The sequence below is a fragment of the Castanea sativa genome, chromosome 8, assembly GCF_040712315.1.
Source record: "Castanea sativa cultivar Marrone di Chiusa Pesio chromosome 8, ASM4071231v1".
NCBI classification, from domain to species: domain Eukaryota; kingdom Viridiplantae; phylum Streptophyta; class Magnoliopsida; order Fagales; family Fagaceae; genus Castanea; species Castanea sativa.
In genome coordinates this window covers 39,432,112-39,504,200 of record NC_134020.1, presented here as the reverse complement: position 1 = coordinate 39,504,200, position 72,089 = coordinate 39,432,112, and the positions used below count along the sequence as shown (strand labels likewise).

The following is a 72,089-nucleotide window of genomic DNA, read 5'->3' as shown; positions in this document are numbered from 1 at the left end:
TTCAAGCTGCTTCTGTAGCTTTTTCTTTCATACATAGAATGATAGGAAAAAAGGAATATAATGTGACCATGAACGAATATAAGGGTACAAAAAGAACGGAAGAGAAAAACCTGAGAAAGGAAGAAGACAGAAGCGTAGAACGCAAGACAAAAGAAGAAGCGGAGAACCACACCGACCTACTTTACTGCTATCCACTAAAATTAAATGAACGGCCAGATCTAAACAATGATATATTAATGGTTAAGATCTCAAAGATAGAATGCACTAGTCCTAGATGGATAAGGAAATTTAAAAAAGTTGCCCTAAACGTTGTTGCTGTTTTTGTTTACTTATTTTTATTTATATATCTATTTTCATATTCCTAGTCGAATTAGGAAACTAAATTATTATAAATACTGTATTCGTACATTGGTAACTCACATCATCAGAGTTGTTTTTACACACCGTTCTCTTTCAGTTCCCCTACCTTTTCTTTCCAAAATTCTTCTAGGTCGTTAGTAACTCTCAAAGTATGTCTGCACCATCGTCAGAAGAGCAGCATGATCTGAAGAAAACAAGGATGGTTTTTGTGAAGTGGATGAAGCCACCGTTGGGGTGGTTTAAGCTTAATACGGATGGATCATCGATTCAACAGAGAAAAGTTGCAGGAGGAGGAGGAGTTCTTCGAGATGGTTTTGGGAACTGGGTTGTAGGGTTCTCTATTGGGTTTGATTTTAGAAGTAGTGTCTTTGCCGAGTTGTCAGCGTTACGTGGTGGATTGATTATAGCAAAGAGTCTTGGGATCAAGAAGATAGTCGTTGAACTAGATGCTAAAGTGGTAGTCAGCCTCATCACCAACAGTTCCAAGACAAAGAAATCAATAAATAGCACTGTGATGGATTGCAAGAATCTTCTTCAAGGCTTCGAAGAGTATATAATACAGCATACTTACAGGGAGGGCAATAGAGTTGCTGATGTACTTGCCAAGATGGGGAGCTATCAAGTTGATAAATTTTTTATTCATCATCATTATGCCCCTCCTAATCGCGAGACCAGTTTTTTTTTTGCTTTGGATAATATGAATGTTGTCACTGCTCGTGGTTTGAAGAGTTGAAGACAAGATGCATGGACACAATCATAGCCATGCATGTGTCCGTGAATCAAGAAAATATGTTTGTAGATGTTGTTTCTAGAGTTCATGTTCTTCCTTAATCCTTTATAGAAGGAAGATATGACTTCCAATTGTACACTTTCATTAAGATTTAATAAAAACAGTACTGTTTTACCCCAAAAAATTGTTGTGTTCTTTCTTCATTTTAATTTCTGCACTACTGCCTCGCACATACCAAACACTCTATAATGGCACTCAACTGTTGCCTCAAATTCCAAATTGTTGGAAAATTAATTAGTTTTTCTAGTTGAAAATTGAAAAATTAATTTAAGTTTTTTTGGTGCGGAAGAAAAGACTATTTCTCTTTATGCAGAAAAAATGTCTATTCCTTATTAAAGAAGTAATGTATTTATTGTTCAACAAAAAATATTAAAAAATTAATATAAATAGAGACAATACTATAAAAAATTTGATATACTTGAATTGCATATTTTAATTAAGCTAGATTGACTCATTTATATAGAGTGAAATAGTCTGACTAAATACTTGAAGACCACTTCCTTATATATATATATATATATGTATATTGAAAGAAAAATTCTGTTTCATGATAAAAAATATACTTTTCATGGTAAAAAAAATTATTAATTGAATTTGTTTGGATGAAATTGCAACATTTTAAATTTGGACAATGACAATTGAAGTTGACATTTGGGCTTGGTCTAGTCGGAAAGTTTTCAAGTTTTTCTGGACAATTTTTCTAGACCCACAGACCACCATCCTCATATTGGGCTTGGCCTAGTCCGAAAATTGTTCAATAGTTTCAATCTTTATGGTGAATTCTACATTCACAAGTATTAGGCCCATATGAAGCCACGTCCCAAACATGGCACAGTACCCTGTTATCACCAACGATAAACTGATAACAAGATAAGACTGTTACAGTGTTACTATTACAAGAGTCTCAGAGAGAGAGAGAGAGAAGTTAGTTAGTTAATCCGTTAATGGTTATGGCTCGGGCTTTGTTGCATTTGAAGAGCACAAGTGGGTTTGCATTGGCCTGTGCTACTCAAGAGAGCCAATACAGGGTTCAACTCCCAGACAAGTCTAGGAATGCACGTGTTTTGGTGCTGGGAGGAACGGGTCGGGTCGGAGGATCCACTGCCACTGCTCTTTCCAAGCTCTGCCCTGACCTCCAAATCATCATTGCTGGTCGTAACAGGTATTGTTGCTATTATTGTTTTTAATGTTGTTTTGGTTTTTTTCAATTGGATAATGTTGGCCCAGTTGAGAATAATTGTTATTGGAGATCACAAAAACATGGGTTTTCTTCATATTCACCACAAAAACAGTCCCAATAGGAGTCAGTGACAAATACTCAAGTAATTGTTTCTATAAATGATTTGTGAGTCTGTGATTGTCGTGGAACAATGAACTTTTTATATCCTTAAGAATCTAAGTCCTAAATATGTTGGTTAAGAAAAGAGCTACTGCTACTATTAGAGTTAGTCTATTACCAAGAGAAATCCCACAACTCTAAATTTTTATGTAACTTGACACTAATCTTTACATAAATGTTTAAGAGTACTAAACGTAAATCATTTTCCTTGAAGTTGGAATGGCTAATTTCACCTGATTGGATTAGATTTGGGGTTAAAAATTTCATTATCGGTCAGTAGCATCTTTCTTCTCTGTTGGTCTTATGGGTAATTTAAGGATTTAATGGCTATCCCTTTTTCTGTTATGCACATTGAGTCGCAATAATCTTGCCGTACTTTCATTTGCATGATTGAGTTATAGAATTGTCTCAATTGGGTCCTGTGATAGGGAGAAGGGTGCTTCTATGGTGGCTACACTTGGGGGGAGGTCTGAGTTTGCTGAAGTCAACATTGACAACGTGAAAAGCCTGGAAGCAGCTTTAAGGGGTATGTTACAGTGGTAAACTATACCAAACGTAAAACGCTTTAATGTATTTAGATATCCAATTCCATAAAATTTCCCGGTATTTTGAATGTTGTACAATCACATGCATACTGCATGCAGATCTTCAGTGATTTTAAGTTTGACATAGCAGGGATTGTTCATGAAGTTTTTGAATTGCTTTATTATTTGAAACGTATCTTCCATATGCTATTTTGTAGTGCATATGTAACCTATTCTGTTCATATATTGATATCTTTTACCTGAGGTAAGCAAATTGCCCTTATACTATACACCAAATCATTTACTTTCATGTGGTCTCTTACACCTACAATTTACATGACTTTATATTTTACATCCTGCACTCTATCTAATTAAAATTACAGTAATCTAATCTGTCAGAAGTTGTACCAAGATTAGTTCCTTAGTCCTTTTACATAGCCTCTGTAGAGATTTTTCCATAAGCCATACAGATCTAGAAAGAGTAAATGTAATAATATTGTCTGCTGGGTACCTGGTTTTGAGGTTTTGTTCCCCCCCCCCCCCCCCCCCTTGTGATTTATATTTGATGTTCTGTGACATCCTTCAAGTATCTCATTAGTGTTAAGGCTTAAACTCTGCCAGTTTCTTAGCAGATGTGGATCTTGTAGTTCATACTGCTGGTCCTTTCCAACAGGCAGAGAAATGCACTGTTCTGGAAGCTGCCATACATACCAAGGTGAGAAAAAGGTAACTACTACATTTGTAAATCTAACCTGTTCTTAAGCTTGTATCTTTGTAAGTGATACTGCACACCCCCCCACCCCCCTGCGGCACACACAAAGCTTTGATAACTTTCGTAGATAATACATATTACATTATCTCATATAGTGTTTCCAATCTTTCCTTAGACAGCTTATATCGATGTTTGTGACGACACAACCTATGCATGCCGTGCTAAATCCTTCAAGACTAGAGCAGTAGCTGCAAATATTCCAGCTATTACAACAGCTGGAATTTACCCAGGAGTGAGCAATGGTGCTGTCATATTCATTCTTTTGATGTAGTCAATAGTTTTCATTGTGCATACATTCTGGGAAAAAAAAATTGAGCAAGATAAGAACTATTAGTATTTTTTTTACATAAAGTGATTAACATAATTATGATCTCATATATAATGCTCCAGGGCCATTAGTCTTAAACATGGTTGCAGGGCATTGTTTTAAACAATCATCTTGGCCCTGTGTCCCACAATTTGGATCAGCAGTTAGTAGCTTATGTTGAAGTCACGGCTCCCAATGACTATGCCAAGTATAAGAGAACTCAAATCAATATATATGTTAAAGGTATAACTCAACTAATTAAGATCAGCATCTCTCAATTTATGAGCATCTCTCAAATTTTTAGACAATTTCAAGTTGGTGAGCTTTGGAAAATTAATATGAGTTTTATGTTAAAGGAATAACTCAACTAATTGAAATCAATAACTCCTCATCTAGTTCATTGGGATACCTATCTGGGTTATTGAACCAAAGGGTTCATAACCCTTCCCTTTCATTTGGCCTTGTGGCTGCCTATCCAATAGCACAGAGTAGATTCTAATAGTACACATAAGCATAGATGTTAGGCCAGATTATGCATTGTGTGAAAGATGAAAACCTTCTCATATGCCCTGCATGCCTAACACTAACTCTTCCCACCATTATTATGACAGTGATGGCGGCAGAGCTAGTTCGTGCTTCAAGAAGTGAAAGCAAGGGTGAGCCAGAGAGGCTACGGTAACAACTCCTCACTACTTTACCCACTACTATTTGATTTGAATCACAATAATTGTTTCTTTTTCTGATTTTTTCCCCAAGTAGTAGTTCATAATCATTAATATGTTGGAAAAATGGTGGAAAATGTCATGTGGCCAACCCTAAGGATCCATGAAGCTGACCCCAGTTGAGTTGGGATTAAGGATTAGTTGAGTTAGGCTGTGTTTATGTTCGATTGTTAACCCTAGTATTCTCATTGATCAACCCAATATCCTCATCCCATTTTAATTAATTTACTAATGCATGTTCCAAAGAAAAAATTAGAAGAAATAGATTGAAATTCAAGCATGACATGAAATGCATACATCGATTCTTGTTTGCTTTACAATTACAAAACCCATCCAAAAAACTTAAATATCTTTAATTTCCTTTTTTCCCATGCAAGTCTTGGCAGCTCACATGCAAATATGCTTGTCTCAGATTCTACTATTACACAGCAGGCAGTGGTGGTGCAGGTCCAACTATATTAGCTACTAGCTTTTTACTTCTTGGAGAGGAAGTGGTTGCATTTAATAAAGGTCCGTTTCAGCAGCTGTTTATACAAATGAATTATTCCTTTTCTCTCTAGTGATTCAGCATTTTGCATATGATGCCTAACTATAATAGTCAACTATTCAATCAGGAGAAACGATCAAACTGAAGCCTTATAGTGGAATGCTCAACATTGACTTTGGAAAAGGAATTGGAAAGAGAGATGTTTACCTTTTGTAAGTTCCATTAGAAGAAAAAAAAAGGCGATTATAAAGCAGTGAATTTTCATGCATAATGAGAGAGTTTCATCCAGAATGTCCATCAAAGTTATATTTCTGGCTGTAGCAATTTAATGAAGAAAATAGTGACAAAGCTAACCAATAAATACATTAATACAGCCTCTCAATGAATCCATCCCAAAAGCTGTCCTAAAAGTAATCTAATAGCCCCTAGATTTTTATTTTTTATAGGCTAGCTAAATGTATAGAGTTACCAAATGTAGCTTCCAACAAGGTGGAGCACAGCAGAATTAGTAAATTGCATAAATCATTTGCAATTGGCATTTCCTTGCTTCATCAAAGCAACTTTCAATGATATGAGCTTGGCCCTGTTTTTAATTTTTTGTGGTTTACAATTTTACATAGCTAATGCTGCTTTGGTGGAATCTGTTGCTCTGTGTACCTGCTCAATGCAAACACTTGAAGCTTCTTTATCTCCAATAACAGTTCTGATCAATGGAACCCTCTTTTTCCTTTTTATTCTTCCCAGGAATTTGCCTGAAGTAAGAAGTGCTCGTGAGGTCCTAGGAGTACCAACTGTTAGTGCTCGATTTGGAACTGCACCGTTCTTCTGGAATTGGGCAATGGAAGCAATGGCAAGTCTTCTTCCTGCGGTACGCTCCTACATTACTAAGAGCTTTTTTTCACTCTCTACACAAGTTAAATTAGTGATACTAATCTAGGATTCTTCATTTATTATTTATATCATGGTTGTAAAATCATCATAACATCAACCTCTTTCAGCCATCACTTTCAATAACTTGGCCCTCAGAGTGTATAATAATTATAAAGAAAGATAATTTAGTTTCTAATAATTGACTTTGAAGTTATCTGGGAAGTTAATATGCAGTAAATGATAAAAATATTTTTTGTATCATAATTTGTACTGTGCTATAAAATTTGTTTCAAATGAATCACACAAAGGACCTGAACAAGGTTCTATAAGCATTGAGAGGTATATGTCACACTCATTTGATTAACCACCAATCATGGTGACTACCTTGCTTTTGGCTCCATTTAATTAGCCTATTTAATTCGAGTGTTGCAGGAGTTTTTGAGAGACAGAAGCAAAGTCCAAGAATTAGTTCAACTATTTGACCCTGTAGTCCGATCGGTTGATAAGGTTGCTGGAGAGCGTGTTTCAATGAGGGTGAGAAACTAAAATGAATGACAAAATCATACTAGCTGATACTTTAAAATTACTTTACACTTTCAAATTCTTTTATAATTTCAAAAGAAGGTGGTGGAAATCTCTTCAAATTATTATAATATATTTAGCCATTTAACCTGTTCATCATTACTTATAATTTTCCACATTTTTTGCTTGTTTCATTTTGCTGGTGTCTGAAAACAGGTTGATTTGGAATGTTCTGATGGGCGCAATACAGTTGGTATATTCAGTCATAGGAGACTCTCTGTGTAAGATTTAGCTTTCCAGGGATTTTACTGTGCTCAATGGAAACCCTGCCTAATTTTGCTATTTAAATTAAGTTTCAAACTCTATATTTCCATTGCTTTATAGAAGCTGTTAGTTTTGTAAACAAATTTGAAGTAATGTATACTGGAGTCTCTTTAAGTTAGATATCATAACTCTAGAGTTCATGTCGTTCAGATCTGTGGGAGCTGCTACAGCTGCATTTGCCATAGCTGTTCTTGAGGGAAGTACACAGCCTGGAGTTTGGTTTCCTGAAGAGGTTTGTACAATAAATCATTTAGATATCAAAAAGTTTACATTTATATTTTTTAAACCTTGTATGCAATTCTCTTACAGTCAGAGGGAATCGCAATTGAGGCAAGGGAAGTTCTTCTCAAACGTGCTGCACAAGGAACAATCAATTTTGTAATGAACAAGTAAAAGGAATTCTGATCCAGAAATTTAACTTCTCCACTTATTTATCTTTTTTCTACAATTCATGATAGTTTTGACTAATTTGTCTTTTTATTTTTATCTTTTCTCTCAAAAGGCCATCATGGATGGTTGAGACAGACCCTAAAGAGCTTGGATTGGGAATATATGTATGAGAGTGCAGAAATTGAGGTCAAATTATAGTTCAAGTTCTTTTTCAGCTTCACTGGCTACTACTGCAGGTAAAGGAATAGGGGTTGGTGTTGCTTCTTTTTTTTTTTTGGTGCTGAGCCTGGAATCAAGTGAATTTTGAGTTTCTAATCTGTAAGTTTCATCTTCTGAATTTCGGGTGCTGGAAGTTAAAAGATTTTTATTGAGAGCATTGCCGGTTTTGTAGGCTGTGAATCACTAAACCAATGTTTTAATTCTTGTAATTGAGAATTAATTGTAGCATAAAAAATATTTAATTGTTTAAGCTAAATTTTAAAGTATTCTTAGTAATAACTGAAAAAAAAAAAATGCTGAAGCAATCTAACATCCACCTGAAACTAATAAACGCTAGATATTAAACTCAGCACATGGCTGCATAACTACACTCAAATAATCCAATCCAATCAAATTCACACGATTTGGAATAGCACATGTATTGAAAGGAAGAAAAAGATAATATGACTAAATTTATTTTTTATCTTATATGCATATTCAAGTGAAAAAAATACGGGTTCAAAGCCAAACCATAAAAGACTGGATTAGAGTATAGATTTGATAATTCGTTTAAGGTGACTAGTTTCTGACCTGAACCTAGTCGGACTGAATCCAAACCCAATTGACCCGTTGTCAGGTCTAAGCGTGTGTTGTGGGGCTTGACAAAACCAGCTAGATTGGAGGTGTGGGCTAAGTTTCCATACTTGACACTGGAGGTCTTTTCACTCCAATATAACTAATTTATTGTTATCTTATTATCGGTCTTCCCTTGGTTCGTGTTTCACGCCATGACTGAAAGTTATGGCTGATATTTCATTCAATATGGTAAAAGTCTGCAGTCTGCACAGAACATCATGAATATGAATTAGGTTCGTTGTCATGGCCCAATAATATCATTGTTGCTCTGAAGCTTCAATATGGGTATGGGATGTGTATAATTTACAATCATACAAACACATCAAACACCGCAAAGCCGTACATAAAATAAGCAAAAACCAGCTACCAAACTCACACGTCAACTCTTGAAAATTTGACTTGAAATTTTAAAATGATGTTGAAAATTAAAAAAAACCTTGAAAATTTAAGATATGATAAAATACGATTAACTTAATTAATTATTATATAAATAAATAATTTAAAATACATAATAAGTAACCTGTCATATCTTAGGGTATTTGCATGAATACGTAAGAATAGAGATGATTATTAGTTGAAGTATCAGTGTTTTTTAGCATTATGTAAACGAGCCAAACTTTTATGAATATTGAATGTTTAAGCTCGGCTTGGCTTGACTCGGCTTGATCTAAGCTCGTTAGAAAGTCCAAAAACATGAGCTTAGCTTGGCTTGATTCATTAGTCAAGCCGAGTTGAGCTTAATATCAGGCTTAAACTCAAACCAATATCAAACTCTTGAAATCGAGATCCAATACAAGTACATTATTAAGCTCATACTAATTAAGTATATTATCAAATATATTTGGTTTGGAAGAGTAGTCCCAACACTCAATTAATTAAAAGCTTAGTAAGATATGTTAATTGTTCAAGCCCATGTCAAACATATTACAAAGCACATAAATGATAAACCAACTTAAGTTTAATTATCTTTTATCAAGCCTTATCGTTTCATGAGTTTGTTCTTAAACAATATTTTTTGCTTAGGCTCGGTTTGTTTATTAAACAAGCCAAAACTTAAACTTGGCTTATTTTCTTTTATTTTATTTTTATAAACAAATAAACATGAATGAGTTTTTTTTATTTTATTTTTAATTTTTTATATCAAGTTAAGCCTGAGCTTTTTATGAACGATTTGGTTAATTTACAGTCGTAAGCATTATTGTTGTACTTAATCTTTACAAAAGACAAGCACACGCCAATTGAAATACTTTCCATTTAAGTGGTTGCGGGTGGCTAATAAATTTAGTAACATAAAATTTTTCATAATTTAAATAAAAAAATTTATGACTTGATTTATTGGGATTCACAAATAATAAAAATGGTATCAAAATGATTGGTTAATATAATATTGCTTTACTCATGACTTAACACTTTAATTTGCACAAAAAAAAACGTTACATCATTATACCACTTTAACAAGTTACAATTTTTTTTTTGTTACTTTAGCATTGCTAGGCTATAAATTTTGTTAATTTTTCAAGTAATAAAAATAAAAGCCTAGTGTGTGTGTGTTTGTTTAAAAAAAAGACTCAGTAATTGTCTCACATTGCTAAAAATAGTGTGTTGTGTATAGAATAACTTGTCCCACACTCCTTTAAAAGTTTTTATGACTTTTAAATGGAGTTTGTGGGGTACTTTTGTGTTAAAACCCATTTCTCTTTTTCATGTGTGAGTTTGTTTCCAAAAAAGGAAAAAAAAAAAAAGCCTATAAACAGAGTTGGCCTACTAATTATGTTTAGCTCTATATATAATTTGGAGTGGACTAAGGGATGCCACTTCTTTGAAGGGACAACGTGACTTGACAAATTTTTCTTACAAGTTGCCACTGCGACTAGCAATTCTTAAGAAAAGGAAGTGCACAATTTTTTCTTACAGGTACAATTGTGACCAGTAATTCTTAAGAAAAGAAAGGAGCACAATTTTATTATACTCCAGAATATATACCAAAGTATTTTCCCACTGCGACAATAACTTCAAATTAAGTCATGACCGACCTGAATGATCTGTAAGCATTTTCCACGACGAAAATAAGGCAAACCTCGGTGTCATATATTGTTGATCTACTCTAGATTGAAAAATCAAAGGAAGACTTGGACTTTTTCTTTTGAGAATCAGGAAGCCTTGTACTTAGGACTTTGAAAAGTAGTTTATTTCTCATATCATACTCATAGGCTATTTAACGTGTCTAGTCCATTAATTGGTTGCATTGCAATTTGCATGAATCCAATATCATATTATTCATGGCTTTTGTTCATCCTCACCCTTTTGTTTTCTTACTAATTCTGCTACCAATCTCTGCTGTTGCTCAAAACGATCCTGGTTATGTTGACGTTGGCAGCTTTCTCACCGCAACTGATGAGAACAGCACTTCATGGCTATCGCCTTCTGGTGATTTTGCCTTTGGATTTAGCCCACTGAAACAAAAGGATCTCTTCCTTCTTTCCATTTGGTTTGCTAGAATACCAGACAAAACCGTAGTTTGGTATGCTAGATTAGATAACCCTGTACCCAGGGGATCAAAAGTGGAGCTAATCAATGATCGTGGGCTAGTTCTTACTGGCCCTCAAAACGATGAGTTGTGGACATCTAATTCCACTGGCACTCTCTTTGGTTTCATGAACAATACAGGCAACTTTGTGCTTCAAGATAGCAACTTGAATAGCTTATGGGAGAGCTTCAAGGATCCCAGGGACACGATGTTGCCTGCACAAATTATGGAAAGGGGAGGGGTGCTTTCTTCTAGACAATCAGAGAACAACTTTTCCAAAGGCAGGTTCCAGCTACAATTGGGTGATAATGGGAATCTTGTTCTCCATACAATCAACTTGCCCACTGACAATCCTAATGAAGCTTATTATGAAAGTCAGACTACTGCTGGTGATAATGGTACATTGAGTCCTGGTAAAGAACTGGTCTTCAATGAGTCAGGCTACATGTACATTCTGAAAGATGATAACCAAAGAGTTGCTCTGAGATCGGAAAGGGTAGAATCAACTGCTGATTTTTATTTTAGAGCAACTCTCAACTTTGATGGAGTTTTCACCCAATATTCTCACCCAAGGACTTCCAATGCCAGTGGAAGTTGGAATCCGATCTGGTCTGTGCCGGATAATATTTGTGTTGCCAGTAATGCGAAAATAGGCAGTGGCACTTGTGGTTTTAATAGCATATGCACCATCAAGCCAGATCGAAGGCCGATGTGTACATGCCCTAAGGGATACTCCTTTCTCGATCCAAATGACCCATATGGCACCTGCAAACCAGACTTCACACAAGGCTGTGAAGAAGATGAGCTAAGTCCTGGAAATTATTCTTTTGAAGAGCTAAAAAATACAGATTGGCCATTCTCAGACTATGCATACATGAAGCCTTATACTGAAGATCAATGCAAAAAGTCCTGCATGGAAGATTGTATGTGTGCTGTTGCCATTTTCAGATTAGGTGATAGCTGTTGGAAGAAGAAGCTGCCTCTCTCAAATGGGAAAGTCGACAGCAACCTTAATAGTGGGCTGGCTTTTATCAAAATCAGAAACAATAATTCCATCACACGTCCACATGATCGATTGCCAAATCCAAAACCAGAAAATGAGAATCAGAATAATTTGGTCCTCATGTGGTCAATGCTTCTCGGTGGTTCTGTGTTTGTTAACATTATTTTAATTGTTACAATTTGTTTGGGTTTTTTCTTCATTTATCATAAGAGGCTCAAAAGACCTATATTAAATGTTGATGCTGTGGAGATGAATTTGCGATGTTTTACTTACAAAGAACTTGTAGAAGCTACAGATGGGTTCAAAGAAGAATTGGGAAGGGGAGCTTTCGGCATTGTTTACAAAGGAGCGATTCAAATGAGTTCTAGTGTCCTTGTGGCAGTCAAAAAGTTGGATAGTTTGATTCAAGAAAAAAGTGATAAAGAGTTCAAAACTGAAGTGACTGTGATTGGTCAAACACATCACAAGAACCTAGTTCGATTGTTTGGGTTCTGTAATGAGGGGTTACAGCGATTATTGGTATATGAGTTCTTAGGCAATGGCACTTTGGCAAGTTTTCTTTATAGAGACTCGAAACCCAGTTGGAATCTAAGAGTGCAAATTGCTGTTGGGATTGCAAGAGGACTCTTGTACTTACATGAAGAGTGCAGCACCCAGATTATCCATTGTGATATAAAGCCTCAAAATATACTTCTTGATGACTATTACAATGCTCGAATTTCTGACTTTGGATTGGCAAAACGTTTGATAATGAACCAAAGCAAGACTCTTACTAACATTAGGGGAACAAAAGGATATGTTGCACCTGAATGGTTTAGGAACATGCCGATCACAACCAAAGTGGATGTTTATAGCTATGGTGTCATGCTACTAGAGATAATTTGCAGTCGAAGAAGCGTAGATTTGGAGACAATTGGGGAACAACAAGCAATTTTGACCGATTGGGCATATGACTGCTATCAAGAAGGAAGACTAGATTCTCTTGTTGAATATGATGTGGAAGCATTGGATGACAGAAGGAAGCTTGTGAGGTTTGTGATGGTTGCCCTTTGGTGTATTCAAGAAGACCCATTTCTTAGACCTACCATGAGGAGGGCTACACAGATGCTTGAGGGTGTTGTTGAAGTACCGGTTCCACCAAGCCCTTATCCTTATAGTAAGACTAGTTAATCAATTATTTATCACTTCTTCTTCTTCTTTATTTTTTATATTTTTTATTTTTTTTCCTTTTGAGTAGAATTATTTATCACTTCGTACAGGAAGATTTTCAATCACTTTGTAAACTTGACTTCTTGTTTGTAGTTATGTTTGTTTTTATAGTAATAATAATTGTTTTCAATAATTGTTACAATCGCTTTGTCCGAATATATTTCAAATAATTTTCTGTGGGCTTGGCAGAAACTTGGTTCAGAGGATTAAAACTCAATGCATTGATGTTAAAAAAATACAGTAAAAATAAAATTTTCATTCAAAAAATGAGGTGAAACTTTGGAAATGCAAAAATTTGACAATTGTTGATATGGTAGATTGTTAAGGGTATATTAGTAGTTGGCTTTAGCGAAAACTAGTAAAAATTTTCTAATTCAATTGGTGTGGAATATATATATATATATATATATATATATATATATATATATATATATTTTTGTATATTTTTTGTATGTAGCATTACTCAAGAAAGAGTGAGACTCGTTGATTTGGCGAGTACAAAATTCTGCTTTCATAGTTTCTCATGCCAAAATCTCTTTTTAAGATTTTTTCAAGAACAATGTTAACTACAAAATTAGTTGTAGTCCAAAGTTACAACCTTAATATCTTTTTATTAGATGTGACTTTTGAAAAATTCACTATTGGATTATATTTTCTTCTTAAATCCCCTATGCTTATAAAATTTTTAGAAAATTAAGGGTCAATAACTGTGTCATTAATAAATTGTTTAAATTGCAAGTTTTTGTAGTTTAAAATTATACATAAAATATAATCTATTGGCAAAAAATTTTTACATGTGTATTAAGAGTATAAAAAACATGCAATTATACAGTTAGATTTTTAAAATATATAGTAATGTTAATAATATTGAGTAAGATTGTAGTTTTAGATCACAACTAATTTTGCAATTAAGCTTTATCTTTTTTTCAAAGTAACTCCATTGACAGATGAGAGCATGAAAAATGTCTCATTTGTGTGATTCCATATGGTCCAAACTTTTAACTAACGAACCGCATCATTCGTTAATGGCTAGGACCAACTACGCACACTTTAATGCGCACACATTTGAAAAGACAACTAAAATCATGATTTCGAGTTATAATTTTAAAAGTTGAAAATTGTGATTTTAGTTGCGTAAGAGTGTGTACATTAAAGTGTGCACATTAAAGTGTGCAACAATATTTATCCTTTCAGGTTTGTCTTAACATCGACCCTTCGTTAGTCATGACTTTTTCAAAATGGTTTTTTCAAGAATTGTTGGGACATGTTGAAAATTGCTGGGAATTTTTGGAATTTTCACACCTTAATGAATCAAAATTCAAACCCACGTGTTTTTAAGTTGAATTTGCTAGATTTAGAGCTCTAAGTGTATGTTTGTATGTGTTATTTTTTTTTCTTCTTCATAAATTTAACATATTTTAACCAAAATTTTAATGGTTTTGTCAAAATCCAATAAATTTTTGAATTTTGGATTTTATGCATTACTCTCATTTACTCTCTCCGCATTCATTAATGAACCCATTTTTATGTTATTTCTCAAAAAAATATAAAAAACCATTTGTATGTTCCTACTTGATAACATTATAATCTAACATTACTTTCCTATAACTCTTTTTGATAAGTACTTTCCTATAACTCTTGAGTTATTGCTGATGAATCACAGGTTCGTCAGTTGTAGTGAGGTCATCCAGACGGGACTAGAGGTCTGCTTGTGTCATGACGGAAGACGAAATTCTCCGAAATGGTCACCGGTGTGGTGTCTGCCACAACGCCTCCGATGCCAAAGTTAGTACAAGGGAGTTTATAATAATAGACTATAAGAATGATTAGGGATATCTTGTAACTGTGTTCGTATCTTGTGTTGGCAATGCATGGGCTTTATATATGTTGTTCTAGATTCTAGCCGTTGTGACAGTTATTGTGACTTTAATGCCTCTTTTAGTAACGCCTCCTGGCTTGTTAATATGAGCTTTAATGGCCTCTTAACGGTCCATACAACTGTTATTGTAACCACCTGAGGTATTTATTTAGAGCGCATTAACTGGCTTCTTTCCCTTTGTCTATGATGGAGCTGGAATCGTCAGTGGCATTTGATTACTTCGTCTGTAAACGTCACTTCGTTGGTTTGAATGACTTCGTCCAGATAAGTTCAGTTTGTCAGTCCCATTATGTGAAACTAAATTAATAATGTTTGTATTAAATTGAATTTTTAATCATGAAATAATTTTTAAATGAGTTATGTGAATTGTTTATACATTGCTACGTATTGGGTTGACAGAGAAGGCCGATTTGGATCTAAATTTGTGGCACCGCAACTATAATACCTAGCATCACCACCATCACCAAACCGAACTGCTGCAAGTAGCGTGGAATGCTACATTTATGGCCAATGTGAGCTACTTAAGAACCTGCTACATGGGAAATCAAGGACAGCCTTAGATTTGGAGAAATCTTAGAACTTTCTCTAACATTTCCAAATCCAATCTGCAACTAGAAATCCAGTGCCTCTGAAAATTGAACAATTGACTGAAAATGCCAACTTTGAACATCATAGAGGACCATTTGACCAATGACTCACATATCCCTTTTTTTTTAGGTGTTCTTCGGTATCCATTGTTTGAATTTCTGCACTTTCCTAGTCTAGGGTTTTGAAAATTTGGGAATTTCTTGAAATCGTGCATTTTTAAGCTTCTGTTTACACTTTAAATTAATGGGTTTCCAAGTTTTGTCTAGGTTTTTCCTATGTTACCCATTCTTGTTTATGCACACCAAGTGTTTGCTAAAACGGCAAATTCCTAATAGGTCCATTTTTTATGGGTTATTATCTCATACTTTTAGTTTGGATTAAGATGGACTTTGTTTTGGAATCAAGTTCTGAGGTCGATTATCATGCACTCCTCATGTACATCTAGGAATTATAGGACTTTTGTCTCTCTCTCTCTCTCATCTTTTGAGTATTCCTTTCATGCTGATCTTTCAGGATTGAATGCTGGACTAGTGGCCTAAGGTTCATGACATGTCACATATTGCACATAGGGTTGTGCTTTTACATGTTGACTGGTCTCAGGGTGCATTATGGCTCCATGTCGCCTACCCACAACCACTGCTACTCTCAGGTATGATGGGAGTCAATCAGGGCGCATTTACATGTTGACTGGTCTCAAGGCGCATTTATTTTGTATTTTAGTGTCTTTTCCAAATTTGACCTTCATTTGGAAAATTCAATCAGCCACATTAACCTTCACTAAGCGAGTTCAAATCTTCTGTCCTACTTTTCCTGCTCTATTCTATACTTCACCAATAAAAACTTGTCACGTGTTCACTTAATTAATTAAATACTACTATTAATTAATAATGGTAGTATTAATAAGTCAATAATGATAGTATTTAATTAATTAGGTGAACACGTGGCAAATTTTTATTGGTGGTAGTAGTATTTAATTAATTAAGTGAACACGTGGCAAGTTTTTATTAGTGAAGTATAGAGTGGAACAGAAAAAGTGGGACAAAAAATTTGGACTCTCACTAAGCTTAGCCACACTTGTCTCCTCAAGTCTTTAAGTCCTATGCTTTGTAGCTAGCACAAGCCTCCAACATGGAATTATTGACCCCAAATTATTTCAGATGCAATATATTGAACCTAATTATCAAAATCTAATATTTTATTTAGGTATCCTTTCCCTCACTAACCCATAGTATATTGACCACAAACCATCTTAGCTCTCTCAGTTTCATTGCAACTTTTATTTTTCCCAGTCTTTTTCTTATGGTGTTTGATCAGCAAATAAATTTCCTGTATGCGCAAACACAAAAGAAATAGAAAGGGCACAGTGAACTCATAGAAACTCAAAAACAAACAACAGACCATACTGTTTAGCAAACTTCTTCTTTATAGTTAAAAAAAAAAAATTGTAGGAATTTTATTTATTAACAAAGATCATTATAAAACAGACCAAAAAAAAATATTAACTACAACCAGAAGATCTAATGGCATGTTGCAATAGAGAGCAAAGACTAAGACACAGACATAGTTATTATAAATCTTTAATGTTGGATTAACCTGTCCTACTAAACAAAAACAGGCAAGGTAGAAATGTAGAATGAGCACTTCAACAACACCCTCAAGCATCTGCGTAACGCTCCTCATGGTTGGTCTAAGATATGGATATTCTTGAATACACCAAATGGCAACCATCACATACCTCTCCAGCTTCTCTTTGTCATCCAATTCCACTGCATTATATTCAGCTAGAGCATCTAGTGCTCCTTCCCTATAGGAGTCATAAGCCCAATCAGTCAAAATTGCTTTTTCTTCCACAATTGTCTCCATATCTACGCTTCTTCGACAGAGAATTATCTCTAGTAGCGTGACACCAAAGTTATAAATGTCAACTTTGGGTGTGTTCGGCATGTTCCTAAACATTTGGGTGCGACATACCCTTTCTTTCCTCTGACGTTACTATGAGTTTTGCTTTGGTTCAATCTCAAAATTTTTGCCAATCCAAAGTCAGAAATTCACACATTGTAATTGTTGTCAAGAAGTATGTTTTGAGGCTTCATATCACAATGGATAATTTGGTTGCTGCACTCTTCATGTAAGTACCAGAGTCCTCTCACAATCCCAACTGCAATTTGGATTCTTTGATTCCAACTAGGTTTCAAGTTTCCGAAAAGAAAACTTGCCAAAGTGCCGTTGCTCAAGAACTCATATACCAGTAATCAGTGTAGTCCCTCATCACGGAATCCAAGTAAACAAACAAGATTCTTGTGATGTGTTTGACTGATCACATTCACTTCAGTCTTGAACTCTCTCTCATGATCTTGAAATGAACTATTTAATTTCTTGACTGCCACTGGGAAACTAGAACCCATTTCTATAGCTCCTTTGTAAACAACACCAAAAGCTCCCTTACTCAATTCTTCCTTGAAACCATCTGTAGCTTCCACAAGTTCTTGGTAAGTAAAGCATCTCAAATTTATCTCCACAGCACCAACATTTCTCCAAAGCATCTCAAATTCATCTCCACAGCGACATCTATAAAACAGAGCAACAAATACCACAATACAGAGCACAAAGTATGATAACAAACTTAATTAGTAACAAGTTAGTCCCAAATTAGAAATATTGAATTAAAACCCTAAAAACTGAAATTTAAAGAGCAATTCAAAGAAGATGACATGTGAAGACATGGACCATCAAACATGATAGAACCATGGCATTAAGCACTAGAACATGTCAAAATGTGTGTGTATGCATCATACGCAAAGGTGTGCAAATTAGGGCAAAGTGTAAAAACGCATAATCATTTTGTGTTTCAAAATCAAAGAAACATGATTATCCCCCACAATCTTTGTATTCCATGGAATCTAAAGAGATACACAAAAATATCTAAGAGACATTTTATCATGAATATGATATGCACAACACAATATAAAACATAGTACAATGCATAAAAAATGAAGAACAAACATGTAAAACATGTATAACAAGCATTATACTAACAAAACCAACAAAACCCATAAATTAAACGGAACAAAACATCAACTAAACCATATTCAACAACCATATATCAAAATCTCAACCTAAACACAAAATCCAAGAAAACTAGGGCTAGAAAACTTGAAATACTTTGAAAATAAAAGAAAACCCATACCTTTTCTTGAAGATTGATGAAGGATTGATGAAGAAAATAGAGATTTTGTGAGTGAAAATGGAGGTATTGGAAGAGGAAGAGGCGAACAGGACAATGAGGGTGCACGTGATGCGAGGAAAAATTGAAAAGTTTTTGAAAACTGTCTTAGATTTAACCCTATTTGCGCAAAACACACGATTTTCGCGATTGGAATGACTCGAGAGCAAGTCGCCAAAATGAGTCGCCAAAAACCCTTGACAAAATTTTGAAAAGTTTGTCTAAGTATTTTTCGCGATTGGGAAGCCCACTCGTGAGTTTGTCTAAGTGTTTTTCACGAGTGGGAAGCCCACTCGTGAACAAGTCATGAAGGGAGTCGCCAAACCTTCTGAGTAAACTCGTGACTGGAGCTTCCACTCGCGAACAAGTCGCCAAGTTGAGTCGCGAAAAGATTAAAAACCCAGAAATTTTGAAATTTTTCTAAGTATTTTTCGAGACTGGGGGATTGACTCGCCAAAGAGTCGCAAAAGCTTCTGAGTAAGCTCACGACTAGGGTCTTGCGATTGGCTTGACTCGTGAGTGAGTTGCCAAAACAGAGTTGTAAAAATTTTGGAATTATTGAAATTTTTCAAAACAAAAATATTTTCAAAAAAACAACTAAAACACTAAAAAATCTTTTTGTGTTTGCTCAACATATGATTGAAGTAAGTACAACTTATTTAATCAAGTACAATCACACAAATGAATAAAGTATTCATTGAACGTAGACATGTGTGATGTGTGGGAGCATCAAATATGAGATAGTCCTTAGTTTAATGTGAAGTTTCAATGATCAATTCAACCAAGACATACACAATTAGCACTAGGAAAAGTGACCAATCTCAATTATAGATATATGCATATATGACCTCCTGCAACACTTGATTGCATAACATTGAAGTATTTCATTTGGCTTCTTACAATTCATTACATCTCATTTTGAGATTGATGCCTGAAAGTTTTAATATTTCAATTTGATGATTAAGCCTTTGGTTCTTTGGGCACCATACATTCTAATACAAGCTACTTTCCCTTTTTTCTAGTCAAATACTAGTATATGTGACGGCTTTTGCAGCTCATTATCTCTTTTTGGGATTTGACATTTGTTGAGCTATAGAGCAAAAATATAAAAGAGTGGGAAGATATATAGGCACAAGTCTATGCATGTCTCAAGATCAACAAAACCATTTGCTAATCATTCATGACAAGTTTGAAGATCTAATTACAACAATCACATAGATTTCAAGATTTTTCCCATAATGATATGAGTGTATACAGAACAAGCTACACTCGTAAATGCACCAAGCCATTTGTACGAAAGTACAAGGCAAAACATGTGTGCGACAAAACACAACAATGTCGATCGAACTTTTTGGATTTCTACTTTTTATGTGTTTTTGTTTTTTTTTTTACACAAAGGAAGTAAAGGTTGATAAAAAAGAAATAAAAATTCAAAGCTATTAAAAATAGCAAAAAAAAAAAAAAAGCAGTAAAAAAATATGAGAGCATGTTACCATCAAAATAGTGTGTGCTTTACTCAAGTGAGACCAAATCAAGATAGATATGTAAAACACACAACACATATGAGATTCAAGGAATGGTACTGACATCGATGGTCTTACGAAGCGATTTGAACCGTGGACCATCGAGAGGTTTGGTGAAGATGTCCGCCTTTTGATTGTCCGTCTAGATGAATTTGAGACACACGATTTTATCTTCCACCAAATCACGAACGAAGTGATAGCGAATTGCTATGTGCTTGGACTTTGAATGCTGAATAGGATTCTTGGAAAGATTTATAGAACTGGTGTTGTCACAAAACACACACATTGTTTCTTGTGGAATTCCATAGTCATAAAGAAGTTTCTTCATCCAAAGAAGTTGAGTACAACAACTTCTAGCAGCTATGTACTCGACTTCAATTGTAGATAGAGACACTGAGTCCTGTTTCTTGCTCATCAATGATACAAGATTGTTTTTGAGATAGAAACATCCCCCCGAAGTGCTCTTTCGGTCATTAACACTTCTTGCCCAATCCACATCCGAATAACTGGCTAGGCAATCATTGGAGTCTTTTGAGTACCATAGACCATAATCAGGAGTGCCATTAATATAGCGTATTATTCTCTTCACAGTTGTCAAGTGAGATTCCTTCAGGGTTGCTTGATAACGAGCACAAACTCCCACACTAAATGCAATGTCCGGCCTGCTTGCCATGAGATATAGAAGACTTCCAATGATGCTCCTATACAAAGTTGGACTCACTTCTACTACAGAAGAATCAATACTAAGCTTAGTGGATGAACTCATGGGAGTGGTGGCATGCTTTTTGGAGTCTAGTCCAAATTTTTTGACAAGATTTCGAGCATATTTTTCTTGAGAGATGAATATACCATCCTTCCTTTGTTTCACTTGAAGACCCAAGAAGTACGTGTAAAGTTGTGATTTATAACTATGTTTTATGTTGGCTTTATTCCATGACAAAAAATGTTGTATTTACTTTAATTTTGTTCCTTGTATTATGTGGGATTTTATTGTATTGGGTTTAGTATTAAGTTGGTGAAGAATCAAGCATGAATTGAAGAACAAGTGGATTTTGCGAGAAGCTTACGAGAAGCTAACCCACGAAAGGGCCATGTGAGAAGCACATGTTGGAAGCTGAAGAGTCATGCCAGCCTGGAGGATTTCATGAGTGTCTCGCACGTAAGGCCTTCCTGTGAGATACCTGCAAAACTCTTTGCTTAGAGGATTTTTAAGTGTGATTTTCTTACCATTCACCCATACTATATATACCCTCATTACCCACAAAAGTAAAGGAGGCCTTTTTGAGAGAAAAACCCTAGATATGTTTTCTACAACACACACACCCATCTTTTAGAGAGAGAGTTACTCATACTTAGTGAGAAATCATTGTAGCCTCTTCTCCTTCCCTCTCCCATTGTCATACATTGAGAGGAGATTTGTAAGGTTTGGCAGATGCAATTGGGTGCATTGTAGGATCCAGAAAGCTAGACAAGACACGGTTCTGAGAAGCTTTGTTGGAGTAGGAGCTTGGAGGGCTTAGGTGCATTGGGTAGATTAGGCTTGGAGGGTCTCTTGTTATTTATGTATCATAATTTATTGTCTAGTGGATCGATTTACCACTTGGAGGGCGGCAGAGAGATTTTTTGCCAAGTTCTTCGATTTCCTCTTCGATAACACGTCTCAGTATTATCTTGTGTTTGCATCTCTCTTCCCTTATTCTTGTGCATTATTTTTATTGTTTGTTATTCATGTTTATGCACTAAAATAGCATCGGTTCGTTGTGCCTCATTTACTCTTGTTCCGCACTTAGATAAGTTAGAGTAAAAGCAATCTAGCCGTAATTTTTTAATTTGGGGTCTAAACAAGCTCTTGTGTATTCACACAAATCCGAGCTTTCAATTGGTATTAGAGTGGGTACACTTATATTGGTTTAATTACCTAAGTGTGATCCTTGACCCCTTGCGTTTTTTGCCATGGATAATGTTTTGTATGCTTCTATGGATGTTGTTGATTTTAACATGCCATGTGTTTGTGAAAATGCCTCTATGAGTGTTTATCCTCATGATTGTAATGCCATGTTACATGAATCTATGGTTGTTGTTAATATTCCAAATGTCAAACTCATGAAGAAAAAGGTTAAGAAGTTTCATGAGAATTTGAATAAGTTTATTTGTGAAAAGGATGATTTGATTGCTAAGCTCAATGAATCCAACAAATTGGTTGAAAAGTATAAAAAACTTGCTGTTGTTTTATCTTTTGTTAGAGCTTCATTTTCTCATTCATCTTGCACCCCTCATGCATCTTATCCTTGTTTATATCTTCTTTTCTTTCCTTCCTTCCTTTTTATTCTTTTGTCTATTTGTGATAAAAAAGGGGAGAGTATACCGGAGTATATCGTCATTTCTATATGATTTATGTGCACATTCTTAGGGGGAGAAAGCCATAAGGGGAGATGCATATAACAAGGGGGAGAAGACATTTTTTTTATTGAGAAAACTTTGTTTTGTTTGCTTTACTTTATGCTTGTTTTCTCATTGCTTTATGGTGCTTTGAGTTACTCTTAGTATCTATGCTTTGTTGCTCTCATTGTATCGTGTTTATGTGTTAAAACACACTTATGCCCTTGTTGGATTTTGTATCCTTGATGCAAATACCTTTTGTGTTTTGCATTGGTTATGTGTTGGACATGCATACATCCTTATGTCATTGTGTTTTATTGGTTGCATGTTCGGATGATCATTTGCTTTGCTATGTGATCATTGTAGTCATTTCTATATGACTGTTTTGGTGTATGATAAAGTTGCTCATATGTTTCACATCATGTTTACTTGATCGCAATTTACTTGTTACATTATACTTGTCCTTTTATTACTTGCTTTAGCTTGAGGATCTAATGCATTTTGTTCAAGTGTTTCTAGTTACAGGTATATATGTTCCAAGTTCATCACAGGTTTTAGATTTAGGTGTGAGTAGTTTTGCCATTGTTCCCAAACTCATGTTTAAATCTAAAGTATGTTATAGGATGTTTTGTCACAGAATAGCCAAAGAGGGAGATTGTAAAGTTGTGATTTACAACTATGTTTTATGTTGGCTTTATTCTATGACAAAAAGTGTTGTATTTTCTTTAATTTTGTTTCTTGTATTGTGTGAGATTTTATTGTATTGGGTTTAGTATTAAGTTAATGAAGAATCGAGCATGAATTGAAGAACAAATAGATTTCACGAGAAGCTAACCTGCGAAAGAGCCATATGAGAAGCACATGCTGAAAGCTGAAAAGTCATGCCAGCTTGTAGGATTTCGCGAGTGTCTCGCGGGTAAGGTCTTCCTGCAAGATACCTGCGAAACTCTCTGCTTGGAGAATTTTTAAGTGTGACTTTCTTACTCTTCACCCATACTATATATACCCTCATTATCCACAAAAGTAAAGGAGACCATTTTGAGAGAAAAACCCTAGATAGATTTTCTACAACACACACACACACCTATCTTCTAGAGAGAGAGCTACTCATCCTTAGTGAGTAGCGCCTCTTCTCCTTCCCTCTCCCATTATCATACCTTGAGAGAAGATTTGTACCCAAACACAATCCACACATTTTCAGAGTGTAAAGAGTGTTTTGGAGCTTGGGAAGTTTTGGGGATTTGTCAAAAGAAACTTGTGAGGCTTGGCGGATGCAGTCAGGCGCATTGCAGGATCTGGAAAGCTAGATAAGACATGGTTCCGAGAAGCCTTGTTGGAGTAGGAGCTTAGAGGGCTTAGGTGCATTGGGTAGGTTAGGCTTGGAGGGTCTCTTGCTATTTGTGTATCCCAACTTATTGTTTAGTGGAATGATTTACCGCTTGGAGGGCGGTGGAAAGGGTTTTCGCTGAATTCTTTGATTTCCTCTTTGATAACACTTTTTGGTGTTATCTTGTGTTTGCATCTCTCTTATCTTATTCTTGTACTTTACTTTTATTGTTTGTTGTTCATGTTTATGCACTAGAGTAGCATCGGTTCATTGCGCTTCATTTACTCTTGTTTCGTACTTAGATAAGTTAGAGTAAAAGCAATCTAGCTGTAATTTTTTAATTTGGGGTCTAAACAAACTCTTGTGTATTCACAAATTTGAGCTTTCAGTATGTAAGGTCCCCTACCATACTCATCTGAAATTTTTTCTTCATCTCTTTAGAGAAGTCTATAGCATGAACATCTATGGTAGCTCCAAATACTATGTCATCAACATATACTTGAGCTATAAGGGGGTAGTTCTCATCGTTCTTGACAAATAGAGTCTAGTTGGCATATTCTCTTTTGAATCCTCTATCCATGAGGTAATGTGTAAGCTGATCATACCAAGCTCTAGGAGCTTGTTTCAAGCCATAAAGTGCCTTATTCAATTTCAACACATGATTTGGGAAGTGAGGATCTTGGAAACCTTTGAGTTGCTCAACAAACACTTCTTCATTAAGGTATCCATTGAGAAATGCACATTTCACATCCATTTGGTAGAGTTTGAAATTCATAGTACATGCGATCAATAAAAGGATGTGAATAGACTCAAGTTTAGTTACGAGAGCAAAGGATTCGTCAAAGTCTACTCCTTCTACTTGAGTGTAAACTTGAGCCACTAAACGAGACTTATTCCTAATTATCTCACTGTCCTTATCGGTCTTATTTTTGAAGATCCATTTGGTGTCGATAACATGTGCATCATTGGGTCTTGGAACAAGTTCCCATACATCATTTCTCACGAATTGATTAAGCTCATGCATTGAATCCACCCAATTCTTATCTTGAAGGGCTTCTTCTACCCTTTTTTGCTCAAATTGAGCAAGGTAGCAATTATAAGTTACATGGTTTGCAAGAAGTGTGCTTCCCTTCTTAAGACGAAGACCTTCATCTAGAGACCCAATAATGCTACTTTTCGGATGATTTTTAACCACTCTTGAAGATGGCTTCTTTGAGGTGGACGCTTCATCATTCCGGGAGATAGGAGGATGAACTTCCGGAGGGGCGAGAGGACTTGATGATCTAGACATTTCCCTTGTCTCCATTCTAGTATTCACGGGAATAGATTCCTTTTCTGGTGTAAATCCTTCCACTTCAACATCTTGGGCTTCAACCTCAACAGTGGTTTCTTTGGAGCTTGGTCCTTCTCCATCATCATCAATTTCTACTCTTGTTATGGCATTATCAATCACTACATTAATGGACTCCATCACTGTCTTTGTTCTCTTGTTGAAGACTCTATATGCTTGGCTAGTGGTAGAATAACCAAGGAAGATACCTTCATCACTTTTTGCATCGAATTTTCCAAGGTTCTCCCGATCATTTAGAATGTAACACTTGCTTCCGAAGACTCAGAAGTACTTCACTTTAGGCTTCTTTCCATTCCAAATTTCATATGCAGTCTTCTTTGTTCCCGCTCGGAAGAATATTCTATTACCAATGTGACATGAGGTGTTCACGACTTCTCCTCAAAACTTGCATGACTCGTGCCATCTCTTGAATCACCCGATTCTTTCTCTTAACCACCCCATTTTGTTGAGGAGTTTTGGGAGCTGAATATTCTTTCATGATCCCATTCTTCTCACAAAAGGACTCAAATCTCGCATTCTTGAACTCCTTGCCATGATCACTCCTTATCTTGACAATAGGAATCCCTTTCTCGTTTTGAAGTCTCTTGCAAAGAGTCTCCATCTTCTCACATGCTTCTGATTTCTCTCTAAGAAATTCCACCTAAGTGTATCGTGAGAAATCATCAACAATGACCATGATTTACTGTTTTCCTCCTAGGCTTTCGGTTCTTGTGGGCCCCATTAGAACAACATGGAAAAGCTCTAAACAGAGTGAGGCAGAGATCACATTCACCTTATGATGGTTTGACCTAGTTTGTTTTCCCATTTGATATGCACCACAAATGGTTTTCTCCACCTTCCCAAATTTTGGAAGCCCCACAAAGGCTTCAAGTTTGGACACTTTAGCCACTTTCTTGAAGTTTGCATGCCAAAATCTTTGATGCCAAAGTTCCAACATGTCAACACGAGCACTTCTATAAGAAATCTTTGGTGTAGGAACTTCTCTGTAGCAATTGTCGGTAGTCCTATTTCCCTCTAATACTTGAATCTCTTCTTCATTAATGATCACACACCACTTCTTTGAGAATTGAACAAGGAAGTCCTCATCACATATTTGAGTGATACTCAAGAGATTTGCCTTAAGTCCTTTGATGTATAGAACATCCTTCAATAGAGGTAGCCCCCGATATCTCAACAGTTCCTTTCCCAAGTACTTGAGCATGGCTTCCATCGCCAAATGTCACATAGTCACCGACTTTCTCTTTGAGTGACTTAAACAATGATTTATCTCTTGTCATATGACGAGAGCAGCCACTATTAAGATACCATAAACAAGAATTGAATATCTTTAAAGAGGTGTGCACAAATAAGCAAGCATGAGACAAGCACTCTTGACCTTTAAAAAGAAAATTATCTTCCTGTTCCATTCTCTTACTATATTGAATTTTCTTTTTAAGATCATCAACCTTATCACACAATATTCTATTCCTTCTTTTATACTTCTCAATCAACGAGTTTGACTCACATAGACTATTGTGTAGGATATGATTCTTATTTTCAAAATATTTCAGCATGTGAACAAACATTCTAGCATGTTTCTTTGTTTTTAATAACTCTAGGAGTTCATTGTTGGGACAATCTTAAAACATACTCATAGGGTCATTATCATAAACATTTAAACCACAATTCAACATAGCATTTTCCATAGCTTCATCCATACCTAAAAAGGGGTCTCTAATCACACAAATGTATTTAAACCACAACAAGTGTACCCGCTCTGATACCAATTGAAAGTTCACTTGGTGTGTAAAACATTAGTGAATGTTTAGACTCCCAATTTCAAATTAAACCAACACAAGCTTATACCTAAACAATAGATGTGCGGAATAATGGGTACAAGCAAAAACCCAAACAAATAAACAACTCTACACCATAATTAATCACAACACAACAACAATTAAAAGGTAAGAGTAAGGGTTAGAGAGATGCAAACACAAAGATAACACCGGTACGTGCTATCGAAGAGGATACCGAAGAAAAGGACGAAAAACTTCTTCGCCGCCCTCCAAGCGGTGAAATGATCCACTAAAAAATAAAGTTGGGATACATGAATAGTAATAGACCTTCCAAGTCTAATCTACCCAATGCACCTAAGCCCTCCAAGCTTCTTACTTCAACAAGGTTATGCCTAGCTGTGTCTTCTTTAGCTTTTCGGATCGCGCAATAAGTCCATTGCATTAACCAAATAAATTGGTCATCTCTGAACTGCTTCCCAAGTACCAAAATACCTCCTCACTGATATGGGTATCGTGCGATTAGGATTTGGCTAATGAACCTCTCAAAGATATGTCAATGGAGAGGGTGAGAGTGGAGGAATTTGGAGTATCAAAAGTCTAAGATTGTGGATGACTCAATCTTGGTTTTCTCTAGGGTTTCTCTTTCAAAATTTTCTCTAGAAGCTCTTTACATTTCGTGGGTATAAGAGTATTTATAGTAGGGTATGTGAGAAATGTGAAAAGACATTTTTCTGCAAAAATAGGGCATTTTGGCGACTCAGTCTTGTGATTGGAACAAGTCACGAGTTTGAGTCGCGAGATAACTATCAGGCTAGACTATACTTTTGTCCTGTAGTGCTCCAGCTATCGTGACATTTCAGCTTCCTACATGCTTCACACGTGTGGCATTTTGATGAGTTGCCAGTCGTGAGTCACTCGCGAGATCTAGTCGTGAGAAACCTCTAAATGCACACACACTTAAATTTCTTCACACTCTCTCACACATAACCCTTACATTAATCCCACCTATATACAGGGTATTTAATTGCTAAAATTACAAGCAAATTTGACATGGAATAAAGCCAACACATGGTTGAATAAATTCAACTTTACATATTTCTTACACTGTTTGATCAGCAAATAAATTTCCTGTATGCACAAACACAAAAGAAATAAAAAGAACACAGTGAAACGGAAAATCAAAATCTCACAGGACAAGAAACAGCAAACTCATAGAAACTCAATAAAATAAAATTAAAAAAAAAAAACCAGACCACACTGTTTAGCAAATCTATGCTTTATAGTTAAAAAAAAAAAAAATCCGTAGGAATTTTATTTGTTAACGTAACAAACTTCTACAGCTACATCTATCTTTACGGCCCTCATCCACCCAAGAGTACATTAATTTAACCAATTAACAAAGATCGTTATAAAACAGACCAAAAAACATATTTAACTACAACCAAAAGATCTGATGGCATATTGCAATAGAGAACAAAGACTAAGACAGACATAGTTATTGTAAATCTTTAATGCTGGATTAACCTGCCCTACTAAACAGAAACGGGCAAGGTGGAACGAGAACTTCAACAACACCCTCAAGCATCTGCGTAACCCTCCTCATGGTAGGTCTAAGAGATGGATCTTCTTGAATACACCAAATGGCAACCATCACATACCTCTCCAGCTTCTCTTTGTCATCCAATTCCTCCACGTTATATTCAACTAGAGCATTTAGTGCTCCTTCCCTATAGCAGTCATAAGCCCAATCAATCAAAATTGCTTTTTCTTCCTCAATTGTCTCCATATTTACGCTTTTTCGGCAGCAAATTATCTCTAGTAGCACGACACCATAGCTATAAACATCTACTTTGGGTGTGATTGGCATGTTCCTAAACCATTCGGGTGCAACATACCCTTTTGTTCCTCTGATGTTAGTATGAGTTTTGCTTTGGTTCATTATCAAGAGTTTTGCCAATCCAAAGTCAGAAATTCGTGCATTGTAATTGTCATCAAGAAGTATGTTCTGAGGCTTTATATCACAATGGATAATTTGGGTGTTGCATTCTTCATGTAAGTACAATACTCCTCTCGCAATCCCAACTGCAATTTGTATTCTTTGATTCCAACTAGGTTTCAAGTCTCCAAAAAGAAAACTTGCCAAAGTGCCATTGCTCAAGAACTCATATACCAGTAATCGGTGTAGTCCTTCATCACAAAATCCCAGTTGACAAACAAGATTCTTGTGATGTGTTTGACCAATCATATTCACTTCAGTCTTGAACTCTCTCTCATAATCTTGAAGCGAACTATGTAACTTCTTAACTGCCACAGGGACAGTAGAACCCATTTCTACAGTTCCTTTGTAAACAACACCAAAAGCTCCCTTTCCCAATTCTTCCTTGAAACCATCTGTTGCTTCTACAAGTTCTTGGTAAGTAAAACGTCGTAAATTCACCTCCATAGCATTAAAATTTCTTGTAGGTCTTTTGAGCTTCTTATGGTAAAAGAAAAAAGCACCCACACAAATTGCAACAATCAATATAATGTTAACAAACAAAGACCCAGCGAAAAGCACTGACCACAAGAGGATCAAATTGTCATGATTCTTCTTCTTTGTTTCTGGAATTGGCAAGCAGTGATTCGGAAGTGTGATGGAAGTATTGTTTCTGATTTTCATATAAGCCTTCCCGCCAGTAACGCTGTTGTCCACTCTCCCATTAGAGAGAGGTAGCTTCTTCTTGTAACAACTATCACCATCTTTAAAAACGGCAACAGCACACATGCAATCTTCCATGCAAGACTTGCTGCATTGATCTTCAGTATACGGCTTCAAGATTGCATAGTTTGATGATGATATAAAATATGTATTTGTTAGCACTTGAAATGAGTATAGATCTTTTCCAGGACTTAGCTTGTCTTCTTCACAGCCTTGAATGAAGTCTGGCTTGCAGCTGCCATACTGGTCATTTGGGTCAAGTAAGGAGTATCCCTTGGGGCATGTACAGAGTGGCCGTTGATCTGATCCAAGAGTGCAGATACTGTTATACCCACAAGTGCCACTACCCGTCAATACATTATTTTCAAGACAGATATTATCTGGCACAGACCAGATCGGAGTCCAGCTTCCATTGGCATTGGAATTCTTTGGGTAAGAATATAGCGTGAAAACTCCATCAAAGTTGAGAGTGGCTCTAAAATAGAATTCGGCAGCTGCCTCTAGCTTTACCTGTCTTAGAGAAAGTTTTTGGTTGTCATCTCTCAGAATGTAAATATCGCCTGACTGGTTAAAGACCAGTTGTTTACCAGACTTTGTATAATAATTTTCATTAGGATTATTCGTGGGCAAGTTTATGGTATTGAGCACAAGATTTCCATCACCAATCAACCGTAGTTGGAACCTTCCTTTGGAAAAGTGTGTCTCTGATTGTCGAGAAGAAAGCATCCCTCCAATACCCATATTTTGTGAAGGCAACAAAGTATCTGTGGGATAGTGGAAGCTCTCCCATGGGTTATTAAAGGTGCTATATTGAAGCACAAAGTTGCCTGTGTTGCTCATAACACCATTGGCTACAGTACCAATAATGCCATCAGATCTCCATAACTCATCCCCTTGAGGACCAGTAAGTACTAGCCCATGGTCAGCAGTTAGCTCCACTTTTGATCCCCTAGGTGCAGGGTTATCTGGATTAGCTTACCAAACTATGGTTTTATCTGGTACTTTGGCAAACCAAATGGAGAGTAGGAAGAGATCTGTCTGGTTGAGAGGGTGAAATCCAAAGGCAAAATCACCTGAAGGTGATAGCCATGGAGTACTGTTGTCGGTGGCTGTGAGAGAGTTTCCAATGGTAACATTACCATTATTTTGAGCAATAGAGAGAATTGGTAACAGAATTAGTAAGAAAAGGAGGTGAGGCAGAACAAAATCCATGACTGCCAGAGTGAATTGGGTTCAATCAACAAGAATACATGAATAGCTTACGACGACAAGAGGGATTGCTGTTCTAAGTCAGGCAAAAGGAAAAGGAAAATGCTCTATTAAAAATTTTGCTAAAAAATGTAATGAATCAGTGGGTGGATTTAATCAACCTAATGCCGCGTAGAATTTTTCATAAACGAATGTTTGTTTTATAAGTTTTATTATGTACTTAAATTTATGACATATGTTAAACAATATGGCAATAAGTTTAGAGACAAAAAAAAAAAAAAAATTTGAGAAATGATACGTCCACAACATTTTTATAACAAACTTTAAGTAGCAGGTTATTACTGATTGTTATTGTTGGGTAAAAAAGTAATCTTAGTGTTAGATTTAAATTTGAACCAATAATAACTAATCACCTATGATTTATTGTAAAAATGTTGTGGACGTATCATTCTTCAAAAATTTTTACAAAATATTACACAATTTCATGGGATTGTAAGTTTTCCATAAATAAAAATAAATAAAAAAGGGATTGTAAGTTACTTTTTTAATAAATAAAAAAGTGATGTCACTAAAAGCTAGCAAATTAATTTTTGTGAAACCAATAAACACTCCACTTGAAAGAAGGTATTGCCCACTTATTCTTCTGTGAACAGAATTTAATTCAAACCATCGGTTTTTCTTCTTCCCAACAGTAGAATAATATTAACCTAATAAATCCCAAAACCTCCATTTCAGATTTAGTAAGCTGAAGAAAATAATAGCTGTAGCCAAAAAGAAAAAGAAAAAAAGGGAAAGTAATAGTAAATTACAAAGCTTTATTCTTACAGATCCACTATTTCATATCTCTTCTTTTACGTCCACATTTATGTGTTAAAAGTGTGGAAAATTTTAAAATGTAAATATTCTTGCATTAACTGTGGAGATGTGTGTGAAATGGACTTATATCTGGTATCATGCAATCACTATCTTTATGTGAAATATAAAAGTTCAAAAATGAAAGGTTAAATTTTTTTTACTCTATTGACTTATACATCTCATTCTTACAAAGTATAATAGACTAATAGTACTAAATATTGCTCTTGATGTTAGTTTGTATAAAATAGTATATATGAACAAGCGTGGAACAATATTTTCCAAATTCCAAAGTCATTATTCAGAAAAAAAAAATCCAAAGTCATTACTCATAATCAGAAATAGTGTTGTAAACTTTTTGATTTAGTTATGTCAAGTGCCAATTATTTCTTTCTCAGAAAAAAAAGTACCAATTATTTATCTGTTTTCTTCAAAAGTGGTCCTACATGGAAGAATTGAGATTCAACATAGAAAATGAGATGCAATTGTATCCCCTTCTTATTTTCAATTTAGGAAGCGTTTTGATTCTTACATATTCACTATTTCACATCTCTTCTTTTGCATTTATATTTATGTGTTAAAATGTGGACAATTTAAAATGTAAATATTCTCACATCAATTATGAAAATGTGTGTGATATATATTTGAATTCGGTAACATGCAATTACTATCTTTCTGTGAGATATAAAAGTTAAATAGTATAAAATTAAAAAGATAATTTTTTTAACATATTAACTTTTACATCACATATCAGATGGTTTTTTTTTTTTTACATCACATATAAGATGGTTACTGCATAGTATAATAATCGACTATTTTACTCGGTAACTATTGCTTTAGATTTCAATTATTCCTTCTAATTTCAAAGTCACTGCTCATTGATAGCGCTGTTTATCTTCTTCTAGTTCCAAAGTCATTGCCCATAAATAGCGTTGTTAACTTTTTGATTTAGTAACGTAACTTGTGCCAAGACTCAAGCATCAAGCATTTATCTGTTTTCTTCAAAAGTGGTCCTACATGGAAGAATTGAGATTCAACATACAAAATGAGATGCAGCTGTATCCCCCTTCTTATTTCCATTTTATTCAACGACACCTCTTCACACGTTATAACTTTCGTCTTTTTCGCCTACATTTGCATCTTTGGCACCAGGAGTTACTTGCTACTAGGAAGCCGAAACATGAATGAATTTGTTATCACTATTTAAAAATTATACTAAAATTCAAAACTAAATTAATATAAAAAATAAACAATTTCTTTTTTTTAGTGAAAGATCGATAATCTAAATGCTAGAGCTAATTAACACTCCCAAATTTTAATTACGACTTGATTAGTTTTAAGTTCAACATACTTAATGCGGAAAATACATGAGTAGAAAATTAATTAATCGAAGCATTCAACAATTGCGTGGATGAACATATATGTGCAAGGCAATAATGAAAAGGGCGGCAGAGAAATGAACATCAAACCTAAGATAATACGCGATGTGTTATCAAAGAGGAAAACAGAAAAATTAGGCGTAAAAATTTCTCCACTGCCCTTTAAGCCAAAATTATCCACTAGTGAATAAGTTAGAGTACATGGATAATCAAAGAGACCCTCTAAGCCTAATCCACCCAAGTACTTGAGCCCTCCAAACTCCGGCTACCAACGGACTTTTTGGAGTCTTGTCTTCACTAACTTCCCGGATCCCGCAATATTGCCAAGCCTTACTGGCTTAATTTGGCAAAGCCCCAATGCTTCCTAAGTTCCAAATAAACACTCTCAACACTTAGATTGTGTGTGGATTGTGTTTGGGTAAAATCTCTTCTCAAGGTGTAACAATGGGAGAGGGGAAGGAGAAAAGACTACAAATAAATTATCACTTAAGGATGAGTAGCTCTCTTTAAAAGGTGGGTGTTGTAAAAATCTCAACTCTCTAGGGTTTTCTTTCTAATAGCCTCCTTACGATTTTGTGGGTTGAAAGTTCAAATAGTGTGTAAAACACTTATGAACGTTTAGACCCCCAAATACAAAATTACCAACATAAACTTATAATCAAACAATATATGTGCGGAAAATGAAATATAAGCTATAACTAAATTGGTAACACACTCTAAACCATATTTAATCACGAACATTAGCAGTAATTAAAAAAGTAAAGAGAAAGGGAACAAGGATGCAAACACAAAGATAACACGGTGATGTTTTATCGAAGAAGAAACCGAAGAACTCGGAAAAAAACATTTCTGCTGCCCTCCAAGCGGTCAATAATTCACTAGAGAATGAAATTGGGATGCATAAATAGCAGAAGACCCTCCAAGCCTAATCTACCCAGTGCACCTAAGCCCTTCAAGCTTCTTGCTCCAATAGGGTTACGCCAAACCTTGTCTTCTCTAGCTTACCAGATCCCACAATCACCCATTGTATCAACCAAAATGAATTGGTCCCTTCTGAATTGCTTCCCAAGCATCAAAATACCTCCTCACTGATATAAGTATGGTGAGATGAGGATTTGGCTAAATGTACCTCTCAAGGATATATCAATGGAGAGGGTGAGAGTAGAATAATTTGAAGAATCAAAGGATGAAGATTGTGGATGAGTCAATCTTGTTTTTCCCTAAGGTTTCTCTCTCAAAATTCTCTCTGGAAGCTCTCTACATTTCGTGGGTATAAGGGTATTTATAGTAGAGTGTATGAGGAATGTGAAACGTCAGGTTTTATCTAAACAGGGCATTCTGGCGACTTGACCTCGCAACTAGAACGAGTCGTGAGCTAACTACCTAGCCAAACTGGAAATTTGGCCTATAGTGCTTTAGCTATCACGAGCCTTCAGCTCCCCTGCATACTCCACATGTGTGCCACCTTTGGCGACTCGCCAGTCGCGAGATCCAGTCGTGAGGCTCTTCCTGAGTGCACACATTTGAGGTTTCTTCACATTCTCTCACACACTACCCTTACATAATTCTTACCTAAATACAGGGTATCTAATTGCAAAATTATAAGCAAATTTGGTATGGAATAAAGCCAACATATGATTGAATAAATTCAATTTTACAATCTCCCCCTTTGGCTATTCTGTGACAAAATCCTAAAATAGACTCTAGACTTAGCATGTGAGTTGGGAACAGTTGCCAAAACTCACTCACACCTAACTCTAGAAACTATGAAACTCTTGAACCATACGAACAAGTTTTTCCTGAAAACAATAACACAAGATGATCATTAGAAGCAAAAATCTTGAAATGCATATGGAGCAAGCACAATGCGATCAAGTAGTAAAGATTAAAGCAATAAAGCATGACTTGACCAAACATGAACAATCACTATAAATAGTGATTACAATGATCATTCACACAAGGAATGAACAGCCGAACATGCAAGCTAATAAACTCTATGCAAAGTATTATTTGCATGTCCAACACTCAACCGATACAAAAACACAAGGTAATTTCATCAAGGATATAAAATCCAACAAGGGCACAAGAGAGAGGTACTAAAGAAAGTGCATAACATTAACTAAAAGTACTAAGCTACAAAGCAAAGGTGCACAAAAATATAGTTTAAACAGCTAAAAATAATCATGAACTATGAGCAAAGTAAAAACATAATTAATATAACACAAAACTCTTTCTCTTTTTCTCCCCCTATCATATCACTCCCCCTATCATGAATCATAGGAGCTGTGATGAACTTAGAACATATATACCTGTAACTTGAAACACTTGCACAAAACACATTAAACCATCAAGGTAAAGCAAGTAATAAAAGGACAAGTATAATGTAACAAATAAATTACGATCAAGTAAACATGATGTGAAACAGGTGAGCAACTTGATCATACACCAAAAAAGTCATATAAAAATGACAAAACTCTCCGGTATACTACTCTGGAGTATACTCTCCCCCTTTTTGACACGAATAGACAAAGGGGTCAAGGAGAATTGAGGGCAAAAGATGAAGATATGAACAATGATAATGATGCATGAGGGGTGTGAGAAGAAAGAGAAAAGAACAGTTACAATATGCGAGGGAAAATTGAAAAGTTTTTGAAGACTGCCCTGAAAATAACCCTCAAAGTGTAAAACACGCGTTTTTCGCGACTAGAATGAGTCACGAACAAGTCGCCAAGTAGAGTCGCCAAAAACTAGTGTGACAAACTTTGAAAAATTTGTCTAAATGTTTTTTGTGACTAGAAGGCCCACCCGCGAGTAAGGCGTGAAGGGAGTCGCGAATCATTTTGAGTAAACTCACGACTAGAGCTTCCACTTGCGAACTAGTCGCCAAAGTGAGTCGCGAAGATGAAAAAAACCTTGAAATTTTGAAATTTTTCTAAGTCTTTTTCGCGACTAAGGGCTTGACCCACTAGAGAGTCGCGAAAGCTTCTGAGTAAGCTCGCGACTAGGGGCTCGCGACTGGCTTCACCCAAGAGACAGAGTCATCAAAACAGAGTTGCATAGTTTTTGAAAATTTTGAAAATCTTCAAAAATTAAAACACTTTCCAAAAACAATTAAAACACTAAAAAATATTTTGTTTTTGATCAACATATGATTGTGCATGTGCAACACATTTAATCAAGTACAATCACACAAATGAATAAGGGATTCATTAAACATAGACATGTGTGATGTGTGTGGATATCAAATATGCGATAGCCCTTAGTCTAATGTGAAACTTCAATGATCAATTCAACCAAGGCATACACAATTAGTATTAGAAAGAGTGACCAATCTCCATTATAGAAATATGCATATATGACCTCCCACACAACTTGATTACATAACCTTGAAGCTTTTCATTTGGCTTCTTTATAATTCCTAACATTTGATCATTTTGATCTTTACATCCATTTTTGAGATCGATGCCTGAAATTTTTAATATTTCAATTTGATGAATAAGCCTTTGGCTTTTGGGCATCATATATTTTCATAAAAGTCGCTTTACCTTTTTTTCTAGTCAAATACTAGCATGTGCGATGGCTTTTGCAACTCATTATCTCTTTTCATTTTGAGATTTACATTGGTTGAGCACTTTAAGCAAAAAGAAACAAAAGAGTGGGAAGATATATAGGCACAAGTCTATGTAAGTCTCAAGATCTACAAAACCATTGACTAATCATTCATAACAAGTTTGAAGATCTATTTACAACAATCACATAGATGTAAAGATTTTTCCCACAATGATATGAGTGCAAAAAAAACAAGCTACGCTCGTAAATGTACAAAGCCATTTGTACAAAGGTACAAGGCAAAACATGCGTGTGACATAACACAATAATGCCGATCAAACTTTTGGATTTTCAACTTTTTATGTGTTTTTAGATTTTTGACACACAAACGAGTAAAGATTGATAATAAAAAAAAAATTTAACAACATTCAAAGCAAATAACAGACAAACAAAAATTTGTCAAAACATGCTAGAAACAAAGAAAACAGCCAAGCAAAGATACAACATATAAGAAGAGTTGATGTATGGTCATGTTCTAATGCTTATGCATGTGTGCCCTTCTTCACCCACACGACACGTGTGTTTGGGGTGATATCCTTAGAGGATTGGGTACTTGGCTTACGATTCTCAAACCTGAGGGTGAAGTTTGCCAAATAGGAGGTAATGGTGTCTATCATCTTCATTACATCCCCAATGTTAGAATCGGCTTCTCCCCCTTTTGATTGCTTGAAGTTTCCTTTGCCATTTCTTTGTCCTCTTGGCCTTTGATAACTGCCATTCTTTAATTCCCAAAGCTTGTAGCAGTTGGGTCTAGTGTGACCTTGGATTTCACAATGGTAACAAAAGTGTTGAATTTTTGGTCCCCTTTGAGACTTTGGAAGAGATTTTCCTTTCGCCTTGAGTTTAGCCATTGCTAGGTTTGAAGGCTTTGTTGAAACTCGTTGAGCAATCACCTTTGGCGTCTTCTCATACTTCACTTTCTCAACAGCTGAAGTTGTTACCACTGGCTCCTTTACTTTTACAAACTTCATCTCCTTAGACACATTGGTGCTTGAACTAGCCTCTTTGGTGTATCCTAAGCCGCTTTTGTCTCGAAAAGCGCTTTTGTCGTGCAAGCACTTCATCAAGCTTTTTGGAGGAGACCCGTTCTACTTTAGCATTAGCTTGAATCACCTCAAGCTCAAGAAACTTGATCTTTGAATAAGCTTTGGGTAGCTCTTCGTTTAGCGTCTCAACTTCACACTTAGTCTTCTTGTACCGCACTAGAAGACTCTTGTAATCTTGCTCTACTATCTTCATTTTCTTAATGGCTGCTTTAGCCACTCTTGCATATTCACCGGTCTTCTCAAGGAGAGTGTTATAGGATTCTTGTAATCCCATTGTTCCTTCATTTTCCTCATCATTGCATTCCTCTACTATCCCCATCGACTCCACTTCAGTGTGCTCCCCAAGTTCTTCCACTAGCAAACTCAAATCATCTAAAGATTGTACTGGAGCAATGGCCATAAGTATGTTTCCCTTTCTAAGGCGAAGACCTTCATCTAAAGACCCAATGATGTTACTGTCCATATGGTTTTTTATCACTCTCGATGATGGCTTCTTTGTGGTGGACACTTCATCATTCCGGGAGATAGGAGGATGAACTTCCGGAGGAGTGAGAGGACTAGATGTTCCAGACATTGATTTTGTTTCTATTCTTGATTTCAAGGGAGTTGATTCCTTTTCCAGTGTAGGTTCTTCAACTTCAATATCTTGGGCTTCGACCTCAACTGTGGTTTCTTTGGAGCTTGGCCCTTCTCCATCATCAACCATCTCTACCTTTGTTACGGCATCATTAATTTCAACATTTATGGACTCCATTACCGCCTTTGTTCTCTTGTTGAAGACTCTATATGCCCGGCTAGTAGTAGAATACCCAAGGAAGATGCCTTCATCACTTTTTGCATCAAATTTTCCAAGGTTCTCCTGATCATTTAGAATGTAACACTTGCTTCCAAATACTCAAAAGTATTTCACTTTCGGCTTCTTTCCATTCCAAATTTCATTAGTGGTCTTCTTTGTTCCCGCTCGGAAGAATATTCTATTACTAAATGTGACATGAGGTGTTTACGGATTCTCCCTAAAACTTTTAAGGAATTTTCTTGTTAAGTAGCATAACTCTTGCTATTTTTTAAATCACCTGATTTTTCCTCTCAACCACCCCATTTTGTTGAGGAGTTTTGGGGGTTGAAAATTCCATTTTGATCCCATTCTTCTCACAAAAAGACTCAAATCTTGCATTCTTAAACTCCTTGCCATGATCACTCCTTATCTTGATAATAGGAACCCCTTTCTTGTTTTGAAGTCTCTTGCATAGATTTTCCATTTTCTTACATGCTTTTGATTTTTCTCTAAGAAATTCCACCCAAGTGTATCTTGAGAAATCATCAACAATGACCATAATGTATCTTTTTCCTCCTAGACTTTCAGTTCTTGTGGCCCCATTAGATCAACATGAAGAAGCTCTAAACAACGTGAAGTAGCAATCACATTCACCTTGTGATGACTTGTATTTGTTTGCTTCCCCATTTGGCATGCACCACAAATAGTCTTCTCCACCTTTCCAAATTTTGGAAGTCCCTCAACAGCTTCAAGTTTAGATACTTTAGCAACTTGTTTGAAATTTGCATGCCCAAATCTTTGATGCCAAAGTTCCAACATGTCAACACGAGCACTTCTGCAGGAAATTTTAGCCGTAGGAACTACTCTGTAGCAATTGTCGGTAGTCCTATTTCCCTCCAAGACTTGAATCCCTTCTTCATCAATGATTATACATCCTTTCTTTGAGAATTCAACAAGGAAGTCCTCATCACATATTTGAGTGATGCTTAAGAGATTCGCCTTAAGCCCTTTGATGTATAAGACATCCTTTAGTAGAGGTAATCCTGGTATCTCAACAGTCCTTTTCCCAAGAACTTGAGCATGACTTCCATTGCCAAATGTCACATAGTCACCAACCTTCTCTTTGAGTGACTTAAACAGTGATTTATCTCCTGTCATATGACAAGAACAACCGCTATCAAGATACCATAAAAACGAATTAAATACCTTCAAAAAAAGTGTGCACAAATAAGCAAGCATGGGACAAGCACTCTTGACCTTCAAACGAAAAACTTATCTTCATTTTCCATGCTCTTGTTAGATTGAATTTTTTTTTTCTTCAGATTATCAACCTTATCACACAATATTCTATTTCTTCTTTTATACTTCTTAATCAAAGAATTAGACTCACACAGACTATTGTGTAGGATGTGATTCTCATTTTCAAAATATTTCAACATGTGAACAACGGTTCTGGCATGTTTCTTTGTTTTTAATAACTCTAGGAGTTCATTGTTAGGACAACCTTCAAGCATACTCATAGAGTCATTATCACAAACATTTAAACCACAGTTCAACATAGCCTTTTCTATAGCTTCATCCACAGCTAAGGGGTCTAGGATCACACTTAGGTATTTAAACCACAATAAGTGTACCCGCTCTGATACCAATTGAAAGTTCAAATAGTGTGTAAAACACCTATGAACGTTTAGACCCCCAAATACAAAATTACCAACACAAGCTTATAATCAAACAATATATTTGCGGAAAATGAAATATAAGCTATAACCAAATTGGTAACACACTCTAAACCATATTTAATCACGAACATAGCAGTAATTAAAAGGTAAAGAGAAAGGGAACAAGGATACAAATACAAAGATAACACGGCGATGTGTTATTGAAGAGGAAACCAAAGAACTCGGCGAAAAACCTCTTCGCTGCCCTTCAAGCGATCAATAATCCACTAGAGAATGAAGTTGGGATACTTGAATAGCAGAAGACCCTCCAAGCCTAATCTACTCAGTGCACCTAAGCCCTCCAAGCTTCTTGCTCCAACAGGGTTACACCGAACCTTGTCTTTTCTAGCTTATCGGATCCCGCAATCGCCCATTGCATCAACCAAAATGAATTGGTCCCTTCTGAACTGCTTCCTAAGCACCAAAATACCTCTTCACTGATATGGGTATGGTGAGAGGAGGATTTGGCTAAATGTACCTCTCAAGGATATATCAATGGAGAGGGTGAGAGTAGAGGAATTTGGAGAATCAAAGGATGAAGATTGTGGATGAGTCAATCTTGTTTTTCTCTAGGTTTTCTGTCTCAAAATTCTTTCTGGAAGCTCTCTACATTTCGTGGTTTAAGGGTATTTATAGTAGAGTGTATGAGGAATGTGAAACGTCTGGTTTTATCCAAACAGGACATTCTGGCGACTTGACCTCGTGACTGGAACGAGTCGCGAGTTAATTGCCTGGCCAGACTGGAAATTTTGTCCTGTAGTGCTCCAGCTATCACAACCCTTTAGCTCCTCTGCATGCTCCACACGTGTGCCACCTTTGGTGACTAGCCAGTTGTGAGATCTAGTCGTAAAGCTCTTCTTGAGTGCACACATTTGAAGTTTCTTCACACTCTGTCACACACTACCCTTACATAATTCTCACTTAAATACAGGGTATCTAATTGTTAAATTACAAGCAAATTTGGCACGGAATAAAACCAACACATGATTGAATAAATTCAACCTTACATGGGTAATGAGAGGAAATGTCACACTTAAAATCCAGTTGTTTAGAGTGTCTTGCAAATTACTCGCAAGTTGGCCTAATCGTGAGATACTTGCTAGATATCTTGACTTTTGAACTTCCGCATGTGCTCCTGACATGATCTCTGACAAGTGTTGTCCCGAGCTAGATGCGATTTAGCCATTAATTCCACTTTCTAGAGCAAATCTTCACCAACTTAAGACTAAACTCATTACAATAAATCTCACAAAATAAAAAGGATAATTAATGAAATTATAACATTTGTCATGAAATACCGCCAACTATAAACGTTATGTAATTTACCGTGGGTCTGTCTAGGTGATTTCAACGAGATCACCCATTTGGAGGAGAAGTTTGGTGGAGGAATCCAAGCTGAGAATCAGATGCAATCTTTTCATGAGTGTTTGAATTTTTGTGGTTTAAAAGATATGGGGTACTCGGGTCTACCATTTACCTGGTTTAATCGTTGCTTTGATGGGAATGTAGTATGGGTCCGACTTGATAGAGCAGTTGCATCTCCGAAGTGGGTTCTAAAATTTCCAACGGTAAAACTTCATCATTTTTCAGGTTTCTCCTTAGATTATAAACCAATATGGCTCTGTTCAGATGATATCCGAAGGAGATTCTTTAGGCCTAATAGACCTTTTAGATTTGAGGCTATGTGGATCAAGGATGAACGTTGCGAAGGGGCGGTACATGAAGCATGGGACAAGGAATCAGCTGATGATCCGATGGGTAATGTGTTCCTTAAGGTTAGTAATTGTCAATCTCACCTTGGTGAATGGAATAAGAAGGTTTTTGGTAATGTGCACAAGACCTTGGAAACTGAAAGAAAAGAATTAGAACAGGCAGAGCGTTTAGCTGCTTGGGGAAGTGGTAATGGGAGACTGAAGGAATTATATGAAGAGATTAGGAGATTGACTGACATGGAAGAATGTATGTGGAATCAAAGAGCTAAGGCTAATTGGTTGCGTGACGGTGACAAAAATACTAAGTATTTTCACTGTAGATCCACAGAGCGTAACAAGAGAAATTACATCTTGGGTTTGGAAAATGAGTTGGGAGATTGGGTAGAGGACGACAATCAGATTGGGTGCATGCTTGTCCAATATTACTCAAAATTGTTCACTTCAGCAAATCCCACTCAAATGGATTATGTGCTAGAGGGGTACTTCCAGTAGTGATTGAAGAGATGAATGAGGGACTGACCAAGCCTTTCGAACCTAGTGAAGTGTAGGGTGCATTGAAGCAGATGGAGGTAGGCATGGCTCCAGGTCCGGATGGTCTCCCTCTGTTGTTTTACAAGCAGTATTGGGGTAAGGTGGGGCAGGAGGTTACAAGTGCAGTGTTGGCAGTCCTCAATACAAGTATAATTCTGCCCCCTCTTAATCACACCTTTTTAACACTCATTCCCAAGATTCATAGTCCAAGAAAGGTTACTGATTTCAGACCCATTAGTTTGTCTAATGTTCTTTATAAGATTGTGGCTAAAGTTTTGGCTAACTGTCTGAAGATCTTTTTGCCTAAGTTAATTTCAAAATACCAAAGTGCATTTATATCGGAGAGACTGATCACAGATAACATTCTCATTGCACATGAGACTCTCCACCATTTGAAATCCAAAAGGAATGGCAAGATGGGCTATATGGCACTAAAACTTGACATGAAAAAGGTGTACGATCAAGTCTAATGGCTGTTCTTAGAAAAGATTATGCTAAAGATGGGCTTCAACGCAAGATGGGTCAGCACCATTATGGCTTGCATCAAGTCGGTATCTTATTCTATTATGCTGAATGGTCAACCACATGGTCACATTATTCTGAAATGGGGTCTTCGCCAAGGTGATCCATTGTCACCCTATTTGTTTTTTATGGTTACTGAAGGGCTGCATTCTCTCTTTAAGAAGGCTGAAGAAGATGGGGCAATAAGGGGTGTCTCTCTATGTACTAATGGCCCTCGAATCTCACATTTACTCTTTGCGGATGACAGCCTAGTTTTCTGCAAGGCAACCATATCTGAATGCATGCAGGTTCAGGCTATTCTTCACAGGTATGAATTAGCATCTGGTCAGAGTATAAATGGGGGTAAAACTAGTATTTTTTTTCAGCTCGAATACTAGGCAAGATACTCAATCAGCCATTGCTGCCTTCCTAGGTGTCCCGGCTATCCAACAGTATGAAAAATACTTAGGTTTGCCAGCTTTAGTGGGGTGGAATAAAAAGAAGTCTTTCAGCCTTATCAAGGAGAGGATTTGGAAGAAGTTAAAGGGTTGGAAAGAGAAATTGTTAACTTAGGCAGGTCGTGAAGTCTTGATCAAGGCAGTCATAGAAGCGATTCCCACCTATACGATGTCATGTTTCAAACTACCAAAGAGTTTGGTGCAGGATATTGAATCACTAATTCGGAAATTTTGGTGGGGGCATAGGGGTGAGCAACGGAAGATTCATTGGGTGAACTGGGATAAGCTTTGTTTGCCAAAGAAGGAAGGCGGTATTGGTTTCAGAGAACTGAGTAAATTCAATGGCTCTTTACTAGCTAAGCAGATCTGGAGATTGAAGACATGTGAAAATTCTTTGTTTTACAAGGTTTTTAAAGCAAAGTTCTTTCTGAACTGCTCAATAATGCAGTGTGCAAACCCTAACAAAGGCTCGTATGCATGGAAGAGCCTTCTGCAAGCCAGATACATGATAGAATTGGGGGCGGGTTGGAAAATTGGAGATGGAAAATCAATTGTGATTCGATATGATAGATGGATGCCAAAAAATCCACCCTCATTGGTTATTTCTCCCCCTTAGTCCCTACCTGGGGATTCGAGAGTGAGTGCACTGATTGATGAAGCGAATCATACCTGGAAGTCAGAATTGATTCAAGCTGAATTCATGTCCCAAGAAGCATCATTGATCCTTGGTATCCCACTCAGCTATTAAGCAATTTCGGATGAACAGGTTTGGCCCCTAACCAAGGATGGTAATTTTTCAACTCGTAGTGCCTACCATCTGATTGTTGGGAATGAAAGAAGTCAAAACCCAACGTGCTCAAGCCCAGAAAGAAAGCATAGGTTATGGACCAGTATATGGAGCTCTCAAGTCCCCCATAAGGTAATGAGTTTGATTTGGAGAGCTTGCCACAACGCCATTCCTACTCTTTGTAATCTGTGGAGAAGAAATGTGGTGAACTCAGTTCAGTGCCTACGATGTGAGGGAGGAGTTGAAGACACAATTCATGCTTTATGGAGTTGTCTAGCTCTACTCTTAATCTAGGATGGTGATGAGGTCCTGACAAAGCTGCTGAGGTATAAGTTTGAAAATTTTATGGACCTGATGGGAATGATTTTTATGATGAAGGAGAGACTTGATACCAACCTTCTGATTATGATGTTTTGGTTGATATGGAGTAATAGAAATGCTGTCAGGTGTGGAAGTGTTGCCGTGGAGGCTAGCAGTATTAAAAGCCTAGCGAATTCTCTCCTTCAGGATTTCTTGGCTGTGCAGAGACCTCAGACTCAAGCCCCCACAGCCTCAGTTAGAGCAGTAAGATTGGCGTGCCATCATCTGTCGAAATTCACTGTGCCAGCTCAAGTATTATCAAGCCATCATCTATCACTACAGCGGAAGTATTGGCGTGCCGTAGGGCCATGGTTCTTGCTAAGGAGTACCGGGTGCTAGACTGCATATTTGAAGGTGATGCTGAGGTGATAATTCAAGCCATTAGGTCTCAAGATTCCTCTCACCTAGAGTATGGAAATGTGATTCGTGATGTTCTCCAATTAGTTAGTGATTTTTCTTTTTGTAGTTTCTCTCATGTAAAACGGCAAGGAAATTTAGTTGCCCATTGTTTAGCTTGGTCTTCTAAAACTGGTTGTGAGCTTTAGGTTTGGCAGAATAGTGTCCCTGACGATATAGCTCCTATAGTTACTCATGATTCCTTGTAATCCCCTTATTTCAATAATACTCAGACCTATCTAGTTTGGTTTCTCAAAAAAAAAAAAAAAAAACGTTATGTAAAAACATAACTTAACATTCAGCATTAAGAAAGTTAAAGATACTTTATAAAATTTTCTTAATAGATTTCAACTGAATCATATAAGAGCTTTCAAAATGGAACTCTTAGTTTTATTTACGATATTGTTTTTGCGATAAATTTTGTATTAATTTTCCTTCTAATATAAAAAAATTAGTTTATCAAAATATTATGTTTCATTTTGCTGTGAAAAGCAATATTTATGATTGAAACATACTAGTTCCATACTTACAATAGATATCAGAAGAGTTAGTATAACTACACGCACTTTAAGAAATTGTTAAGCTATTTATTTTCTAGTTCTTACTAGCCATTGGCACAATTGAAAAAAATTGAATTTAATAAAAATTTTAAGTCTCGATGACAAACTACATTATGCTCATAAACGTGAATTTTCATTTTCAAAAATATGTATTCACACTACAAAAAACGTGAGCTATAGCCGCGTTTTTTTGGCCGCGTTTATAAAAAAACGCGGCTATAGCTGATCTATAGCCGCGTTTCTAAGAAATGCAGCTATAGATATAATCTATAGCCGCGTTTTTCAGGTCTCCCTGTGGCTGCGTTTTCAAACGTAGCTCCAGCTGAATAAATTTTTTTTTAAAGTGGGGCCTGGAGCTGCGTTTGAAAACGCAGCTCCAATCGAATAAATTTTTTTAAAAAGAGGGTCTTGGAGTTGCACTTAGAAAAGCAGCCATAGGGGGACCTATAGCCGCATTTTTAAAAACGTGGCTATAGGTCCCCCTCAGCCGAATAAATTTTCTTAAAAGTGGGACTTGGAGCTGCGTTTGCAAACGTAGCCAGAGGGGGATCTATAGCCGCGTTTTTGGAAAACGCGGCTATAGGTCCCCCTCTGGCTGTGTTTTTAGCAACGCGGCTCACAAAAAAAAAAAAAAAAAAAATTTAAACTTCCCACGTGCTCCCCCTTTCCCACTTACATCCTCACCTACCCCCACTTTCAATCTAAGTCTTTTCTCTTTAATTTTTTTTTTCCTTTCTTGATTCTTCAATCGAAGCTTCAGGTTCTTCTCTCTTTCCTTATTCTTCCTTTTTTTTTTTTTTTTTTCCTTTTCTTTCTTCCTTCTTCACTAACTCTTCAGGTTCTTTTTTTTTTTTTTTTTTTTTTCTAAATTCATTTTTCCAACGTAACTCTTTTTATTTTTTTTTCTTTGTTTCTTTGGAGTTCCTGCATCTTTTTTCTTTCTTTCTTTTTTTGCTCCTTTCTTCTGCAAGTCACAACATTTTTTTTTCTTCTTCTTCACTCGAGCACAACTCTTTTTTTTTTTTTTCTTTGTTTCTTTGCAGCTACTTCTTCTTTTTTTCTTCATCTCAGGCACTGATTTTTCTATAGATCTAGATTTTTTTTTTTTTTTGTTATTTTATGTTTAGTTAGTAAGAAAATGGAGAAAATGCTGAAAATTTTGAATTTGTGCTATTGTGTCGTTGATATTGTGCTTATGTTTAAATGGGTTTGTGTTCTTGAGCTTGTTCTTTTGTGTTTCTGAGCTTGTACTTGTGTTCCTTGAATGGATTTAGTATTAGATTTGGGTTGGTTTTGTTGAAGGAGAGGAGATTCATGGGTTTGTGTTCTTATATTTTGGAGCAAGTTGTGGTTGTATTGTTAGTATGTTGTGTTTGATTTTAAATTTTTTGGGTGTGTTTGTATTGTTAGTATGTTGTGTTTGATTTTAAATTTTTTGGGTGTGTTTGTACTGTGAGTATGTTGTGTTTGATTTTGAAATTTTTGGGTTTGTATTTGATTTTGAATTTTCTGAGTTTGTGTTTAATTTTGAATTTTTTTTTGGTTTGAATTTTGAATTTTTTGGGGAAAAAAAACACCCAGGAATTTTTTTTTTTTTTTTTTTTTGGTTTTTAAAAAAACCTATAGCCGCGTTTTTGAAAAATGCGGCTACAGATCCACAGGGGTTGTTGTTGTGCCACTTAGGCCTAGTTTGTAAATGCGGCTCTAGAAAACGCAGCTATAGGCTATAGCCGCGTTTTCAGGGTCTATAGCCGCGTTTTTGAAACGCGGCTTTAGACCCCGTTTTTTGTAGTGTCATGATTTGTTAAGACTTACCGATAAAATTTGTTTGGAAACAAACAAATATATAACAGATTTGTGTTCCACTCAAGAATCCAAAGATGAGCTAATCACAAAACCGTTGATGCACTTGATATAATTCATTTGTGCCTCAACCATTCAGTTGGCTAGCCTCCTGTGCCACATAAGACTACTATTTCTCCCTCTCTCTTTCAACCTAAGCGTTCCGTTTACAACATAGATAGTGAACCGGTGTAACGTTTCTTTCTAGGATGTATATAGCTCCCCATGTCCGTCCTTCCACCATCAATGGCAATCTACGTACTTCTCGCAACTGTGCTTCACTACTTCCTACCTTCCCAAAGCTCAAGGTATCTTTTATATTCTTCTCTACTTCTTATTCATTAATTACTTTTTTTCTCTCCTGCCCTTGAGTCATTCTCTAGAAAACTACCTCCTTCCCAAAATGATTTGGCAGGTGAAGGAGATTCCATTTTGATGTAGATTTAATGAAACAAACACATATCTAAGACTTGGTGGTAAAGTCGCTCTCTCCACTATATCTACTCGATTTCTAAGGTTGGTTTAATGAACCAAACACATATCTAAGATTTTGTAGCATAGACTGTCAACACCTCTGATTTTGAAGTTGGCCCCCTGTTTGATTGTCTATTTTAGTAGTCATAAATCATATGTATTTGTACAAAAAATCTGTATTATTCTATTATGAAGAAATGATGACTAACTGAATTAGACAAAGTGCCAAATGATGGATATTCTAAATTTACAATAATGATTCTCTTTGTCTTATATGTGATTTATTTGAGTTTGGTCTTCTTCATTCTATGCCAACATGCATATTTTGAGGACAACACAATTTTTAGAATGTGTCTTATGCATTGAGGTATCAATTTACTTTTTATTTCTTTGAAATTACCTTTTCAATTCCCTAATGAACCCCACCTAGAGAAGTTCCAAATTTCAAAGAAATGTGTCACATTGGATTGGTATATCTTTTGTCATCTTTGATACTTACTATTATTTTTTGTTAGATGTATATTCCCATTCTTAGTGCATTTTGCATTTCATCCTCATGTAAAATGAGATTGTCTTAAATTTATTTAAGTTATGTTTAGCACCTGCCTTTGGTGTCTGGGTGGTATTGCCATTTTTGTGACTTGGAGTGCTCTTTAGCTTTTGAGTCAACAAGAAATTTGTTGGGAACTATTCTTTCCTCTCAAGTCATTTGTATTACATATAAGATACTTTATAGAAGTTCAAGTTCTCCTGTTAAGTTTGTTACCTTAATTTAATGTAGCATATGTCGACCAATGCTAGAGAATTTTTAGTTTTTAGGTTTTCTTCTTTTCCTGTTACTAACCAGTCATATTGACAATTTGTGCGTGATGTTTTAGGGAGCGTTTGGTTCACTATGATGTAACATTACGTTATTGTAATCTTACACTAATATAATCTCAACACAAGAATACAATATTACATTATTTAGGAAGGTGATGAGATTAAGATGATGTAATATATTTTGTAATTTTAAATTATAATAATGTTAGAAAAAATAAAATAAACCAAAAATTTTAATGTCACATCATCATAATGTGCATCACATTAGAGGCACATCACAGTGAACCAAACGCCCTCATTAGTGTACAACTATGAAGCACAGTTGTGTTTCCAGATTCAAGTGCATGTACAGGTGCAGGTGTGGGACTTGGCAATTTTTGAAAAAATAGATTGTAGGTGCGGCGATTAAAAAATTATTATAAATATTTTTATTTATATATTTAATATATTGCTAAGCATGCTTTTTTTATATAATAATAGTAGAGAACTCGTATAATAATAATAATGATAATAATAATAATAATAATAATAAAAAATTGATAGTAATAACTACACAAAAGTTTTTGACACTTGAATTATTGATTGAGGTATTAAAATAGATAAGGCTTCCCATAAATAAATAAATAAATAATAAAAAAAGATGTGGCTTAGTGGCTCACGTATTTGGTCAGCCCAAAAAAAAATGATATATGTGGTAGATATTAAAATAAGTGTATCTTCCCTTTAAAAAAGAAAAAAAAAAAGAAAAAAAAAAGAGAGAAAGATGTGGCTCACTGTGTGGCTCACGTGTTTAGTCAGGCACAAAAAATCAAAATAAATCTTTTTAAGAAACTGAAGGCATTAAGAAACAAAGTATAGAACAAAGCCTTTTCTCAAAAAAAAAAAAAAAAAAAAACAAACAAAGCTTCGTAACAAAACTTATTAGTTATCAAACGATGGAGGCATGGACCTGGAGGCGTGACGAGAGTGAGAGGAGCTGAGCTGAGACGTGAGACGAGAATGATAAGAGAGTGATAGGTATCAAACGGTGCGTTTTGTAATTTTTTTTTTTTTTGAATTTCGGCCTGAATCGGCGCCGATATCAACTGATATGAACCAAATCGGTGTGAATTGGCTAGAATCGGAGCCAAATTGGCGTGAATCGGCCCAAGTCAGTGCCAAATTGGCGCGTGTCAAGGAAAAAAAAACTGGAAGAGGCACCGACGCGCGGGCAGCGGCGTCACCCACCGCACCTCGCATCAGGCCGCGTCGGACGCGAGTGCGGCACCAATTTTTCCGCGTTGGTGCTTCATAGGTGTACAATATTGTTGATTAAAATCATAATGGTTGTTGGGGTTGTACTTTTCTTTGTATTTCTTTGATTGGTGATGTAGAGGAAACAACAATATAGTTTGTATTTATTATATACAATTTTTTCTATAAAAAAAAAAGTTTATAATTTGAGTTAGCTTTCTTTGTAGCAAGGATTCTGCTAAGCTATTGATTTGCTTCCACTGTGCTGCTACAAAAACCAAAATTGAAGGTGATACGTTGGAAATCCCAAATCCTTAATGCAATGGTGTTGCTCTTTTCTTCCTAGACTAATCATAGAGACATTATCCAAATCATGCTTATTTTTAGCCTAACCATATAATAGACGTGTGGTTAATTACTTTTGGGTTGTAAGCTATTAGAATCTTTTAATTAGTAGATATTATTGAATGTACCCAGAAAAGCATTGTATTAGTAAGAAATAATCAAGCTCACATTCTTTTTACATACTTCAAAGGGTTAGAACTATAATTATTAGATGACAATTGTTAAGTTATGGTTTTTCAGCTGTGGAAGGACACATTTGTGTTGTATGCATAGGACTTGCACAAATAGAACATGTTTCACTTTGAACTTGATTGACAGAATTCATCCCTCTACCTAAAGCTAAAGCCTCAACCTTACGAGTGAGATTGTCCAACCTAGCTTTTATGTCTAAATCTTCACTAACTTCATACAATCCTCCTTTCTTAATTGCAGGGGCAGATCTCTCTTTACGGTTGGAAAAATCCCATTGTTGTGAACTTTCAGAAAAATTCTCAAGAAATTTGTATGCCTCATCATCTACAAGACTCAAAAATCCACCACCATTCATGGACTCAATCATGTTACGATTTGTCTGAGTCAAACCATTATAAAAATATTGTACTAGTCTCCATGTTTCAAAACCATGATGAGGACACTTTAAGATCAAGTCCTTAAATCTCTCCCAACTCTCATAAAATTTCTCTTGTTCATCCTGATAAAAATTTGCAATTTCTCTCCTCAAAGCATTGGTCTTGGCCATTGGGAAAAATTTAGAGAGGAATTTTGTGACCAATAGTTCCCATGAAGTAATAGATCCAGGTGACAAAGAATTAAGCCATGCTTTTGTCTTATCCTTCAAGGAAAAAGGGAATAAACGCAAGCGAATAGAGTCATCAGTGAAATACTAGAACTTACAAGTAGCACAAATCTCAAGAAAATCCTTCACATGCATATAAGGATCTTCTCTATCCAATCCATGAAAGGTAGGAAGAAGATGGATTATCTGTGGCATTAACTCAAAATGTGTAGCAATGGTTGTAGGCAAGACTATTCAAGATGGAGGGCTGGTGGCTATGGGTGAGAACAACTCCCTAAGAGTTTTTGAATCATCTCATGTTTCTCCCATTGTGGATGGATCATCAAAACTAACAAGAAGATTTTCTTTACCACGTATCTAAGTTCTCATACACCAAGCACAAATTTTATTTTTTTATATTTAAAAAAAAAATTTTAACTACAACTAGTAGAAGGAAAATTCAATTAAGACCTAATTTATTTTCCTAACCAAGTCCTTGGCAACGGCGCCAAAAACTTGTTGTGAAATTTTAAAATACTGGCAAGTGTACGAATCATATCGAAGTATAGTTTGACAAGAACGAGGTCGAACCCACAGGGACTTGACTGAACGTAGAAAAATTAATTAAATCTTAACCAAGTTAATCCTAATCTAATTTAATAAAAATTGGTTGTTTTGAAATTAAATAAACTAAGCAAATGATAAAATTAAGCAAATATTTAAACTAAGCAAAATATATAAAGAAATAAAAAGATGTAAATAATCAAGGGAAAGGAATTAAGGTTTCAGAATCCACCTTATTAATTCATATTAGCATATATTTTTTATCATTAATTTTTCCCAACCACTGCATGATAATCTAGAAATCAATCTTGTTATCATGGAAAATATTCTCATTAAAATCCTTATTTTAAAAATTCAAAAGCATGTTCTTCTCTTCGCTTCTTAAGTATAAAATCAAATCATCAATTGTATCTATAGCCAAATAAATCACAAGATATATCCAATTTTAAAAATCAAATCATAAATTGTATCTATTGATAGACAAATCACAAGCGATATCCAATTTTATAATCAAGAATTAATAAACCAAGCATTCAACTAATTAAGATAAATCCTAAATCATGAGAAAAACATGATTGAACTCATACCTAGAATCTCATCTCAATCAATTGATATGAAGTAAGAACTGTGGGGGGGTAAAAGCTATCGAATAAACATTTGGGTTTTGGGCCTGATTGGCTAGTACCAGTTTGTTTTTGCCAGGGGGCCTCTAAGCCCACGAGTCAGCTTACACTACAATGGTCCGAGAAGTGGTCCGAGGATGAATGTCTCCTCGGACGAGCTCGGCAAAGATCTTGGGATTTGCTAAACGAGTTGAAGGCAAAATCCTGGAAATAACTGGTGGGTAAGAGGGCGATCCCAACACCCTCTAGACACAAGGATGTGAGAGAAATATCTAAGGAAAAGGCTGCTACCTCCATATTAAAGTTTCTGCATCTACCTCCTTGGCCACATTAATGGAAAAATGACCTCTGAACAGTAGAATTTAGCCTTCCTGCTATTGTTTGAAGACTTCAAGAAGGTGGCGGATGGGACAAGTATCTAAGGGAAAGATTTGTATGACACGTGGAGGAACCAGTGAAGAAGAAGTATATAAGGAGACAAGAGAGGAAAGAGAGGGGGATCTGCACTTTCTGCTAAGAAAATATATAGGAACTAAGGATTGTAAATTTTGGCCTAGAAAGAGAATATTTATATAAATCGTCCTCGACTTACGTCCGAGGAGATCTATTTGTCATATTTGTTCATCATTTGCACAGATTGTAACACTCTAGCCTGTTAGTCGAACTTCCAACATCTTGAACCTAGATTTCAAACCCATACTCTACAAATTTTATTGTATAAGGCTCATTTGGGCTTGAGCCCAACATTCGTTTTTGGGTCCGGGTACAATTGTGCACTTACAATTGGCGCCATCTGTGGGAAATCTAGCGTTGAAGGAATTGGAACATCATGGCAGGCTTGGGTTTGCATCACGCAGAATCTCAAGGATCGCAGCCCGAAGATCTTTTTGAGAGTCTTAAGCACCAGAGGGGAGAGGGAAGCGTTCATACTGTATATCCTGGCGCAAGTCATACGTGCGGTGGAGGCAACGCCTCCCACGAGGATGATGCCAAGGCCATGCAAAGGGAGATTAACCACCTCAAGAAGAAGCTGCGTCGTGTCAGACGAAGGCGGGCTTCACCTCTATCCAATCCTTCTTCAAAGGAATCTTGGGGAAGCAGTTACAGTTCAAGGTCCTGGACGTCCCCCAGCAAAATCTCCTCTTGTGAAGAGGATGACCCACCGGATCGCAGGCGTAGGAAGCTCCCCTCCAGGGGCTTGGGGAACGACGCTATGAGCCGAGCGTTACACCAACTCTCCAAATCACCATTCTCACGCAGGATTGAGAATGGAAGGCTCCCCAGGCGGTTCACCCAGCCCACCTTCATCATTTATAATGGCCGAATAGACCCGGTGGAACATGTGAGCCACTTTAATCAAAGGATGACGGTGCATTCTCATAATGAAATCTTGATGTGCAAAGTCTTTTCTTCTAGCTTGGGACCTGTCGCTATGAGATGGTTCAATGGGCTAAAGTCGGGGTCTGTCGGTTTGTTTAGGGAACTTACTAGGGCATTTGCGTCTCGGTTCATTACATGCAGCAGAGTTCCTCGACCGTTGGACTCGCTGTTATCTATGACCATGAGGGATGGGGAGACGCTGAAAGCATACTCCGACAGATACTGGGAGATGTTCAATGAAATAGATGGAGACTTTGACGAGGTGGCGATCAATACTTTTAAAGTAGGCCTTCCCTCTAATCATGACTTAAGGAAGTCCTTAACCAAGAAGCCCGTACGGAGTGTACGTCGTCTCATGGACCACCTAGATGAGTACAAAAGGGTCGAGGAAGATCAACAGCAGGGTAAGGGTAAGGCGAAGATTATCCCGCAGGAGAGGACGGATTTCAGGTCGGACAAGTGTCACAATAATAAGCCGAGGAGAGATTACTCTGGGCAGTCTGGCTTAGCCACTCCTCAAGTAGTTAATACTGTATTCCGAGAACCAGTGCAACAACTACTGGAGAAAGTCCGTAAGGAACCCTACTTCAGATGGCCTAGTCAGATGGCGGGAGACCCTACGAAGCGGAATCAGAATCTTTTTTGCCAATACCATCAGGTTGTGGGTCATGCTACTAAGAACTGTCGGACCCTCTAGAACCATCTGGAACAGCTTGTTGGCGAGGAGAAATTAAAGGAGCACCTATACCAACCTAACGGGCAAGGCAGTCAGTCCGGCTCAAATAATTAGAAGAACAATTCATCTCGGCCGTCCTTGGGAACGATTAACGTTATCTTCGCTGCACCTGGCAGGACCGATTCCTGTCCCACCAGGGTGATGGTAGTTTCGCACTCCCAGGTCGAGGAGTTAGGCTCGAAACCGAAGAGGATTAAAGGGAATGTACCGGTCTTGGGATTCTCGGAGGAGGATAAGGTGGGGACCATCCAACCCCATGACGACGCCCTGGTGGTCACTTTGAGGATAGGGAATTATGACGTCAAAAGGGTGATGATCGATCAAGGCAGCGGCGTGGACATTATGTATCCCGACTTATTCAAGGGGCTAAAGTTAAGACTGGAGGATCTCACTCCTTATGACTCCCCACTGATAAGCTTCAAGGGAAAGGCTATCATACCCAAGGGATAGATTCGATTGCCTGTACAGTCGGGCTCGAAAACGGTGGAGGTGGATTTTATTGTGGTTGACGCATACTCCCCATACACGGCCATCCTTGCCAGGCCTTGGTTACACACTTTAGGTGCTGTCTCCTCAACTTTGCATGTTAAAGTAAAATTCCCCTCGGAGGAATTCACCGAAGAAATTCTTGGCAGCCAAACAGTGGCAAGGCAATGTATATCGGCTGCAGTACTACATCAAGCCAAATCAGAGTCCTCGGCCTCGGTTATGAAGGACTTATAGCAATTAACGACTCTGGATGCACCCGATGCGGTGACAGCAGAGGAAGCCAAGTGTGAAGACTTGGAGAAGTTTCTGATAGCCGATGATCCCAAAAGGTTCTTTCAAGTTGGCGCACGTTTACCACACCAAGAGAAGATGGAGCTGGTGGAGTTTTTGAAGGACAACATTGATGTCTTTGCCTGGGATCCCTATGAGGTTCCCGGGGTTGACCTAAGCTTCATTTGTCATCATTTGAACATCAACCCTGCTATTCTTCTTAGAAGGCAGCCACCTCGGCGTTCCTCCAAAGAGCACTACAAGGCTGTTAAAGAAGAAGTGCTCAAGCTCAAGAGGGCCGGGGCTATTAAAGAAGTTTTCTACCCAGAGTGGTTGACGCATACAGTTGTGGTGAAAAAGAAGAATAGAAAGTGGAGAGTATGTGTGGACTTCACAGATTTAAATAAAGCCTGCCCAAAGGACTCGTTCCCGATGCCACGCATCGATCAGCTTGTGGATGCCACGGTCGGACATCCTCAGATGAGCTTTTTAGATGCCTTCCAAGGCTATCACCAAATTCCATTGGCGGCGGATGATCAGGAGAAGACTGCCTTCATTACTCCAACAGGGAACTATCATTATAAAGTGATGCTGTTTGGATTGAAGAATGCAAAGGCTACTTACCAAAGGATGATGACCAGAATGTTTGAGTCGCAACTTGGAAAGACCATTGAGGTATATGTGGATGATATGGTGGTGAAGAATAAGACAATACCCACGCACGTGAAAGATTTAGACGACACCTTTCAAATACTTAGAAAGTACAAGCTGCATCTTAACGCCTCAAAGTGTTCTTTTGGCGTGGGTTCCGGAAAGTTCCTAGGCTACATGGTGACTCATAGAGGAATAGAGGTGAATCCGGCGCAAGTCAGAGCCATCCAAGGCTTACAGCCACCTCGGAGTCCAAAGGAAGTTCAGAAGTTGACCGGAATGATCGCTGCTCTCAGCAGATTTATCTCTCGGTCAGCTGACAGGTATAGGCCTTTCTTCCAACTGTTGAATAAATGGAAAGGATTCCAATGGTCTGAGGAGTGTGCCTTAGCTTTCCAGCGACTTAAGGAATATCTTTCCCGGCCACCCATTATGTCTCGGCCGGAGGTTGATAAAATCCTGTTTGCGTACCTAGTTGTGGTCGTCCATGCAGTTAGCCTAGTCCTTATAAGGGACGACAGCGGGGTGCAAAGACCGGTCTATTATGTCAGCAAATCCTTGAATGAAGCTGAGGTGCGTTACTTGCCCTTGGAGAAGGCACTTCTGGCCGTAGTCCATGCCACGCGAAAGCTTCCTCACTATTTCCAGTCCCACACAGTCGTGTTTTTGACCCAATTGCCTCTCAAGTCAGTGTTACGCAGTGCTGACTACTCTGGAAGGGTAGCCAAGTGGGGAACTATTTTGGGAGCTTTTGATATCAAATACATGCCACGCACCTTGGTGAAGGGCCAGGTTCTCGCAGATTTGGTGGCGGAGTTTACTGAACCATTGTTGGAAGAGATTGCGAAGGAATCACACATGGATGAAAAATCAGTTGGCATGATCATGGACAAAGGACCTCAAATTTGGAAAGTATCCGTAGATGGGGCAGCCAACCAGAGGGGGTCTGGTGTCGGACTCGTATTGGTATCCCCTGAGGGAATTGTCTTTGAAAAATCTTTGAGATTAGCGTTCTCGGCGACTAATAACGAGGCCGAGTACGAAGTAGTCTTGGTCGGTATGAACATGGTGCGTAGGATGGGCGGAAGGGAAGTTCATATGTTCTCGGATTCTCCGTTAGTGGTCGGCCAAGTGACGGGGACCATGGAAGCTAGGGATCCAAGAATGCAAGAGTACTTGACCTAGGTCAAACGTTTACAATCTGAATTTGATTCCTTTATCCTTTCTCACGTTTCTAGAAGTGGAAACACACATGCAGACTCGTTGGCCACCTTGGCGACGTCCTCGGCTCAGTATTTTCCTAGGATTATCCTTGTCGAAGACTTGCTAGAGCCGACTCTGACCACTGCAAGTGCCGTCCATGTCCATCTGATAAGGCCCGGGCCTAGTTGGATTGACCCTGTGGTATCTTTTCTAAAAAGTGACGTTCTTCCCGTGGACAAGTCTGAAGCAGATAAGATTCGTCGAAAGGCGCCTCATTTCTGGCTATCCGAGGATCAGAAATTGTATAAACGCTCCTTCTCCAGACCATACTTGTTATGTGTGCACCCCGAGTCAACGGAGACACATTTGGAAGAATTGCATGAAGGAATTTGCGGAAACCATACTGGGGGAAGGTCCTTAGCCCATAGGGCTCTGACTCAGGGATATTGGTGGCCCAATATGCAGAGGGAAGCTCAAGACTACGCGAGAAAGTGTGACCAATGCCAAAGGTTCGCTCCCAACATTCATCAACCTAGGGGAGTCCTTAACCCCCTGTCCAGTCCTTGGCCCTTCGCTCAATGGGGATTGGACATAGTAGGGCCTTTTCCGAGGGCTGTAGGAAACAGAAGGTGGCTACTTGTGGGAACCGACTACTTCACCAAGTGGGTCGAGGCTGAGCCCTTAGCAAATATTAGGGATATCGACTCCAAGAAGTTTATTTGGAAGAATATTATCACTAGATTTGGGGTACCCCACACACTTGTTTCAGATAATGGCGTACAATTTGATAGTAGAGCTTTTAGGAAGTATTGTAGTGACATGGGCATCATAAAGAGATACTCTACCCCAGCTTATCCTCAGGGAAATGGGCAGGCCAAGGCCGTTAACAAGGTCATAGTCAGTGGACTGAAGAAGAGGCTGGACGACGCAAAGGGTAGATGGGTAGAGGAGCTACCACATGTTTTATGGACGTATCGAACTACGCCGCGCAGATCCACTGGAGAAACACCGTTCTCTATGACTTATGGGGTTGAGGCAGTGATACCTTTAGAATCTGGTTTCCCAACGCTAAGGACGAGTTCTTTTAGTCCAGAAAATAATGACGCCCTCCTGGAGAAAAGCCTGGATTTGGTTGAGGAACGGTGAGAGGCCACTATGGTCCAAATGGCTTATTATCAACAGAAACTTAAATGAGGTATGATGCCCATGTGAAGCTAAGGCCACTTGCGCCTGGGGATCTGGTGTTGAGAAAGGTTGTGGGTACTGCCAAAAACCTAGGTTGGGGAAAGCTAGGACCAAATTGGGAAGGACCATATCGGATCATTTCTGTAGCAGGCATAGGGTCATATTGACTAGCTGATCTAGATGAAAAAATTGTACAAAGCCCATGGAATGTAAACAACCTTCGAAGGTATTATTATTAATAAAAAGCACTTTTATCGTTCGTGTTTCAAATTATGAATATGTATTTTGGTTTATCTCTTACAATTTTTAAGTATCAAACAGAAACTTGAACGTGTATGGTCCTCGGACCACACGCCTTGTAGAAATTGATATCTTATCAAGTATCAAACAGAAGTTCGATAATGCATGGTCCTCGGACCACATACCTTGTGGAAATTGATGTCTTATCATTTGTTAAACAAAACCTTTGTTATGCCGGGTCCACAGACCTTCTACTTTGGGGAAATTAATATCTTAAGTTACTATTACTAAGTATCAAACAGAAACTTGGACGTGTATGGTCCTCGGACCACACGCCTTGTGGAAATTGATATCTTATCAAGTATCAAATAGAAACTTGGTGATGCATGGTCCTCGGACCACATACCTTGTGGAAATTGATGTCTTATTATTTGTTAAATAGAACCTTAGTTATGTCGGGTCCACAGACCTTCTACTTTGGGGAAATTAACATCTTAAGTTACTACTACTAAGTATCAAACAAAAAATTGGACGTGCATGGTCCTCGGACCACATACCTTGTGGAAATTGATGTCTTATCATTTGTTAAACAAAACCTTAGTTACGCCGGGTCCATAGGCCTCCTACTTTGATGAAGCTAACGTTTCAAGTTACAGATTCTAAGTATCAAACAGGAATTTAGGTATGTATGGTTCTCGGCCCATGTACCTTGTGCAAATTGATATCGTACTTATCATTAAGACGAAGTCTGTTTATGTCAGGTCCTTGAATACTTTACTTTAGAAATACTAGCATAAATCCATGTCTTATTAATGTTGAGATTTTGATGAAGTATTTTGATCACTTTATGCCTCAAATTGAAATCTAAGTTAGCTTGTCAGTCATGTATCATTGTGTCACATATGTTATACTCTTGAGGTGTAATTTGTAAAGTACAAGCTAAGCATGTGTACTATTGTTTAAAGTTATGATAGTTCAAATATTGAAAGTGGAGTTAGTTGTTCCACTCATTCTTTTTTTTTTTTTTTTGTGCTGATGAGAATTCTTATAGTAAAAAATAATAATAATAATAATACAAGTCAAATGAAGATCAAACAAGACAGTCTTTCATTAATTGCTTTTAATATATATTACAAAGAAAGTCTTTGTTACAAAAGAAAAAAAAAAAAGAGAAGTCCTAGGCTCGGCCCTAAACTTTGGAAGAAGGGTCCTGCTCGGAAGTGCTGCCAGCTTCGGTGCCTTTTAGCTCCATCTCAAAGGAGGATTGGACCTATTTTCCCTTGTTTGCCACTATTGGTGGAGGAACGTTAGTCTCGGCACTTTGGCTTGCTGCCTTCTCGGCACCTTCACCCTGTTCCTTCTCTTTATTGGAACTCGTAGGTTCTGTAAGAGCAGGAATGGGCTCTGGGATCACAGGAGAGGGCATGGAAGGAGCTGTCTCAGGGGCAGGGGCGACTTGAGGAAGTTTTTCTATCTCCTGTATGTCTAGGGGAAGCCAAATGTTCTCGGGCTTCCTCAGCTCGGAAGTTGAAGGAACCCTTGCTACATTCAAGGCTTCCCCCCAAACTTGCTGGCAGTATTCCCGGCACAGCGTGGCAAACTCCTCCGTCAGCTGGTCTTCTATCGCCGCTACCCCTTCGTTGTAAGTAGCCTTCTTCGCGGCTTCCAGCGATTCCTTGAAGGTGCAGGCCTCGTCCTTTATCTTGGCAAGATCCTTCTTCAAGTCGGAGTGTTCCTGCTGAGCTTTGGATAACTCTTCATTCTTCTGACGAAGAAGCTTGCGCTGCCCCTCCACCTGGGTCTTTGTCGTCTTTAAGCTAGCCTCGGCACCGTCCCTTTCCCTTTTTAGCTCCACCAACTGTATGGTGAGCTTCTCATTTTGCGAGAGGGCCTGGCCTAGGGACTTCTCGATCTTCAACCGAAGCTCCAGTTCTAGTCCAGCCTTCTTCCGAGAATCCTCCACCCACTTCTCGGAAGCAAAGACTTCCTGGACGGCCTGTGACAAGATATCAAAATATCCAACGCATAAAAATGTTTCCTACAGTGAGGTGTGATGAAAAAAATAAGGTGAAGATAAGATTTAAAAACTTACCAAGGCCAAGTCCCTTTTCAGCGAAAGGAACAGGTGGGACTGATTCATTTTGTCCAGGGCCTCCATGTTCTTGGGCAGCAAGAGAGAGAGGACATTCCAAGGCATCGGCCAGGTGAAGAGCATGGCCTTGTTGGAACATCCTGATGTTGGACTGGCTAGAGATGGGTGCCCCATCTAGCTTGAGCTCGGGAGACCAGTTAGCTGATGCACGGCGCACCTCGGCAAGGTCCCTGATCTCCCCGCTTTCCACTGAGGAGGCATGACCCTTGCCCTTGTCAGGTCTTTGCTGCTGGGGTTGTTGTTGTTGTTGTTGTTTCTGCTTCTTTTGCCTCTCCCCATTAGCCTCCTCGATCTCGCCCTTCCTTTTCTTCTTAGGCTCCGCAACGGGAGGCTTAGGATCGAACGGAGGAGGGGGTGGGGGCAGGGACGGAGGGACCTGTGACCCACCTGCTCCCTTTTTGGAGACTCTTTTGCCCCTCTTATGCATCAGTCCCTTCAGGACGTCCATCTTTTATTCTTCGGAGCTGGAGTCAGGGTGGGCAACTACCAAGCCTTGTATCCCTGAAGTCTCGGTGGGCTCGGGCTCCTAGTCCGAGAGAATGACAAACGGGTTTCCTCGAAGCCTTTTAACGTCCTCAAGTTGAAACTGGTCCATCTCCTCGTCTAACGAGTGCGGCGAGGACGCTTGCTCTTCTTGGACGGTGATTGTCTAGGAGTGCGCCAAAAGTGGAACTGCCACAATAGGGCGTGTGTACAAGATGGTGGCGGGGTCGTCGGGAAGATCGTTGTTGGAAAGAAAGCCTGGCCTTGCCACGTTTATCCTTCTACGTCGCTTGTCCCCTGCGATGATGGCGTTTTCAATCTCTTGGAAGTCTAATGATATAGGATCGTATCCTAATATCAAGTGTGTAGCTTTCACTTGTAAATCTTCAATCACGAAGACTTTTGAGCAGAGGACACGATTCAGGTCGGCAACGTTGCAAAAGCTTAGGCGTGGGCGTACGTGCTGTTTATCTGTGAGAAGAGCCATCCGAGAAGACAAATATGGTCAGATTAGCAATGAACGTAAAGACTAGAAGCAATAATGTGCCACAAGATTTAAAGCAGTAAAGGTGGCAGGATTGAATCACGGGTTAAGGAATTTCACTCCTAAGGAGTAACACTTGGATCTCCCCATACGACCGGGCAGTGAGGGCCGTCATGCCAGTTTCCTGAGGCGATGAGGTAGTCATCCTTCATGCATTTGTTGGATTTAGGCAGACAGGAGACCAGCCTGACCATACTGGACCGTGATTTAATGTAATACCCTACGTTTATGAGTTTGTGGCACTCGTACATAAAGGCAACGTCGTGCCATGTGAGGTTTAGACCCATTTGCTCATTCAGAGCGTCAACACTACCTAAGACCCTAAACACGTTAGGTGTACACTAGTCTGGACATAACCTATGGTTTCAAAAGTATTTGCTGGTCACATTTCTCATAGGGAGAGTCTTTCCACCTTCTATGAAGGCGATCATTGGAATGATGACTTCTCCGTCTCTCTTATCACTATCTACGGCTTCTACTAGACAATACCTCAAGCCTATGTCATTGGGAATATGGTACTTGGCCCTAAACCCTTCCATACCGGCAACAGAATCAATTAGACACTTAAACCTACCCATATGGAGGAAGCAAAAAGGAAAGTTTTAAGAAGAAAGGGAGTTTGGGTGAGAGCCGAGGACAGAAACTGAGAAGGAAGGAGTAAAGGAAAGCAAAAACTTACTGGAGTTGGTCATGCGGTTCTTCACGAGTTTTTGGAGAGAAAAGATGACGATTGATACTTTGATACGATTGCTTTCTGCAAAAATGAATGAAGGCGCGGGTTTCCAAGAGTTTTGACGTGCGGGAGGCGGTCTCGAAATTAAATTTGTCCCGCTCAAATTTTCAGGGGGGAACTTGGACCGTTGGATGTTCATCTTACCGTTGAACGTGGGGAACTGGATGTAACTTGCGGTCATAAATGCGCGCGTTCCGGATTTCGAAGTCTCAGAAGCGTTTTTCAGGGAACGAAAGGACCCCCACACGTGTGGCGGTCTACAGAGTGTGTGGAATATGTACTGTGTGGTTCAAAACTCTATCTTTCTCCTCGGATGGGAGGGAAACATAAAGTTTTGAGGGGCTATTGTGGGGGGTAAAAGCTATCGAATAAACATTTGAGCTTTGGGCTTGGTTGGCTAGTACCAGTTTGTTTTTGTTAGGGGGCCTCTAAGCCCATGAGTTAGCTTACACTACAATGGTCCGAGAAGTGGTCCGAGGATGAATGTCTCCTCGGACGGGCTCGGCAAAGATCCTGGGATTTGTTAAACGGGTTGAAGGCAAAATCCTGGAAATAACTGGTGGGTAAGAGGGCGATCCCAGCACCCTTTAGACGCAAGGATGTGAGAGAAATATCTAAGGAAGAGGCTGCTACCTCCATATTAAAGACCCTGCATCTATCTCCCTGGCCGCATTAATGGGGAAATGACATCTGAACAGTAGAATTCAGTCTTCCTGCTATTGTTTGAAGACTTCAAGAATGTGGCGGATGAGACAGGTATCTAAGGGAAAGATTTGTATGACACGTGGAGGAACCAGTGAAGAAGAAGTATATGAGGAGATTAGAGAGGAAAGAGAGAGGGATCTGCACTTTCTCCTAAGAAAAAATATAGGAACTAAGGATTGTAAACTTTGGCCTAGAAAGAGAATATTTATATGAATCTTCATTGGCTTACGTCCGAGGAGATCTATTTGTCATATTTGTTCATCATTTGCGCAGATTGTAACACTCTAGCCTGTTAGTCGAACTTCCAACATCCCGAATCTAGATTTCAAACCCATACTCTACAAATTTTATTGTATAAGGCTCATTTGGGCTTGAGCCTAACATTCATTTTTGGTCCGGGTACAACTGTGCACTTACAAGAACAATTTAAATCATTAAATAACAACTATTGTGGGAAAAATCAAATCACATAAATATTACTAATAATCGTTAATAAGGTTTTATCCTCAACCCTAATTATAAATTTAGCTACTCATAGTAATTGAAAGAAAACACAAAAATAAAATACTAAATATTAAATTAGACAAATAAAATAAAACTAACTGTCATGGAAGAAAACCAAAGAAGTATCCGCACTCTCTATGTTCATCCCCCAGCCCTAGCACTAGCCTCTCTGAATTTTGCCCTAGAGGGCCTTTAAATAGGTCAAGGAATCCTACTACAAGTTGAATTCCCACTTGGAGAAAATCTCAAATTTTTAGGCTTCACTTAACTGACGATTTTGGCTCATTTAACGTCAGAATTCGGACTTTTGGTACAAAGTTGTAGCCCTTTAAGCTAGCTTTCCAGCCCAACTTGAATCATCTCGATTGGATATCGGAGCTGAAAGCTATGCCAAAAATACTAACTAATGTGCAGGCTGGAATCCTAATTCGAATTAGACTTGGATTTGGTACAAATTTTATTTGATTCCTTACTCCAATTGGACTTAAATTTAATTGAGTTGACCTTCTTTAACTTTATCATGGCCATTGTAAAAGTAAAGTCCATTAGCTTTCTTCTTTGCACAAATCCACTTATTTAATTTCATGCTCCTACAAAAGACAAATTCATGCTATAAAATCCAATTAAGTACAAAATTGATTATTTAGCATTATTCCAAAACCAAATATAAAATACATAAATTACCTCAAAATAAGTATGATAATGTTTTCTAATAATGATATAAATATGCAAAATTAAGCTATTATTAATGCACATCACTCTGTATTGGGGTTTGGTTTGCTTGGTATTGGGGTTTGGTCTGTTCTATCTGTATTGGGGTTTGGTTTACTCTGCGAGTGACGTGACCATGAGTTTGATTATTGATTTAGTGATTTGCTCTGTATTAGGGTTTTTTTTTTTAATTATTTTTTTTAGAATTTGTGGGTTTGCTACCTCTGTAATCTGTTGGGCTTGCTGTGGGCTTGCCATGGGCTTAGCTCTATCTCTGTTACAATTTTTTATTTTTATTTTTTGTTTTTCATATTTTAGTTCAATTTTTTGTTTTTTTGCTTGAAAGTAGAACAAATAAATTTTTTTTTTTAATTTGAGGGTGTCTTCATTTTGTGATTGAGGGTGTTCTTGATTATTATATATAATTTTTTTTTTCAGGTCAGGGTGTTCTTAGGGACACCCTAAGTTGTACGTAGCGCCGCTACTGCACTTTTTCATTGTAAACATAGTTTTTTTTCTTCTTGCCCATATTCCATAGATAGAATACTTACAATAACATGGCTAAAATATATTGGATAGGAATTTTACGCTTTAACTTATTAAATTGTCTTTATTAAAAAAAATAGTTTGATATTATTACAAAACTAAGGAAGTTTTTATCTTTCTATTTTATAAATTGAATTCGTTTTCAGTCTCCAATTGAATAGTGTATGACACTGGAAGAAGGGAAATATCACTGGAAAATTTTGAGTAAGTCATTTATGTTAGTCATTTCATGTCATATAGTGTTTCGTCCTCTTATTAAAAAAAAAAAAAAAAAGTGTTTTACCACGAATGCTTTTCAGCTTTTGCGACAGACCTCTATGTACTGCAACATTATTAGCGTATCTTGGAGAAAATATAAAGTATTTTCGATGCATGCATCTTTCTTTTCATTTTGTGGGGTTTATCATCGTACGAGAGGGGAAGATGCATGCACTAAAAACACTATATACCATCTCATCTTGATGTAGCTCATAACTTCTTGCACCGTTGAAGCTAACAAAGTAAAGCTTGACCTAGAACAGTACTAGCTAGTTTATGTTGTTGTCATGGCTAGGCTATTTAATTCAAGTCCGTTTATTATTTTTGCATGAACCCAGTTCACGTTGGCAGTCATGGATTTTGTTCTGCCTCACCTTCTTTTCTTACTAATTATGCTACCAATTTCCTCTATTGCTCAAAGTAATGGTAATGTTACTGTTGGCAACTCTCTCACAGCCAACGACAACCGCACTTCATGGCTATCACCTTTTGGTGATTTTGCCATGGGATTTCGCCGACTCGACTAGAAAGATCTCATCCTTCTTTCCATTTGGTTTGCCAAAATACCAAATAAAATCGTTGCTTGGTATCCTAGATTGGATAACCCTGCCTCAATGGGATCAAAAGTGGTGCTAACTGCTGACAATGGGCTAGTACTCACTAGTCCTCAAGGCGATGAGTTACGGAGATCTATTACAATTATTGGTACAGTAGCCTATGGTGTTATGAGCAACACGGGCAACTTTGTGCTTCAAGATAGCAACTTTAATAACTTATGGGAGACCTGCAAACATCCCAGTGATACATTATTGCCTTCACAGATTGTGGAAAGATTTGGGTTACTTTATTCTCGACAATCAGAGACCAACTATTCCAAAGGGAGGTTTCTGCTAAGGTTGCGTGATGATGGGGATCTAGTGCTCAATACCATAAACTTGCCCACGGATAATCCTAATGACCCTTATTATAAAAGTGGAACTACTGCTACTGCTGGTGATTCTGGTATATCGAGTCCTGGTAAACAACTAGTCTTCAACCATTCAAGCTACATTTACGTTCTGACAGAGAACAATCAAACGTTTCCTCTAACCAAGGTAAAGCTAGAGTCAACTGCTGATTTCTATTTCAGAGCCACTCTCAACTATGATGGAGTTTTCACCCAATATTCTCACCCAAAGAGTTCCAATGCCAATGGAAGCTGGACTACGCTATGGTCTATCCCAAATAATATTTGTCTTGCCAGTTTAGTATCTATAGCTGGTAGCAGTGGCGGCGCCACATTGGACTTAGGGTGTTCTCAAGAACACCCTGACTTGAAAAAAATAAATTATATGTAATAATTAAATTTTTTATATGTTTAGCCTTTACAAAAAAAATAAGGAACACCCTTAAATAAATAAATAAATAATTATTTATTCTACTTTCAAGCCAAAAAAAAAAAACTCAAAAAAAAATTTGTAACAGAGCAAGCCTACAAAAAAGCCCAACATCAATCCTAAATGCAGTGGAAACCCATGTTAAACAAAAAACAACCCAAGAGATGGTACATAGGTAAGGCAAACCCACGAATTCTCAAAAAAAAAAAAAAAAAAAAACCAAAACTCAATATACACTACAAATCACGAAATCAAAAAACCTCAATACTAAATCAAAAATCACTAAAGCAAACCTAAAGACAAAAACTTCAATAGAGCAATGCAGCCAATGCTGCAACACAAGCCAACAAATGAATTAGGCATCGCCACATCGAAGATCGATCAGCCAACACAACTCGAGCTCCAGTCCAGAGCACATCGCATCGGGATTCGGGCATCGGAGATTGCTCACTGGATTGGATCGAAGATCGCCGATTGGTCACATCGCTCGCTCTGTCGCTCGTCGCTCGGCTCGGTCACATCGCTTGCTCCATCGCTCGTCGCTCGGCTTAGTCACGTCGCTCACTCTGCCGCTCATCGCTCGGCTTGCTCCGGTGCTCCCTCAACCTCAACCTCAAGGTATTTCATAACTTTTCTCTCTTAGTCTCTCTCTCTCTCTCTCTATCTGAAAATGAAAATTAAAGTGAAATTTGAAATGAAATCAGTGACTCTCTCTCTCTCTTTAAGACTTTAATAGTTTAACTTTAATACTTTATCTGATTTTTTTTAACAACTGTGATTGGCTCAGTTTAGCTTTAACTTTATTAATATTTTGGCCCTGTTCTTGACTTTTTATTTTTGGCTTTATCCGTTGGTATTGGTGTGTATTGGTGTTGGTAAGACTTCGTGAGATACAATTAATTGTCTTATTGTGATTTGTGATTGTGAAATTTTTATTGTGATTTGTGATTGTGAAATTTTCTAATTGGCAATTGGCTCTTGTGATTGGGGGCTTGTCTCATTGTCTGTCAAGTGGGGTGGGGTGGGATGGGCACATGGGACATGGGACTGAGTGAGGTATTTGAATTGGGGGAAGTAAATACACATAATATGTGTGCTAGTGCAACTAATAAATAATAATTTAATTAACCAATAATTAATTAAGGGAAGCAACTAATAAACAATAATTAATAATTTAATTAACCTATAAACAATAAACAATAATTTAATTAACCAATGGGATGTGTGTTAGTGCAACTAATAATTTAATTTAAGGAATTTTTGGAGCCATCACTGGCTGGTAGTGGCACTTGTGGGTATAACAGTGTCTGCACAATTAGATCAGATTCAAGGCCAAAGTGTACATGCCCCAAGGGATTCTCCTTACTCGATCCAAATGACGAGTATGGCAGCTGCAAGCCAGAATTCGTACAAGACTGTGATGAAGACGAGATAAGTCAACAAAGAAAAGATCTTTATTCTTTTGAGGTGCTAATAAATAGAGATTGGCCAATGGCAGACTACGCGTTCCTCATGCCATATGCTGAAGATCAATGCAAACAATCTTGCATGGAAGATTGTATGTGTGCTGTTGCCATTTTTAGAGGTGCTAGCTGTTGCCATCTTGCATGGGTATTTTCTTTGTTTACCACAAGAAGCTCAAAAGGCCTATGAGCGATGTTAATTCTGTGGAAACAAATATGCGATGTTTTACTTACCAAGAACTTGCAGAAGCAACAGATGGGTTCAAGGAACAATTGGGAAGGGGAGCTTTTGGTGTTGTTTACAAAGGAGCAATAGAATGGGTTCTAGTGTCCCTGTGGCAGTCAAGAAGTTACATAGTTCGTTTCAAGATTATGAGAGAGAATTCAAGATTGGTATATGAATTCTTGAGCAATGGGACTTTGGCAAGTTTTCTTTTTGGAGACTTAAAACCCACTTGGAAGCAAAGAATCAGTATTGCTTCTGGGATTGCAAGAGGACTCTTGTACTTGCATGACGAGTGCAGCACTCAGATTATTCATTGTGATATAAAGCCTCAGAACATACTTCTTGACGAATACTACAATGCTCGAATAGCAGACTTTGGATTGGCAAAGCTTTTGATGATGGACCAGAGCCAAACACGTACTGCCATCCGAGGAACAAAAGGATATGTTGCACCTGAGTGGTTTAGGAACATGCCAATTACTACCAAAGTAGATGTTTATAGCTATGGTGTGATGCTACTGGAGATAATTTACTGCCGAAGAAGCGTAGATGTGGAGAGAACTGAGGAAGAAAAAGCAATTTTGATTGATTGGGCTTATGACTGCTATAGGGAAGGAGTATTAGATGCCCTGGTTGAATATGATGTGGAGGTCATGGATGACAGAGAGAAACTGGAGAGGTATATCATGGTTGCCCTTTGGTGCATTCAAGAAGATCCATCTCTTAGACCTACCATGATGAGGGTAACACAAATGCTTGATGGTGTTGTTGATGTGCTTGTTCCACCTTCACTACAAAAAATGGGGTCTATAGCCACGTTTCAAAAACGTGGCTATAGACCCCAAAAACGCGGCTATAGGCTATAGCTGCGTTTTCTATGGCCGCGTTTACAACCACGGCCTAAGCGGCGCAGCAACAGACCCTGTGGGTCTGTAGCCGCGTTTTTAAAAACACGGCTACAGACCAGACATGAAGCCGCGTTTCTGAACCACGGCTATAGGCTTCAGGTCTATAGTCGCGTTTTTGAAAAACGCGGCTACAGACCCGCTTGAGCTGCGTTTTTTAACGCGGCTATAGCCCTCTTTCAGCTTCGTTTGCCAACCAAAGCCTAGAAACTATAGCCGCATGTATAGTGACACAAATGGGCTTTATTTTGTTAAAAGAATGTTAAAGATATTGGACCCTCTGCACATCTAATTCCATTGAGCTAGGTTGGTCCAAATTAGGCATCATCTGTCTTTACAAATGTTGGTTGCCTTACAATAAGGATAGAGATATTGGTAGATGTTAAAACATGATGTTGTCACAAGCTTTGAAATTTGAAAAGCCATGCTAATGGAACTCCTTATTCTGAGGGGCCAAAGTTCCCCCTCTCAATTCTTGATATTTGGATTTGAATTTGAACCTTTTTATTTTTTGGGGAACAATTTAAAATATTTGCCACATTTTCCTATGTTCTGAAAGGCTGCAACTAAGAGCCACTCTTAATTGAGAAAAAGGAAGAAATCAAATCCTAGTAAATGCTCTTCAACAGGGCCCAATTATTTAGACAATCCTGGTTTTAGAGCAAACAACAGACACATTGTGAAAGTATCCCAAGCTAAGTCATGCGACCCAATACAATGTGCAATTGTCTGTGGTAGTCCAAACAGAGCACATGAATGTGGGGAAGAGAGAATGGTCCCCATCTAGAGCTAGCCTGCTAGCCCTAAAATATATTCCATTACTTCATGAATTTTAATGGCTAGGGAAATTTGATACAAGAGGGCCTTTTCTTTTTTCTTGTAAATGGTGGAGGCGAAGCTACATCTTTAAGGTACACATTGTTGGGCCCAAAAGTTGGTTGTTGTTATAGCTCTCCTTCTGCAATGATGTAAACTTGTTGTTGCAACACATTACATGTGTATTGCCTAATTTTATGCAACAGTTGCAGAATGTAGAGGACCAATCCTGATGTTGAGCATTCATGCAATTAAATGAGGGTACTGTATATTTGAGAATGACACTTCATCACTGTGTTTTATTGTAGTAAACGGTGTGATCCTAAAAGAACTGTTTATCTTTATAGAAAGTGGAAAACATCAGTGTAAAATTAAAAATACTAAAACAGGAATTCCCTCACAGAAATGTTGATCCATGTAGATCTCAATGTCGGTGCAGTGTACTAGCTTGTTTACAAATGTCTCTATAAGCTGGGCTACATTGTCTTCCTACCACAAGAGATTCATTATCTAATGTTAAAAGCCCCTTCGCTAGTTTACCTGCACTTGCCTTATACTGTGAACTGTGAAACAAGTACCCTTAAATTCCTACCCAACCTTCAAATTCCCACCCAAGGATGTGGTGTCTCAGCCAGGAAGGAAGATTTTTTCTTGCTTTTTGCCCACATTGTGGAAACAATTTACTGATTCTTGCCTGATTGAGGTTCAGAATCACATTGCAAACCACAATCTCTCTCTCTCTCTCTCTCTCTCTCTCTCTCTCTCTCTCTCTCTCTCTATATATATATATAAATATTTTTTTCTTCATTTTTATTTAAACATGATATTAGAGTCACTAAGGACGAAGCTATCTAAGGTTAACAATGTAGCTATCTAAGGACGAAGCCAGAGTTTCATGTTAAGGGGAGCAAAATTCTTATAAGATTGAATCTCACAAGATGACTATTTTTTTTTTTCTTTTAAAGAACAAAGGACTAATTATTATTACTAAATAAAGACAAATATAAGAATTTGGACAATATGCTGTATGCATAAGAAATTAATTATAAATTAATTATATATCAATTCATAATTTAGTTTTCAATTTATAAATTAATTAGCTTGTTACAGCTAATGCATTTCCCTCGACAACCAATTAGCCAACCAATACCCAGTGGAAATTAAGGTTTAGTACAACTAATCAGCTAATGCCCAAAGAATCCATCAAAATATAGAACATTAAACCGCAAAGAAAATTAGCTTCTTCTTTTTTTCCAAGCAGGGGAACTACTATGATGCAATTGACATACATTTGACACAAAAGAATTTCATTGACTAACTTTTAGGCACGCGAGTTTAACAAATTCACCTATCAAAAACCACACTTTTCATTATTAAAAGAACCACACACACAATATGTACACAACCAAAACGAGCTTAATTCAGCTAATATAACCCAAACATCAATTTTCACTGAATATAACTCATCAGCTAATGCCTAAAGAACCAATCAAAATTCAGAACATTAAACCGCTACGAAAACTAGCATTTCATGCAAGCAAGTTTAACAGTTCACCATTGATTCAACTAATATAATAATATAATCATACAAACTATGAATTGCACAAAAATTAAGCAAAAAAAAATTCCGTGTTGGACTAAAATTAAAGTAGAATATTGAGAGAGAGAGAGGGGACCTTTGGATGTCTTTCTTTTGAGAGAGGAGGCATTCGAGGATGCATTCTTTGCAGAAGACATGGCCCTTTTGGCAACACAAGGGGTCGATGAAGGGCTTGAGACACAGAGAACGACCATCAAATTCTCTAGCCTGAATTTCATCGCTCTTTTGATGGAAATGGAATCAGAGAGAAGAGGGAGACGTATTTGACGAGGGAGAGCCGATCGACGGTGGAGATTGAAAGACAAGGGAGGTCGTTGGATGGGTTGGGTTTGGAAGAGGAGGAGTCGGTGAGGCCGAAGAAGAGCTTCGAAATGAGAGAGAGTTTGGCTTTGGTCAGGTGAGTGAGAGAGATCGAGCAGGAAGGAGTTGATGGAGGAATGGGTGGAGATGATTTAGGGTTGAGAGCTAGTGATCTGATTTAGGGATTTTTTTTTTTTTTTTTGTTATTTATACTAAAAACCAAGAGAGCTAGCGTTCTTGGGTGTTAGGCCGCGTTTAATTAACCACAGCTCTAGACATGTATGAGCTGCGTTTAATGAAACGCAGCTTCAACATGTCT

At 37.6% G+C, this 72,089-nt stretch overlaps 3 protein-coding genes, 1 non-coding gene and 2 pseudogenes across 4 annotated transcripts; 5 read left to right on the top strand and 1 right to left on the bottom strand.

The window, feature by feature from the left end:
- Window positions 1–1,991: 1,991 nt before the first annotated feature.
- Window positions 1,992–7,882, top strand: LOC142606747 (uncharacterized). Its single transcript, XM_075778081.1, has 13 exons — window positions 1,992–2,312; window positions 2,918–3,015; window positions 3,646–3,728; window positions 3,901–4,027; window positions 4,704–4,767; window positions 5,227–5,324; window positions 5,429–5,513; window positions 6,046–6,169; window positions 6,604–6,705; window positions 6,910–6,974; window positions 7,168–7,249; window positions 7,327–7,406; window positions 7,520–7,882. Exons 1-13 carry the CDS (start codon window positions 2,095–2,097, stop codon window positions 7,575–7,577), a joined length of 1,284 nt encoding a protein of 427 aa, XP_075634196.1. The 5' UTR covers window positions 1,992–2,094; the 3' UTR covers window positions 7,578–7,882.
- Window positions 7,883–10,504: 2,622 nt separating this feature from the next.
- Window positions 10,505–13,026, top strand: LOC142608076 (G-type lectin S-receptor-like serine/threonine-protein kinase RLK1). Its single transcript, XM_075779784.1, has one exon. The coding sequence runs from the start codon at window positions 10,521–10,523 to the stop codon at window positions 12,939–12,941; it is 2,421 nt and encodes an 806-aa protein (XP_075635899.1). The 5' UTR covers window positions 10,505–10,520; the 3' UTR covers window positions 12,942–13,026.
- Window positions 13,027–28,297: 15,271 nt separating this feature from the next.
- LOC142607167 (G-type lectin S-receptor-like serine/threonine-protein kinase RLK1) lies at window positions 28,298–31,033 on the bottom strand (annotated as a pseudogene).
- Window positions 31,034–41,762: 10,729 nt separating this feature from the next.
- On the top strand, window positions 41,763–42,515 carry LOC142606310 (uncharacterized). The gene has a single exon (XM_075777681.1). The coding sequence runs from the start codon at window positions 41,763–41,765 to the stop codon at window positions 42,513–42,515; it is 753 nt and encodes a 250-aa protein (XP_075633796.1).
- Window positions 42,516–50,949: 8,434 nt separating this feature from the next.
- LOC142608486 (small nucleolar RNA R71) lies at window positions 50,950–51,058 on the top strand. Its single transcript, XR_012839515.1, has one exon. It is a non-coding gene; the product is annotated as a small nucleolar RNA R71 (small nucleolar RNA).
- A 14,379-nt stretch (window positions 51,059–65,437) lies between these two features.
- The window catches only part of LOC142606309 (G-type lectin S-receptor-like serine/threonine-protein kinase RLK1), a 7,137-nt pseudogene continuing 485 nt past the window's right edge, over window positions 65,438–72,089 (top strand).

Bases quoted from the DNA above. Each gene is read 5' to 3' on its own strand.
- LOC142608076 (XM_075779784.1), top strand. From the start codon at position 10,521: ATGGCTTTTGTTCATCCTCACCCTTTTGTTTTCTTACTAATTCTGCTA.
- LOC142606310 (XM_075777681.1), top strand. From the start codon at position 41,763: ATGGGGTACTCGGGTCTACCATTTACCTGGTTTAATCGTTGCTTTGAT.
- LOC142606747 (XM_075778081.1), top strand. From the start codon at position 2,095: ATGGTTATGGCTCGGGCTTTGTTGCATTTGAAGAGCACAAGTGGGTTT. The intron at 3,016-3,645 runs GTATGTTACAGT...GTTTCTTAGCAG, and splicing joins CCTGGAAGCAGCTTTAAGGG to ATGTGGATCTTGTAGTTCAT. The intron at 4,028-4,703 runs GTGCTGTCATAT...TTATTATGACAG, and splicing joins TTACCCAGGAGTGAGCAATG to TGATGGCGGCAGAGCTAGTT.